The sequence below is a fragment of the Poecile atricapillus genome, chromosome Z, assembly GCF_030490865.1.
Source record: "Poecile atricapillus isolate bPoeAtr1 chromosome Z, bPoeAtr1.hap1, whole genome shotgun sequence".
NCBI classification, from domain to species: Eukaryota; Metazoa; Chordata; class Aves; order Passeriformes; family Paridae; genus Poecile; species Poecile atricapillus.
This window is the reverse complement of record NC_081289.1, coordinates 50,292,887-50,364,975: the sequence shown is the minus strand read 5'-3', so window position 1 is coordinate 50,364,975 and position 72,089 is coordinate 50,292,887. Positions and strand designations below refer to the sequence as shown.

Below are 72,089 nucleotides of genomic sequence, written 5' to 3'. Positions count from 1 at the left end.
AACAAGAAAAGAAGACAATACATAAGCTTTATAATGAAAAACATAACAGAATAAACAGAGAAGTTTCTTTAACTGGCAACACTTGGAGCTGAAAGACAGCTGAAAGGGAGATGGGCCGGGTTTTGTGCACGCCCTCACAGGATTAGGTAGCTCATAGAATGGGCTGTGTTTGAAAAAAGTTATGTGTAACTGCTGCCCAAGCAGATGGCAGGTCCTGTTTTCAGGCAGCCCTTGCACTGGTTTCCCCACCACTGAAATGAAAAACTAACAATAAACACAAATTTGAGAATCAGGAGGTTTTTCCCTAGTAGCATGCCACTTTTACTCTGATCAATGTCTTCATGGTAGATTTAAGCTCTGTTACAACCCTATGTGGCCAAAGACTTCTTTGCTGCATTCCAATTTTTACTCATTTATCACTATGCCTTAATTGTGCAGCATGATTATTTCTCTGCTTTTTAAATTTTGGACTCATACAACAATAAAAATGACTGTTCAGATTTCTGAGTACTTGGCCAGAATTTTATAGACAGATATTGTATTAGATACTCCCACGATGAGCACAATCAGCTCGATGGCCTTGTGTCCAGCTGGATGCTATAAACTAGACCTGGAGCTCAAGGCAGCGTGTAAGCTGAGTAAGCTCCCACACAGACCAGAGCCTTGAGCTACCAGGGCAGCACAGGTGTACCCAGAAGCTGAGGTGCTGTGCAGTCAGGGCCACACTGAAACAACCCCTCTGTTTTCTGAAAATTCTGCATTTGTCACTGCCTTGGCATTTGAAATAGATTCTTAGGATCTGAGGAAGGTTCCTATTGCCTTTCTGTTCTGCATACAAGCATAGAAAATAGGGACCCATAAGACTAGACCCATCTAGTTCACAAAAATCCAGGCTACAAGGCACTGACTATGAATCATACATCTAGTAACTTGTCTAGTGCATGGGCAATAAAGTCCTGCAGAAGTGAGCAAGCAAAGTTCACCATTTTCGTAACTGAGGCAGCAAAAAGTTAAGTTTTCTGAAATATTGAAAGCTTAGTTCCACTGATTTAGATGAATACTTCTGGCACTGGGGTCATCATGCTTCATGACTCAGTGTTCCCTCTTCATAACAAAGAAAGGATGAGACAATGTACAGTATGGCAGAGGATCAGGTATCAATCTCATGCAGAGCTATGAAATTACATAATTTGATATATATATTTCCTTATGTAATGAAACTATATAGTCAAGCTATGCAAATTATGGTATATTATAAAGTTTATTATAACCAGAATGAATGAAAAATAAAAAAGGACAAGATTTCTGAAAAAATCTACCATCACTATTACCTAGACAAGACAGCTCTCTTTTAAACAAAGTTCACCTTTGGCACACTAGTATAATCAGGGTGAAAGCCCCTGAAAACATTAGACATACTAATAAAATCTGCTGCAAAACACAGTAAAATATGACTTAGAGTCATGGGAGACTGTAGCAATAGCAGTTCCTTGATACATGTTACATATTCTAAGCAGGCTAACAATTGGTGCAACTTCTTGAGTTCCCACAAATTTTCAGAAGGATGTTTGAAAGTTCTTTATTCTGCTATGCAAGCAATGATAAAAAAGAAAAATAATAGTAAGAAATGCGTACACATTCTGTATTTGAGTCTGTGTAATGGTACATCTCAATGCACAGTGTGTGTGATGCACAAGAAGCACATGGCTTCACGCCAGATTTATGTTCTTTTGGAATTGGGGCTGACCTGAACATCAAGTTAAAATAATTTGTCCTTTATGTAAGTTGCATTTGGTCTAGCTACAAGTAAAAATTAAACTAAGGGAAGCACTGCTTTCTGAACAAAATATGCTGGACTCATCTTTATCTATCTCCTCAATAAATATTTTCTTGGTAATCTAGGTTGCAAATATCTGAGAATGTCAGATGACCTCAGGCTTCTCTAAAGAGGTAAACCCTGGGGTAGGCAGTGTCTCATGATTGGAATAAGTAATCACCTGAAAGACCAATGTAAAAAGAAATCTATCGACTTCAGGGAATTTTAGATGAAATTCTGGAAGAACCTGTTTTAGAACTCCGCTTGCACATCACTTCATTCATCTGCTCAGCAACTACAACTACCTACACATTTTGTGACAAGTGAGAGAGTCTGTCAAGTAACTCCCACAGCATTTTCCCCTTTCATCCTGTAAACTCCTTCATTAGTGATAAGCCTTTGTGCCCTGGCATCCACGTACCAGCTGAAGGGAGGAACCTGTTTGTAAACCAGATGCTTTGACATAGTTGGAACATGGAAGGGAGGCAGCAGTACTTGGCAAACAAACTTGTAATAAGTGCACTTTGCTTGAAATGTTTATCATTTGTTCTTGAAAAATATGCTGAGAAGATGGGCACTAGACATCCTGATCAACTTTGAAGTTCAAGTTTGAAGGTGGGGATCCTGAATACCTCCCAAAGAACATTTGAAAAAAACAGCCTGGGGCTCTATAAAGTAAAAAATGTGCTTGAGGAGAGGGGGGCAGAGAATGCTACTAAATCCCATTGTCATGCTGTCTGCAGAGAAATTGCCAAAGTCCAGAGAAAAGCAGCTTCATTTATGAAGCAACAGGTTCATATGAAGCCCTCCTAATTTGCTGGTAGATTTTTAATGGCAAATACACAGGTATACCAAACATCCCTTTCAACCCATGTGAATACTTTCAAGCCAGCAACACATTCAAAAATTAGGTAAAATTTGTAAGCAGAAGTCTCATATTCTGCCTCTTGCTCTCTTAAAATTTGACATATAAAGAAGGAGTTACTTTGCGCAGCTGAGATGTATGTGATGCCTATTTATGATGCACAAAATGCAATTACCAAGGAAAGATCAGCATCTGGAGGTCCTCCAGGAGTCTGATCAAGAAGAAAAAAAAAAATCTCAGGTGCTCAAAATGTGAAGACGTGAAGGTTTCTTCCCTTTGACAGTCCCACTGTTGTGTGGACAGAGAAGAACTGCAGGTATGGAGGGTAACCTGAACAATTTTCTGAAATCAGGCTCAGCAAATTTACTGATATTTAGAATTTGGCTAAATAAAAAAGGGGAAAGGCATGGCACTTTTATAGCTTTTATCTTTATGAACAAAAGAATTCAGCTCAATGCAGATCTCAAGCTAGCAGGGAATGCTAATACATGAAGGGGAGTTGAGGGAAGTTCAACACTCTCAGGAATATTACATCCAGTTCACCTCCTATCAACTCCATTTCTTTTCCCTCTGTACCTACCTTTACTGCTTTGCACTCTTTTAATGGCAGAAGTCCTGCCTTTCCTTTAGGTCTGTAATGATCAGCGTGAACCAGAAAGGACAGAGAGACATGGAGCTCGTATAGCAAGTGGCTATCCAGACAGGAGGTACCTCCTCACAAGAAAGGTGGTTGGTTGTGCAGGGATCTGTCTTTGGAGATGCTGTGAAGCTCTGGAGGCAAGTGGAAGGCAGGAACCTGGCATGAGCAAGGTGAGTTGGCTGAGGCTGATTGGTGGGCAAAGCAATGAAAGCATCCAGAGGGCTTCTCTTGTAAGGTAACTGGCAGGATCTGGGGTAGAGCAAGGTTGGAAGGCTGGAGTGAGGCAGGTTAGCTGGACCTTGAAATGAAGTTTCATCAAGGAGAAACAGACTCTTGTACTCCAGGCATGGTCAGTGTGGCTGAAGGCTGGGGACCTAAAATCCCACAGAAAAAGTAAAGAGCTGAACTGCAGAGACTTGGGAATCACTGCCTTAGAGTCTAGGTTGAAAGACAGATAAGATGCAAAGAGCCAAAGAAAAGGATACCTGGGGATTAACAGTTGCATAAAAAGAAAAATAATAATATCTCAAAAATTTTCTGTGTTAAATTAAGCATATGACTAGTTTCAGTGATACCTAGTGGGACTACATGAGTAAAAATAAATACACAAGATAGAAACCTAAAATAGGAAATGGAGCATAAAACTGGGAGGAATGAATACAGAATAGAAAGGACTGAGGAAAACAAAAGTGGAGAGAGAAAAGACCAAACATAATTTTTAAAGGAAACAAATTAGATGCAGAAAAAGAAAAGACACTTTATTATTTTCTGTTGATGTTTTAAATACACAAAAACATATTTGATACTGATAATGCTTTTAAAGTCTCAACTTAGACTATATTAAAGAGAGTATATTCAGCTTCCTTGGATTAGTAAACCAGTAAGATTTGCATTTAAAATACGTGTCCAGATCGTGCACCCTCTCAGGCAGGGTTAAACCAAACCAGAAAAAATGGCAGGGTCAGGGCCAAGGCAGCTGCCTGCACGCCTGTTATGTCTGTCATTGTTTGTTTTGTCTTTCTGGACTTGTAAGCCCTTCAGGCCTGGAGCACTCCCCATGGGGCCTGGCCAACCTCCACTGCCTTTGGTGGGCACCGAGGAAGGCTTTGTTTGCCCAGCGTTTGGCTCAGGGGAGTTAGGGCCTGGCTGAGGTTTTTTAAGTTATAGATGTAATAGCAGCAAAATATCACATACATTCACTGAGATATGGCTGCGCTTGAATGCCTTTTCCGATACTGCGACTCCGTGCAGCCGTGAAGTTGCATCCATGTAGAGCAAGACAATATTGGGTTCTTTTGACACCATTATGATTGGTGTGATTGCAATTTTACCCAGGACAAGTGAAAAGGCAGTTTAAAATCTGCTTTTAAAAGCACGTACGCTTATTTTCTCTCAGTTGTGGTGACAGAAGCTCTGCTGGCACTGACACCATGGAGCAACACCCAGAGGAGGGTGTCCAGTGATTCTTTTGGTGGACGCAGATGAATTGCTGACCTGTTTCCACGCGCCAAGAAAAAGTATTACAAGGGCAGAGAAGAGCTATAAAAGGTGCTAGAGAAACTCTGCCAACACTCACACCCACACCCTGGAGCTGGTAACCGCTCCATTCACACCTGACAGAAAGCGCAGTGAACGCGCTTCGCCCGCAGTACCCTTCAGATAGCTCTTCCCTTCGTTCAGTGACCTGCTGACGGGTTAGGGTTAGGGTGGAGCAGGGGTGCGACCCGCGACGCCCGGAGCAGCGCTGCGCGGGCCTCAGCGCCGCTCCGAGCCCTCAGCGCCGCTCCGGGCCCTCAGCGTTCCGCCGAGCCCGCAGCACTGCGCGGGCCCTCAGCGTTCCGCCGAGCCCTCAGCGCCGCTCCGGGCCCTCAGCGTTCCGCCGAGCCCGCAGCACGGCGCGGGCCCCGCTGCGCCGGGCAGTGCGGGCAGCGCGGGCAGCGCGGCGCTCTGGTGCCCCCGCGTGGCCGGCGGCGGAGCAGGGAGGGCGAGAGGGCGAGAGCCGCCCCGGGCCTCTCCCCGGTTCATGACTCCGCACCCTGTTAGCGCGGCGGGGAGATGTATCCAGGCTGAGCCTGCGCGAGGCGTGCAGGGAAACGTCCCGGGATTCAACGGCGCTTAACAGAAGGATTCTTATTTGTTGGTCTTTGGTTTTGTTTTTGTGTTTTTGTTTTGTTTGGGTTTGAGTGGGTGCTGTTGTCTGTCTCGTGTAGACTCACACCGAGCCCCGAGGGGCGGGCTCGCAGGGGCGCTGCTGGCGGGGCTGTGCCGCGGTTGTGTCCCCGCGCAGCCCCGGGGATGCGGCGCTCCCTGCGCAGGGAACCCCCGGACAGAGACACGACTCCGCAGCAGCCTGTGGTGCCTGGAGTGCAAGTAGGCCGAACTCAGTTTCTTTGGCTATTCTTGGTTTGTTTGGGGTTTGTTTTTTGTTTTTTTTTTCAAACTCTGTATTATCAGGACGTATCTTTTAGAGTCATTGGGTGCAACGTTTCCTTTAACATTGTGCCAGCCATCGGGAATTGCTTCTAAAATGTTACAAATCTAGAGAATAAATCTCAAAGTAATTTTTTACTTCTGGAATTGGCAGAGTCTTGATATGAATCAGGTCTGTGTCACCTTATTGGGTGTTTCATCTAGAAGCTTTGGACATAACGTCGTGTAATTTGGGCAGTTTCCCTCCATTGTGTTTTTTGGAGTAAACGGTGTCTGAATAAAGTCTGTCAGAGAAACTAGGAGTAAGCACAATGCTTGCTGGAAGGACAACCCATTATTTTATGATGCATCTGCAGAAAGAGTAGCAAAATCTGCTCATAGTGCAGCCATTCACCTTTATGGCCCAGCTTTCCTCCTTCCTTTGTGGTAATTACCATCTCAGGAGCAGTATCAACATCCCCTTCACAGTTAGGGCATGCAGAAAATCCCGTGGACAGCTGGTTAAAGGACCAGAGGGCCCAGAATAGTCTTCATTGCAGTCTCTATTCTTGGACCTTTAGAGTTGAAACTTGAAGTCTGAGTTCCTACTGCTGGAAGTATATTTCAAGTGTTACTCTCTGTGTGCAAATTTGTAGAATGTTAAGTGTAATTCACGGTTGCCTTTACTGGGGTTTTTTAGGCTTTTTTTTTTTTTTTTAATCCTTTTTTAATTGTAATTTTTCTACTTCTAAAGTACACTTTGTGGCTATGATCTAAATTTATGCTCTGCATTTAAAGAAAGCGCACTGCAATACTAGAACCAGCAGTACAATGTACTGCTTGAGCATTTGGGCAGTGCTCTCAGGCACTTGGTCTGATTCTTGCGGTGTCCTGTGCAGGGGCCGGAGTCGGACTTGATGTATCCCTTCCAACACAGCATGTTCTATGAGTCTATGAAAGTAAAACTTTCTGTGAACTCAGTGATAAATTTCCTCTGCGTCCAGGAAATTCAGATCCCAATGAAAGCAATGGCAGAAATTCTAGTGTTTTCAAGAGTGCAAGAATTTCCTGCTATCCTTTGTTAATATTAAATTGCTCAGAGAGAGTGACAAACATTGCAGAGTTTTAGAGCTGTTCTTGGAAATAAATTGTTCAGAAACCCACAGGTATTTTATGTGGTTCTGGGTATTATTTCAACTAATGAATCAGCTTTGGGACTGCAGAAAAAGGCTTTATATTCTTGATCCTAAGGTTAAAGTCAATATACGGTAGTATAAAGGCCATATACTATCTAATCCATATATACATCTAGTTTGTGAGCAAAGCCACTTTTTCATAGCAATGGAAAAATGCACAAGAAGTTTCATATTGGAAAAAAATTCAAACATTGCAAGCCAAGAGAGAAAGAACCAATACTGTGTATTGCCTCCAAGTGGAAGACTAGGACCTGTCACATTCTGGAATTTAGTGATGACCCATCTTGCATATCTGAGCATCTGCAAACTACTTAGAGCTGGCATTAGCTGAGTCACTTGCTACTTTCAGTTATAACTCCCTCACAGAGAAGGTATATTAGAAAAATCAATAGAGAAATCAATACATTTTACCCAAGTTATCAGATGTGCTCCGGATGCTTAAGTTGCTAAATAGTATTTGATTCAAATAAAGCAGATCTCACATCCTTTCTATTAACCTGAGAGTTGGCATATATTTCTCTTCCCTCCCTTCACCATTCCCAGTTGACAAGCATTTGCACTCTGGCACCAATTTATGTGGAATTTCAATGTGGTTTTGAAATAAAATTGATTAACATTTTCTCTTCTGAAAAACCGTCTTATAATCGCAACAATTATGGAAAATTAAATTTTATAAAAATACTTTTAGTTTATTTCTCAAATAAAGTAATAATGCAGGATAATGAGGGGTTGCGCAAGGGATCTCTAGGAGTACTTGGAAAAAGCAACAGTCAGTGAAGTAGAAAAATGAGGGAACAAAGACTGGATTTCACAGCAAACTGTTTCCACTGGATTTCATCTATAGATATTACATTGATATTTTATGTGCATACAAATTATGTTCCTCAGGAACACTATGGGGTAAATTAGCAGTGCATCGCACATGGATTTAGGCATGTAAATGTCAAAAATAGGAGATGAGTATGAAGAAATTGTGTCCCTAAACCACCATGTACTTAATTCATTGACAAACAGGAACATCTGGAAAGAACTTTAGGATCTAGTACCTTTTGCAGGAAGACACGTAGCTTTTGCTAAAGGTGCTGGTAATGCTCTTATTTCTGGTAATGCCCTTATTCTTTAATTCTCTTACAACAGCATTAACCTTTAGTGTAAGATTGATAAGCTTTTTTTTTTTTTTTCCTTTCTTTTTTTCCCAATTAATTTTTATTGTAGATATATGAAAAAAACTAAATCCAGGGGCTGCAAATTCAGGGTGGTAATGGGACAAAGTGCCTCTCATATAGGTTAGAATCACACCCTGGCACCTTATCAGTGAACTTCCAGTGAAATGGGAATTGCAGCGATTTCCAAAGCTTCATAACCATGTCACCAAAGAACCCACCACTACATTTTGCAATGAAGACAACCCTGAGCAACTGACCAATGTTTGAAGGAATGGAAGCACTGATACTATGAAAATCCAGGGAAAGGATAAGGTTATTATACTGCATGTGCAGCTCCCCTATGCAGTATGAATTGTATCTGTTTACACAGGCTTGCAAGACAGCTGGTGAAGAGCTGTTTACAAGGGCATGTAGCAACAGGACAAGGAGTAATAGCTTTGAACTGAAAGAAGGTAGGTTTAGATTTGATATTAGGAAGAAATTCTTTACTATGAGGGTGGTGAGACACTGGAACACGTTGTCCAGAGATGTTGTGAATTCCCCATCCCTAGAAGTATTCAAGACAAGGCTGGATAAGGCTTTGAGCAACATGGTCTTGTGTAAGGTATACAGGTATACCCTCCCCTGACAGGAATGTTGGAACCAAATGATCTGTCAGATTCCTTCAAAATCAAATAGTTCTATGATTCTGTAAGGTACTCGCAGAGTAAGCTCTGAGTTAGACTGTTGTTGACACAGACTGCCAGCACCACCCAGTATCTTGTTTCAGACACAGTCAATGCACAAAAGGGTTTCACCTTGCATCTCAGTCTCTTGTGCCAGTCTTGTGTCACTTGCGTCTATGAAGAAGACTGATATAAGGCACAGCTTGGGATAGCAGGATGCTACTAATTCACTAGACCCAACCAGAACCGCAGAAAGATTGGCCATCCCTCTTCAGACCCATTGCCAACCAAACTTCTGCCTCTCAAAATATCTCATTTTGAGCCGAGTATCACTGCGGAGAGGACTGAAAAGCATGATTTTGCACGCTTTAATTAAAGGTCACAGGTCTGACAGGCTGTGACATTAGCTAATACATAGCTTTACTTTTAGAGTTGCAGATCACCATTTTGTGAGGCTGTACATTTTTTGAGTTCTGAGCTCTGCTCCCAGTTCACTGATCCACACCATTGACGTGACAGATCCAAAGTAGTGATGAAACTGTGAGAATGGAGTAGCTCAGCTCCTGCTTGTTCCTGGTCACTGCCATTCTTTTTTTTTTGCATTTCCTCCTGACTGAGCCATGTTTTTGTGAGGCAACTGGAGTCTGTGATAAGCCAGAGTGAGCAAACTCTCTGATTCAGGAACAGACAGGCTTTATGCCAGAGCCTATCCCTCTTCAACCCATTGTCTGTCTTCTCCCTGTTGAAGTGGCCCTGTCCCTTCCACATACTCAGTGTGGTGACTTCATCTGTATAAAACCTTGTTTTTCAGAAGTCCTGTTGGTTCCTACAATTCCCCTTACACTGGTGTGAAAACTGCAAAATATTAAAAAACAACTAACAGTAGAAGCTTGTGGAGCCTTCCAAATCCAAGTTCAAAGTAAAGAGAATTCTCAAAGATAGTCATTTAAAGGACACAGAAGAAATGGGAAGGACTCTTCCCCTTCTAAGGGCCTCTTTCTGGGCAGGTAGCTGTCAGAGAAATGATGCAGGCCTGGAGTCCTGCCATAGCACAGGAAAATGCCACAAAAGGCCAGAAAGATTCTAAGTCAGATGATGAGCTAAAATAGAGGAAAACTTTAGTGAGAAACATGTACCCGCATGCTGCTGTTTTCTCCATCACTTAAGCATCCCCCGAAAGTCACATTAACTTTGACCCCCACTGGCTCCCATTCTACAAATTTGGGAGCATTTCTTTTGTTATCAGCCTTCAGTGTACATACTGTTCTTACTTCTCTTTCTCTTGTAATGTGTCCTTTTGACTATTCCAATCAGTCAGTATCATTTGATGCTATTAAAAGATTCTGACCTGATCTGAAATACCTCTAAGAGGCCAGGATAATAAACGACTGTTGGATGATCTGCACTAAACCAGGGCTAACACATTTTGAATTCTTCTTTTATTCAAAAATATGATATTGGCACTTTTAGGAACATGGAGATGGTTTGTTTCACTTGTCAAATGAAATATTTGTCAAAAATCCAAGTATATTGAATGTGTTGGATAAATTTCTGCCACTTAGTTAAGAAAATAGGCAGTTTGATGTAGCAGGTACAGAAAACCCTGCATTTAGTCTGTCTCTCTTGTGAGTCACAGAACATAAAAATTCATAAAAGTATATTTGAGGCTGCTGTCTTCACTCATGTAGGCAGAGGACCATATTTTTTGTCCATAGTGGCTTGCACTCTTCAGTAAATCCTGGATGTTCACAATAGGTGTACTTTGGTACTTCACCTGGAAGAGTCAATCAGTAATGTGGAAAAGTCTTAGGCATTTTGTTAAGATACTACAGAAAAGTCTACCATTCTGCAGACAAATGGGTAGTTTTGTTTTCAGAGAAGTTGTTGTAATAGCTTTCTGGTAAAAAGTTACTTTTCAAAAATTCTGCTTTCCAGTAGAATTAAAATTTTCTTTCTTCTTTCAATATTTGTCTCTTGTAGGGTACTATTTAAATCACAGCATAAATTCTCAGTAACATCCACTGGCCATGTTAGACCATATTTCTTCCTTGGTCTTTCAAGTGACAGTATTCTGTTGAAGTGCTGTTAGAAAAATTTGCCATCGCAGTTGCTTTTCACGTACATACATCAAACTGCCATTCTAGGAATTCACTGGCATGTTGGATGCTGGAAACTTGCCTTTACTTTTGTTTGCTAACAGATTACTGTATTATTTCTGAAGGTTTAGCAAGCACCTTGTTTTTTTTTTCCAGCAGAGTTTAATTAATCTGTTCTCGTTCTATATGAATAGGTGTCTTCTGGTCACTGAAACATAGGACTATGCCTTCACATTCATTCCCCATACTAATTATTTTAAGTGTTTGATACCCCAAATATACAAACTGTCATTGGTCTCTGTGGAGTTTGCCAGATTGCACACTGGTGGTGGATTATAAAAAAGCATATGGGCATGTTCTGAGTCTGTAAAACAATGTATTTATTCACTGTTATACATTGCACCTGTTTTCTACTGCCTTTCACAAACATTTATGTTGGCATGAAAGGTATAGCTAACTTTCATAAGTTAAGAATCATACTATTAAGGCAAAAAATTAACTAAAATATGAATCTGACAAATGAAATTCCAGTTTGTATTAACTGAGTTATGAGCAAAGTGGCTTTTTTGTTGCCTTGGTTTTTGGGTTTTTTTTTTAATTTTTCTGTAGTTCAGATTCTTTTCTTAAGCTACAGTGCTACTAACACTCAAACATTCAGAAGTCAGGTGCCTAGAGGACCAAAAGATTATCCTGAATTCTGTCCCTTTTGATTATATTCTGAAACAAAGGGGAAAGAAGATTGGAGAAAGGAGGAGTGAAGGGTCTGTCTTTGTGAGTGTGTTTATGAAACCCATTTAAGAGGTGGAGGAAGATCTCTTATGTGCCCCCTGACATACTATGTATTTGAAGTGAATAGAGAAGGATGTGCTGCAGCACAGGATCCGCATTTTCAGACACCTCTCCTTGCAGGAAGCTGCCCTGTTCTACTGGGCTGTAAGAACATGCAACATCCAGTTTAGCTTTTACTGACTGTGACTTCCAAGGCTTTGTAGAGGGAACAGCTTCTGCAGGAAGATCAGTGTGCCTGGGAACTATCCCATCACCTGTTGGGTGGTGCATCTTCCTTAAACTGAGGTTTAAATCTTTTGGATATAATAGGAATTATTATTATATTTCCTATATGTTCCTATATAGGAACAGTTGATTGTTTTGAAATTGGTGTAAAACAAATTTTGATTTTTAGTTTAAATATTTGCACACCAAAAAATAACACTCCTTTTTTCATCTTAACCTTAAGGTACAACAGGTTTACCAAAGTCTTAATGTCTCTGCTTGTGATGCACAGTTGTCATCAAGCTGGCTGCTGAATTATTTCCTTATAAGATCATTTAACTTCAAAACTTCATATTATACAGGTCACATGCTCTGGTGATATTCAGAAGGGAATTGTCACTTTCAGACAACTAATATCAGTCATTCTTCTATCTATATTTGGATTGCAGGCTCAGGAAAGTGTGATGGCAGTTATTAACTGCTCTCAAGAAATCCACTTGCAAGATGGATTTATTTCTTGATTAATGATGGAGATTATTCAAGTATTAATTCCAGTTTTTTATATCGCAAACTTGATATCATCCTTGTTCTCTCCACCCTTAAAATTACTATGATTACTCTAATTGTTAGAAAGCTATTATTTGATTCAGATTTGCAAAGTAATTATCAGCTAGTAGCACATCTGCCATTTCTCACTAAATTTTGGTATGTATTGTTGTATCTCAATTAACAAAAGATCTACTAACTGAAGCACTGCTGTATGAATTCTAGTAAGGCTTTCAAGCATGACATAAATTTTGTCCTGATTGATTCTGACTCTTACTGTGTGCTCTTTAATTTGTTGCTTTGCATTTCAGAATTGTCTGTGAACCTGGTGCTTGATGTTTTAAACAATGATTTCTTCATCTGCAGCAATCAGATGTACATCTAGTGGTTTTAACTGATGGAGTATCCTTTATGATATTATTCCTACTTCTGGTACATGAGTTGTATTCTCATTACCTTTTATCTTTGATTGTGTCACAGGCTACGTGGATTAAACAGGAATTGCAGTTTTTAATCTCATCTTTGAGTTAGTACTACTAAGATGGTGGGATAATTATCTGTACATATCTAGCTTTTCTGTCATGAATATGAGGAGCAGTGAAGGCAGCCAACATACCAGCTATTAATACTAGAGCATCATTGATGTGCTTTTTACACCCACTGTACTTCCTATATAGATTTTTCAAGTTGTTGCAAAGTCATACCGTTTAAAGATGAGATTTTGAGTACTCATAAATGTGCACAAGTGCTTGTGTGCACACCCAAACACACACACACACATACTTCAAATGTCTGAAAATGTTTCTGTATTAGGTAAACAATCTCAACAGCCTGCTATTGAGCTGCTTAAAATGTATCTTGTACTGAAAATATAATTAGTTCAGTTTATGTGCAACATTGCTTGGTTAACACTGTATACTCTTCTGGATTACCAAATTCAGTTGACATATGTTTTCTGTAATAAACTCTCATGACCTTTTTTAGAAGCTATTACTGAGTCAAGTTTACTATAGGTTGAGCTAAGAAATCTGTGAGACACAGAGGAAAATTAGTGCAGTATGGTCTTATGATAGAAATAAAGTGTGCAAGACTCAGTTTTATTTGCTTTTTGATCTGTTGCTTCCAATGAAATTAGTTCTTTTTTTCATGGCTGTTGATAGAATCAGTTGCTATAGCTTCTTTCTATATTGTTCTTTCAGAAGTTAAAATCTTATTCCAGAATGTTTGACATAAGCATCATTTTGTCTGTGATGAAATGGGAATACTGGGATCCAGGGTTCTTCTCTGACAGTGTTAGCTGAGTTGTACGTAAGGTAACACACTAGAGCCACAGGAAAACCTTGGAAGACAACAAAGGAACACAGAAACAGAAAGACAGAATAAATCCTGGAGGAGCACAAGGAGAATGAAAAGCTGACATAATTAATGCCAATGACCAGATCCTCAGTTGTACTGGGAACAGATAAGACACAGAGGAGTCATTCAGGGACATATTGAACATAGTGTAAATACACTCTAAAAGAGTTTCAAAGCTCTCAGGAGAGTCTGACCTCCAACTTTTTTCAGTCACATCATCTGTGCCAACACATTACAGGATCAAGGTGGTCTATGGCTTCCGTGGTAGCTTTCAACCATTTCAGTAGCCTATCCCAGGACATTTCTCACACACTGGGATGCACCTGGTCAGGAATCGGTATTGGCAAAAAGGTTCAAACCTTGGTCTGTGGTACAAAAATTGTGTACTTTGACTCATATCTGCATCATCCATTTGGCATGACACTACCCCTTACACAGAAAGAATTAATTCTGTAAGTCCTCATTGCTCTTTTGTGTGTAATATAGATCAGGAACATTTTTAAACAATTCTTTTTCATATTTTTAACATATGTGCAGCAGATTATACCAACCTAGGAAGATCCTAACTAAAATTACACTTCAAAGAAATTAAAAGAATTTTAACTACAGGAGGACACACTTAAATCAACCATATCTGCATCCTTTATTGGTCACAAATCGTTTCTGATTGGGAAATTTTCATTTTCATAATCTCACTTCCGATTACACCATCTCTCAAAGAAGCTTTGAGTGTTTCCCTTTTTTTCTTTTTTTCCCTCACGGTGTCACTACAGGCCAAACCTGACAAATTCTTTATAGATCCATGTACATGAGCCTCAGCACACTGGATGAGGCACTTCTGTTCTGCTGCCTCCAAAGGTCATCTTCTATAACCTGTTCAGGGACTACAAGAGATGGATCGCTGTTGGGTGAGCATAAATCAGTGTGTGTGAGTGGTTAGAGGGCCTGTAGGCTTTTCTTTCTGCAAAGATTTCATTTGTTCCTCTGGACAGTGGCTATTTTCAATATGAAGGAGGACAAGTCTCAGAGTCAAAAGTCTTGCTGGGCAGCAAATGTATCAAAAATTAAAGTGTATACTAACTTTCTGTGCTTATCAGGCAGAACTCTTAAAACTTTAGTTTTAGAATAAATGTATGTATAATCTGGTGAAGGTCAACTGCAAAGTTAATGTTGTTTTCTGGCTTAAAATTATTACCTGTGTATTTTTACCTGAATAAAAGGTTCTCATGCTCAGTCCCAGTTCTCTTACTGCTCCTCATTAAGGCATAGTTTATTTAAAGTATTAACAAATGTTCAAAATGTTATTTAGTGCAAAAAGAAGATGAAAGCAATTGATGTTTTTATTTGTGAGAGCATATGTGACCTCCATCTCAGCTATTTATGTCATACACTGACATTGCATCTGTGGACTCCTAAAGTAGATCTGCCATAAAAAGATGACCTCTGTCTTATTTTTGGGTATAACAGAGGATTATAGTCAAAATGCAAAAATTCTGACTTCCTGACATTTTTATCAACCCCAGTAATATGTTTCAGTTGGAAAATGCTGAAGTTGTCAACATGCAGATTTTAGATATTTTGTTCTTGTTGGATTTTCTGTAACTCAGCATCTGCAACTGTTGGTTTTGCTTCTTAGGAAGTCTCTTACACCATAAGTACTGCCTCATAAATTCCTGTACAAGCATGTAATTAATCTGTTTAATTTTCAAGAACATTTCTGTCTTCTGATTAAATGGTAATTTCCTGTATCAGAAATCTAATGTCCTCTCTAATCAAAGGATTATATTTCAAGATGAGATTTTTTTTTTTTTCCTATGCTAAGTGTATTTGAAGGTTTAGAATTCAGGTAAAATATACAACTAGATTTATTTCTTATTTCTTTGAAATTTTTACTTCAAGTTGTTTTCAAATTAGTACTTTGACATTTTCATCACAAAATGATGGATTAACTCTACTCCTTCAGCTGAAATTTAAAAAAACATCATTAAGATTTCAGACACTAGGGCAGGAGAAAAATGGCATCTTGTCTAAATAGTGTATTCATAACTTGGCCCTTACCTCAGTTGAAGGTATTAAAATATTGCCTGTAGTTGTATGAAAAAATCTGTTTTGCCATATTTCATATTCAAGGTGGACCTTTTTTCTATATTAATTAAAATCATGCAGTGAGGAAATGATGGGTATTTTTTGTTAAATAACTTCAAATTCTGTTGGGGTTTATAGGAAGAAATAGTATTTTCTATATTATGGCAGTTGTAGCTTGCCATAGAGATATGGATTTGCCTCTTTCATCTACTGTAGGACAAGTTATTGAAATCAAACCTATCAGGATGGTCACTTGTTTCCATGTTCTTTGTGTCTTGGGAAGATTCTGAACACTCAGAGCTGAAAGACAGGGCAATGGGAGCTCAGCTGCTGGGCTTTGAGAACAAAAAATGCTACTCAGTGATTCACCAGCCTGATGTCCAAAGTGAATGTCTACAGTGAAGAACAGACTTTTAGGTCTGTTCTTCAAGATGTTCTCTCAGGTTATTTTGAAAGTAAATTATATTATTGCTTTGAAGGATAATAATATAATTGTGATTGGGTAATTTTGTCTTCAGAGCAGTGTTTGAACTATGAACAGTTAGAAAGCAATGGATACCCACTGATTGATGAATGTAAAATAAATAGTAAAATAAATAGGAAAGAATCCTCCTACAATGTGGCATGCAGCTGCTGTACAAACAAACAAAAAATTAAAACACATTGAATAAAACAAAAATCGTGAGAAAGCATATGGACAGCTACATAATCATAGTGGAAATAGCTAAGATGGGAGTTCTCATTCTATGGTATGTGTATCACTAGTGGTATGAAAACTATTTCAAAGTGGTCTTCAAATAAAATCTGAGCATCTGAACAGAAGAATGTCTCCTTCATATGAGTTACTATTATTGCATTCCCACAGGAAACTAGAACAAAGATCTGGAAGTGTGCCTAGGGATTGGTACATGCCACATTTGCACCGTCACTAATCTGGTAAAATACAATTCTTTTTCCCCAGCAGACTAAAATGGCTACTTCAGGCATAAAGGATAAGCTGATAAGTGATAGGTCACAACAGCTCAAGCAGAGTGTCATGTTATACACTTTAATACCATTCTCCAACTCTTAGAAGGGAAGATGAAGTTGCGACATTGTGTCATTCTGGGAACATCCTCAGGTGTACTTCACAGGCTTTTTCCAGATAAACTAGTGAGAACAAACAGGAGTAACTTGTTCTCTTGTGTAATTTTAAAGTCATTTGCTGACAGCTAAAGAACCATGAATATTAGATTTTGTCCAATACATAAACTATAGCAGGCAGAGACTTTTCCCATCTACTGCTCATCAAGCCTGCCTGCCCAGACTCTTATCCCTAGCTTTCATGCTCATCTGATTTTAATTGCCTGGCATTCACAATTTGTCTTCCTTAGGCGTCTCACAGCTCCTTGATCAACATGTCTGAGCTCCTTGTCCCAACTCGTTATCTCAGTTTCCTCTAGCCAGTCTCCCCATCCCACCTTCATCTCACCTTCCCCACCTTTGTCCAGTTCTCAGGTTTTGTCCACACACAAGGGCATTTCATGACTGAGACACTGCAGTGCCTTCATCTGCATTTTCTGTGAGCAAGTGTTCCAAAGGAAGCTCTTCTACTAGTTTTATAATTTAGCATAGCTGGGTTTTTTTCACAATGCTTGTTACATTTCTCCATGTGAAACTTCAAAAGTTTCTGCTACCATGGAGTTGCTGGATAGATACATACATCTCAAAAATGTATTTAAGTGAGCACTTTATAATATCATATACTCTGTAGCTATGTACATAAGTATGACTATGTAAATTAAAAATATAGATATAAGCCTAAGCAATAGGTGAAAATATCAAAAAAATTAAAATTTCTGAAATGGATTATACCCAGTTAATGGGTAAACTTGTAATTAACCATGTTGCCTTTAAGTTATCATTTAAGTAGGTTAATTAATATGTGGCCATGCATTTTAAAAGAAGATTTGATCTTAAAAACATATTTTAGATAATATTACAATACTATTTCACTTGGAATATTTATTAATCTGAACAATTATTTAAACAAGAACAAGTATACAACTTAACAGTTAAAGATATATAAAAGTACAAACATACATTTTGATCAATACAATGCAATACAATTAAAAGTGTCAAGTGAGTACTAACCAATGTATAATATTAAATGAGTAGAAGAATAATTCAGTATTGCCAGCAGTATGGGAGGTGACAAGTCCAATTTCAAAGACATTCTCAAATGACAAAGGAAAAATGTATTAATCCTTCCTATTCAAGATAGTGTAAAAGAAAATATATGCCTGTACATATTTGAACATACAGTTATAAATACACATACATGTGTTTTAATTTGAATCCAATAGACGTAGTATACAATAATATGATTAATACAGAACAATTTAAAAATAATTTCATTAGGCAGTGCTGATGGATTTGCTTTTATACTGAAGTAATCTATGCATGGCCATTGACTAGCAGAATTATTAAAAAATCATTGTTATGGCTTCAAAGCCAATACATTAGGTAATAATCATGGATAATCAATGGATTATATAAGTAAGCAAACTCTTCTGCTGTCTTTAAACATATACAAAATTTCAAAATTGTGCAACATACATATCTTGACAGAGTCCCAAGATACCTGTGAAGTTATTCAAGCACTTCAAATACTTTCTAGTACTTACAGATGTGTCTGAATGCTTCACTTTGGTGCTGTTTTTGAGAAGAGAATAAAAGGGAGTTAGGGAAACCTGGCTGAATATTTAGGAAAATATTCTGCTGCATAAATGAAGTGGCAGGAGATCCATAAAACCAGTCCCCAGAAATGCTGTGGGGTTTATCAGTCTGTAATTGAGGTGAAAACTTCCCCATGATTAAATCACTGTTTACATTCCACTTTTGGTATTCATGCACAAACTGCAGTCTGTCAGCATACAGAAGTTTCCACAGTGGATCCGGAAAATAATGTGTTTGGTAAAGCCAATTTGGTGCTGGGCAGGAAGGAGAGAGTTCCCATGGTGTGAAATAATTCACAGCAAGGCAGTGCTTTACCTCCTTTTGGTGCCCTCGCTTTCGTGACCTTCGATGTTGCCTGAAGTCCCCATGAACAAAGTCATTTAAGTTTGATGGGTGAATACTCCAGTAGTTTCCTTTGCCATCCTCACATCTTCCCACCTTGATGAAACAATCATTTAGTGAAAGGTTGTGCCTTACACTGTTCCTCCAACCTCGACCTTTGTTCCTGTAAAAAGGAAAATTATCTTCAATATATTTGTAGATAGCAGCTAAATTCAGTTTATTTGTGGGGGAAGAAAGTATCGCCTTTGCAATCAAAGCTATGTATGACAGAGGTGGCTTATCCAGAAGTCTTCCTTCATCCACAATCACAGGAAGACCCTTTTTGGCAGTTTTGTGAGAGCTGGGAATTCGGGGTAGAAGCCCTTGAGCCAGTTTTCCTTCTTCTTCTTCTTTTCCTACTGTACAGATCTCTAGACTTCCTTCGTTGTTTTCAGAAGAGTCTTCACTCATTATAGCAGCCTGAAACACAGCATTTATTTTAAGCGCTCTGATATTTTACTGCAAATAGCCAGTTGAATAATTGGCCCACTGAATATAACCAGCAGGAGAAGTGAAAGTTGGACTTCAAATGTGCTGTTCTCACGTATCCAGATTTCTATTTTATACTCTGTTAAATCAACATCCTTAACAACGAAAACCGAACTGCCTGTGTTTACAAAAGTCAAGGTGCAAGTCCTAGCTGAATGAAAAAAAAAATACAAAATAATTATACTGTGTTAAGTATGAAGATAAACAGACCATGACGTTAGCCTCCCACTTCATTATAATCTGAGAAAATACCCTTCAGTGTTCCCCATTGAAACATAATGATTAATGAGAAATTTAAGGTGCTTAGATAGAGTTGCAAAAGGATCAGACTCTCCAGTGATATGCAGAACAAACTGAAACCAACATGTTGGTTCCTGTGTTTTACACTTAGTCATACATGTTGTATTTAGTACAATAAACGTTTGTTTTACCTGCTAATATAAAGTTCTGTGTGAAAGGAAACCACCTATCAAATTTTATAGCTGCCATATAGCTATTGCTGAAATTGAATTAAAGCAAAAAAAAAAAACCCAAACACAAATTTCTCCCTGTTTTTTTCTTATTAGCTCTCTGATAGCAACTAGTTTCTGTGCTGAGTATGCAGGTGACCAGTTCTGCCAACACAAGATACCACTTGAGGGAGCAATTAACACTCAGAGAGTTCTGTGCTCTGTCACCCCCAAAGCACAAACTGTCACTTGAACTATGACATGGCCCTCAGCCTCCTGGGGTCTGGCACTGCTAAGGAGAAGACAGTCATCTCATCTTGGAAAAGGCTGCCCTGACAAGTTGTGGATACTCCCTCTCCTTAAGTGTTCAAGGCCAGGTTGGGCTGGTTCTGAGCACCCTGGTCTAGTAGAAGGTGTCTCTGCCCATGACAGTGGGGTTTGAACCCCAAACATTTATATGATTCAATAATTCTATGATCTCATTAGATTAGTCTAGGAAGGTTATTAAATATGTTGAAATACGTTCTAAAGCAAAATGAAACAACATGGTGGAAGCTTTGAAAGAGGATGTATTTTCTTTTTGGGTCACTTTTGATGTTCAAAATATGTATTAACAAATGAGGTCTATGTTTTGGGGTATCAACAATGGCATAAAAAATTTAACTTTAAAAGCCTGAAGTTGATGCTGTTGTTCAGGCTCTTTTGGGTTCTGAAAATAACCCTTGATTGCTCCTTTCATATGCTAGTTCTGTCAAAGAGAGAGGGACATTAGGGTATCTATTAAAATGATCCCTTTCCTCCTGATCTTGAAGTTCATGCCCTGAGAGATCATCTTTATTGTGCCCTTGTAAGTCTTGTCTCAGTTACATTACCTGAAACCAATGTTTCAGTTGGTAGCCTGATGTTTTTAGATTAGGAAACAAGACTCATAATGCAACGCTATAGGTCACATGGGCTATCTAATATTTCTGTGCCAGGGTAGAATTGCCACCTGCTTGCTTGCAAGATTTAATAGAACACTTTTCCAGTAATCATTGTGAATGGGATATACCTGGTATTTTAACAGCCTTGTGCATTCAAAAATCCTAGTGATAACATGATGAGCTATTTAACAGTTTTTTTCCTGGTCTTCAGTCTCAGCAGTAATTTCTTTTGAAGGCATTAATTTGACCTGCTCTATCCCTACTAGAATTTGTCTGCCTGGAACATCCTAAAGTTGCCATCATCTCTCTGTTACTGGTAGTTTTTCATAACCTTCTGATGACTAATTTACCCAGTTTTTTCTCCTCCTCTCTCATTTGCAGCTGAATGGTTGCCAAGTCATAGCAGAAATTATTGAGATTATCTCTGAAATCTGTGATATGGCACTTAGACTATTTATTCATGCCATTTCTGTTGTTTCAACTTTAAGCAGGTTATACCTAAAGGGGTTCCTACAATAATAATATTAAAAACTTGATTTTAGTTCAGAATACCAGATTTTCTATATTAGGTTATTTCTACATAAATTTGTATTTTTATGAAACATTGCAGTTGTAGACTGGAGAACTAATATTGCTCACTGTGACAAGGACTGTGTGTTCCTTTCCCCATAGCTCCAAGAAACACAGAATCAACCACATGTTCTGCTATTTTAGTAGTGACTTTGTAAACTGAAGGATTGTAAAGAAGGACGAGGCACAGAACCCAGATTTTGAGTGCCTACAAATATCCAAATTAAATTAACAATAAGGAAAACAATCTAATTAGAGTTTTTTAATTTTAAGGGCAGTCTTTCAGGAACAGAGGAAACCGATTTTATTAAAAGGACACAATTTGAAGAAATAGAAATTTAAATGCAGTAAATGCCCAAAAGTCAAATGCATAATACTTGAACCCAAATCCTATATAAGAAGAAAAATTGTGTTGAAAGGGCTCCATATATGAACAGATGAACAGTTCTTTCAGTAAGTAAAGGAAGATCATACAGGGAATGAAAGACAAAAGGGTGAGCAGAAAAACCTACATTTGGAAGGGCTGCAAGTCCCAGTCTCCAAAATCACAATTTTTGTTTTTCAGATATACCACCAAGGAAAATATTAATCCCATACTCCTGTTTGTCTTGCTTGTTCCTTCTTTCTGCACAATATTTCTGGAGTTAGCTTTTGTTTTCCTCTAAGTCTTTTCATTAAAGGTGGAAATTCCTCTCTGCCCAAAACTAGATTTCATCTAAAAAACTAAGACAAGTTCCCTGTTTTATCCTTATTCTTTGTGGGAACCCTCTTGTCTGAAATGTATGCAAAGCTCTTACATTAGAGGAACAACCTTCATGGGCTCAATGTCCAGTTTTATCTGAAAAGAAAAATGAGAGACAGGGAAAGCATACTGTATATTCTTACTATGCAGACTTTTTCCAGCCTGGGGAAGCAGATTCCTCTTCAAACGTCTGCACACACTTTATTAAAGCATCGTTTTTGTTGCCACATCCTCTTCAATGCTGCTAAAACCCTGCATGGTTATAAATCTGAGATTTCCCACAAAGCTCCATAAAAAGAAGGGGCTGGCTTTATCAGCTAGACTAGTTAAATAGTTTATCATATATATTTGTGAATAAATTATGTATTCTCAAAAAGATGAATGAGGACAAAAGAGTATGTGGAAATTCTGTTCCAGTAATGTAATGTGCTCTGAATTTTCACTGTACAAGGGTTTTTTTCCTCTGCCCTTAATTTAGGTTAAGGAGAGTTTTTCAGTGTCTTAGCTTTGATTGTATGAATCTAGGTGATCCCCTTACATAGAAAGCCTGCAATTTTTCTTCTTGGTACTGTGAAAACAAGCACATATTTTAGGGAGTGGTCTGGTTTCAACTTTGGGTCACAGAGTAGACCAGTTGCAGTCATAGGACAAAGTTTTGTTAAAAAGTCTGACAGTGCCTACAAACTGTAACAAAGAGCAGAAAACAATTGAGAGCAACCTTTGTCCTCACTCAGCCTTTATTACGAAAATTTAACTACAGTCATATGGAATTTAGAAAGAAAATACTGCTTAAGTGTAATACTGTATTTTCTTCCTTGGCTCTACATACTTTCAGAATTAATTGCTGCTTCAAAATACCTCTCAAAATATGCCATCAATGTTTCTTTCTAAAGTATATAACCTTTAAAATATTTCTTCTGCCTCTGGTTCAGCACTTTTGACCATTCAACAGTCAGCAAGAACAGCATTCTCTGCAAGGAGAAGATGTATTTATGCCTTATCCTAATAGATTTATTTAATAGCAGTGCAGAAAGTAATACATCTCATACTATTTGCTAAAGAAGTGCAGTTTTCTAGGGCACTGGGGAATTCACTGTTAGGAAGCCAAGTGGAACCAGATTTTATACTGCTCATCTTTAGTCCGTGCTTAAGACATAATTGTTTTCCACTTGATGCAAAGGTATAGCCTCTTTTCTTTCAGTTAAGGCAAAGAAAGATCAGCTAGTCAGTGCTAATAATAGATATGACAAAAACATTTGACTGTAGTTTTTGTTGTACTGTTGTTTGTTTAATTAGGTCCAAAGTCTGCTAATTCTGTAATGTTTTTCCCTCTAATGTTTACTATGCTGTTCAATACAGAGGCTAACCCATATAGAGCTGTCTTATTTTCTACACATTTTTAATTCTTTCTGTTGTTTCCACTGTTACTTAGAGAGTGTTTAAGGACACCTGGAAACTATTTGTCTTGATTCAACATTTGGTTTTGATGTGTTCAAAGGAATGAGGCTTCAGTAAAGAAGTCATTAAAGAAGTTGTCCCATTAAAATGTTCTAAAATGACCTGCTGCTGTTATACTTTGAAAGGAAATAGCTACTCTGTTGTGTGATTTAGGTATTTTAGGACATCATTTTAAAAGATACGAAGAACAAATTATATTCTTTTTAATTGTGTTATTTTCACAGTGTTAATGCAATCCTTATATGTATATTTGTGCTTGATTTGGTGTAACTCTCTGCATATTTTTGATAAAAAAGTGGGTTTCTGTGCAAAGTTTAACTCAGTGCAAACTGTTCAGACAAAAACTAAATCAAATGGAGAACAGACATAAACCTCTTCCCCTCTGCACTGAAGATGAAGCTTGTAGATAGGACATTGTTTTCAACAAGATTGTGGTCTCCCTCTGTTCCCAGTTGTGCTTGTTAGTCTTCCTCCTTATAACTGTTGGTATTTCTTTCTTGTACAAAGTAAGAATCTTTTCCCTCTTTCATATTATTTCTTATACAACATTTTTCTGTTTCCTATTTTAACTGCCCCTACAAAGTACATGCTCTTTCTCTAACTAGATAATGGCACGAGACTGAAGACTGTCGATCAGTGGTAGCACTTAGACTAAACTAATAAATGCACCTTTTCTGACCTTTCCTTCCCATCTCCAATGTTTATTTACATCCAGGACAGAAGTAAAGGGTTTGAGCTGAGTGAATGGCAAGATGGATAGAGAGGTACAAAATAATATCCATTAATTAATGGATAATTGATTTAAACAAAAATATGTCTTTGACTATGTCTTTGTTTTCAGAACATTCTGTGACCTACCCTTTCTTCCTAAGCAGTCCTTGCACAGCATGATGCAATGCAGTGGTGTGTTTGTTAGTTGGACATAGTATCTAGTCTAATAGCTGCTGAAGCCTATGGAAAGGCTCTCCCTAATTGAATTAGTGCTGGACTGGGCCAAGAAAAAGCACTGTTTGGTTTCAGCAAGCATTAAGATAAGAAAAATTGCAACAACATTAATCAATAAATCAAAACTCTCTTTAAAGAGTTTTTAACCTATTTTCATGCAGTCTAGAGGCAAAACTAATTTCTACGAGTTTTCTTTTTCTGGTTTTCTCCTTCCATTTTCCTAGAAATGAATCCGTTCTCAAAGCTTGCCTTGATCGAAGACCAAGCTGCCGGTTGGCAGCTCTCCTCTTGCCTGCACCTCTAGCCTCCATGTCCCGCTATGGTTAATTGGGGAAGTTACCTTCCCATTTACATTTGTCTGTGTAGCTTCTTGTAAAAAAGTATACCAAATGCAAAAGAGGAAACAGTTTTTCACAGGAACAGGTGTAACCAATAAGCTAACAGTGTCATGAATAAATTCTCCTTGTTTGCATAATTACTAAAATAATATTTTCTTAGATTATGTTGACAGAAGAAATTGACTTCCCATTAGAGTAAGAAGTTTCATTTTCCAAACTGACTAATTCACACAGTACAAAGTCGAAATGTGCGTGTAGCAAATCAGCTCAAGCTCTGTGCAGAGACATAAGCAGGAGCAGGTAAACTTGGTGCTTCTGGAATCCCTCTGAGAAAGACTTTGGACTCTTCTGTGAGGAAGTTCTGGAGATCTCCTTTCTTAGACAGTCATGAATATGACTGGATAGCACTACTGTCTGTATTTAAACAAGTAGTCTTGAATGTTTTTACAGCTGACCCTTGTTAAAAAACAGCATTGTAAAGGGCTAGCTCAAAGTCAGTAACGTCCCTGGAGTGTAGGAGTTATGTAGTTTATGGTAAAAAGCTATTTTTAAAATATCTTCTGATATTCCATTGTCTCAAAGTATGATATGTGAATTAGGAATGTTTTTGCAATAGCAGATACGATGGCTATTGAAGGGTTTTGATAGAGCACTGGTAAGACCTGGAGATGTTCTCGTGGTGCAGGGGGGAATTCTTCATCAGAAAAGTGGATTTGTGGTAAGATGCAGTTTACCTTGTGGTCTGGAAATAGACATACACAGAGGAGCTTTAAAGTTACCTGTGAAACTATAACAAGGGGAAGGATTCAAAGTGTCCTGAATGAAGAATTTGGTTTCTAACCTGTACTGAAATCTGTGATGATGCTACTCATGCTCTGTCTCTGGCATGGTTAATTTCAAGATAGTCTTGCTATATATCTTAACTTGTACTGTACTATTAGATTACGATGTAGGCTTACCGTTTGATATAGGCAAGGGAAATAGGAAACATTAAATGATGTGATGGAAAAAGGTGACATTTTGAACTTCAAGAACTTTGTTCTATAAAGACTGAATCTTTCCATGCATGGAGTGCCATAAAAGCAAAAGCCAAATGCTATCTGAATAAGCTGGTTAAGGAGCCACTGTTTCATTTCATATAATGGGAAGATATTCTGCATAAAGCTTGGACACTCCTTAAGAAGCTTAGTGTCTTTCTTCCTCCTGTTTGTAGCTGTATGAAACAGGTTTGTGTTTCAGAGTTGGCTGCTAAATTCTTCCAGTTGCTTTACTCTCCATTTGGCTGGATGATGCTAAATGCAATTTAGCAGGAGATGATTTCATAATCTAATTAATGGTGAGCTCAGCCATATTTACAATGGTACATTACAAGTTCATGCCCAGTGTACTCACCTCACTGTTTCATTGAATTCCTGGTTCGTTGAAGCGGTGATAGCCAATCCTTAGCTAGAAGAAGCTGACTTAGTCCTAGTATCTGGCTCAATTAGTGTGGTATAAAGTCAGGGCAGAATGTGGCATTGCATTTTATATCTGGAAATATTGCAAAAATGGCCTTGAAAATATATATGGGAATATTTTATCAATATAGAAACTATTTACATGATGAAGTATACATCCTAATCAGAGATTAATAGCTCCTCATTAGTGCAATATGATATATTATTTGTGCAGCATAAGTTGATCATCTTAAAATAGCTTTGTGCAATTTAACTATGCAAAGAAGATAGTTTTTAAATGCTGTTCTTCTTAGCCGCATAAAAATAGGGAATACAATATTTGAAATGTATCACCGAAATTGTAACATCTAATACTATCAAATGGAGAGAGGCCAACATAGCTCACACACCATGGCATCTATTAATAGACCTGATCCCTTTTGCAATGTCAACTGTAACATTAATCCTTGTTTTAAATCATAGTATCTCAAATAGCAGCTGCTACTAGTTGTACAGTTCTCTTTCAGTTTATATCAGCAAGCCCAATGGAGTCTTCTAAAGGACCTAGTCAGGTTCACAGAGCAAAGTTATTACAAGTCCCCACTGGAAATGATTTCACTTCAGAGGACGAAGATGTTAATATTGACATTAAACTTCGTTTCTCCCCACGTCCCCGAAGACGGAATTCTTCAGCTTCAGAGGAAGAGGAGGCAGATACTCCCACCAACATCTCAAGAAAAGTTTCATTTGCTGATGCATTTGGGTTTGATCTTGTGTCTGTTAAAGAGTTTAATATCTGGGAATTTCCAAATACAGGACAAGAAAATGATATGGAAGAAGAAGTTTTTCCTCAAGATGAATACTTTTTGTCCCAGCAGTTTACATTGCCTGCTTCTCAAGAAGAGCTTTTACAAAAAGTGCGAGAGCAGAAAGTAATGTTGGAGTCAGTCCTCTTCCTGCCTGGGATTACCTGTATGAACGGCATTATACGAGTCCTCAATGTATCCTTTGAAAAGCAGGTGTATGTTCGAATGACATTGAATAACTGGCTCAGTTATTATGACATCCTCGCAGAGTTCATGCCTAATTCTTGTGGTGGTGAAACAGACCAGTTTTGCTTTAAGATTTCCTTGGTGCCTCCTTTCCAGGAAGATGGAACTAAGGTGGAATTCTGTATACGCTATGAGACATCAGTTGGTACCTTCTGGGCAAACAATGATGACAAAAATTACACACTGATTTGTCACAAGAAAGAAACTGTGCCCAAGGTGGATAATAAACCCCAGAAAGAGGTTACAGATAGGTGTCTTAAAGGCTGCTTAAAGACAACACAAAGCAGGTGAGATTACACCTTAATTTTTGGTAATTTAGAATATAGCTGGCTAATGCTGGCTTTCTATGTGTGCTTACTCAAGTCAAGACATGTTATTGTCTTCTGTTTTAAATTTTTTTTCTAAATGAAAAAATAGACCAAGAACTGTTGTTTGTATATATCAGCCAGTGGTTTTCTGCAGACATATTAGCTGGGATCATAATTTTATGTATGCCATACATTTGAAACGGAGTGTGAGGGTCTATAAACTCTCTAGACACTGCGTACCAATTCTGATCTCTGTAGGATACACACTGAGCTGGCATCAATGGAATCTTTGTTCCAGACTAAGGTAGCTGTACAGTTAAAATAATTTGCATCCACTTCCTTTGTAAGTCAACAAAAATTTAAAAGCAAAACAAAAGCTGGATTTTCACACAATTTATTTTATAGTTCTTTCTCTACATGCAATTATTAAATCAGAAACAGCACTAGTGGTTCATGAAGCAGAAGCGGATAACTTAGGGAAGAATCCAGCAATTAAAATAGCTGGTACAAACTTTTCTGCAAGTGGTTGGGCTATTCTGCAACTTGTATATTAGGGGTCTAATTCCTTTTCCCTGCCACTGGTTCATGCTTCTGTTTCACAAATGGTGGAAAGCAGTATATTTAATAAGGCAGAATCAGTAATATATTAAAGAGAAAATATATAGAATTTATCTTCTATATACTGTTCTGGCAGTTGTTAACTTATACTTTAATTGCATATAGAGACACTTAGGAATAGTATTTTGTGGTTTCTTACTTTTTAACTATGTTCTTTCTGTTAGCAAAACAATGTTGCATGCAAAAATCTAATTCTTAATTATTTCCCTCCCCAAATTCACTTCAAATCAGTTGGAATTCTTTAATTCTGCAGAATTAAATCTGTATTTTGCCTGTGATGTTCTTTGCCACTTGGATGCCAGAACTACGTTGATGTCATGTTTTTTAATTTATGTTGGTGTTTTAGTTCCTATACTATTTCCAAATAAGACAGGGCTGTTTGATTTTGCTGGTGCTCTTCCATTGGACTGAAGTGGTAGGGAAGGGGGAACAGAACTGCAGCAGTGGTGGGAGCTTAAGGAAGAGGGAGACAGCCAGGGCTTCTTCTGCTCCAAGCCTTCATTCCCAAAACCAGATTTGCTGTGCTGGGAACTTCTGCCAGTCCTAAGCACACATTAGCCCTGTGAGGAGAGGTTCACAATATGGCTTAGTGCTTGTATTAACATCACAGGCTAGGAGCCACTCCAAGGCCAGCCCAAGGCCTGGTTCATAGCCAGTCCACAAAACTCTCCTGACAAGTGTCCCTTGGGCCAGCTCTGGAACCCTCATGGGAATACTTCCATGAAGGAACATCAGAGCAGAGAGAACAATGCTTTTACATGTCCTGTGGTCAATTCCTGACATTTGTGTCTGTTTTTCTACAAAATTTCTGTGTTTCAAGGTGTGTCACATGACCCATTCTGGATAAGTAAGATAGCCTGAGATTGCCTGCAGAAGAGCTGTGATATCAAACACCACAGGCAGGTGCAGGCAGTATGACTCCAGCCTGAGCTGAGGTAGCCCACAAGGAAAAGAGAGGGACATGGGGACATGGGGAGCTGAATCTCGATTTCGTGAGCCCTGGGCTTCCACATGGTTTCAGAAATAACCTGAAACTTTAGGCTTCTAAGGTGAAATGGCTTCTGAATGCTTAATTCCCTAAAGTTTCCATGACATGCATAATGCTACCAAGAGTTGTAGAAGCCTTCCTTCTGGTGGATACTCTTTAACATAGAGTAATAACTCTTTAACATCATACTAAATGATTTACGTGTAAGCCAGACAGAGAGATGTTTTTAAAAAAGAGAAAGGAGCTAATGTGTCTTCTTCTCAATATAAAATTACTTTGTCTCTAATCAGACTATAAAGTTGTCTCCCCCTGTGTCAGACTGAAGAGGAATGCATATGTATCTATGTGTGTATACATTTATCTGCACAGTTGTCCATATAGGCACGTACACACATGTAAATTTAAAAATATTTAAACCAAGGTGGTTAGATTCTTGTCTACACTAGGACCTACTACACATTTCTGTCGAACAGTTAACAAGCATGCACTTTCAAGACTCTCTTTAGTGGCAGAAAAATGTACAGAGACCTTACAATAAGTGCAAAAATGAGCTGAAATTTCTGAAATCCCAAATATCTTCGGAATATTGTTTCAGTGGTCACCAAGGCTTCTGAAAGACAGCTCTGGCAGTATGTAATCCAGGACTAATTTTATGCTACAGGGACTTTGACTTCACAAGAGTCACAGATTTGCCAATGTAAATGAGGTCAGCATCAGGGCCTTTTGTTTCAAAATAACTAAGATGCCAACTTCCATTGCTCACTTGTTTTTCAAAGTGTCTTTGTACGAGTTGCCCCTTTGAGTGAGGAGGAACACCCTGCAGACATCTGCAAAAGTACCTCATTATTCTCCTTCAGACCCTCATTAAAACTCCTTTGCTTTGCTATCTCGAAAAAAGCACAGGAGAAACAAACCCCCCAAAACTGGCAAAGTGAGGCTGCTGATGTGCTGTTATTCCTTCATCTCACATTGAGCAGTGCTGCCCATTTACCAGCTCTCCTCCAGCAGCCCATCTCTCTCTCTCCTCTTACTTTTAGTTTGGATGATAAACTCTGCAGCAACCACCTATGCTGGGCGGTTATAGAACATGCAGCAAAGCTGGGGGAAGGCGGTCCTTGAACGTAACTAACTTGTTCTTGGAGCTGCAGCACTGCAAATAGATAGAAGTAAAAGCCATTTTATCTATGATTCTCACAAGTGACAGGTGGGGCCTATTGCTGTCCATACCCATGAGTTAGATATCTTAAAATTTTCCTTATCGCAATCTGAATAAAAGGATAATTTTAAAGGACGCTCATTTACGCTTCTGTTTCAAATTTAGAAACTTGTAATAAGATTTTTAATTTTTTTTTAAACTCTTGGCTCTGAGATATTTATACTTTCTCTAAAAATGTACAATTTACCTCTGCAGTTAAAAAATAAGATATGAAAGGATCATGTTTTATAAGCAGAGAGTCTGATCCACTCTAGGGCATACTTGTGTGGCTCATTAAATGTCATTAGCAAGGATTAGTTGTGTTAGTTAGGTGAAAGGAATAATATTCACTTCCAGTGGAAGTTACTGGGGAAACACAATAATATGACTATTTCAAGTTACGCTTAAGAATATGGTCCAGGCCTAAGATGAGTGAATGAGGGCAACAGGCTGATTTCTGACACCATTATTAAGAAATTAGTTTTAAAAATGAACTTAACCCTCAAAAGTTGTTCCTGAAAAAAAAATTCATAGTGAAAAGGAAAAATGCATCAAATAATTAATGCTGAAAACTGTCTGTATTTGGCTATTCAGAACCACATTGCTTAAAACTCTGCCTCTACATTTCATATTTAATTTGCTTTTGCTTCCATGTCTTCTCTGAAAGTTTCAAAAGTATTTGGTTCTAGCTGCATTTTAAGAACCTAAAATTATTTCTTCTTAAACTTTTACATTTTTTGTGGTTTTTAAAAGTAAAAGGATGCACAGGGGCAAAATACAGTTTGGGAAAATAATGTTTAAATTAATTAATTTAATTATTATGAAGAAAGTGTTTGCTTAGCTTGTCATAGTCATAAATATACTTCAGGAGAAAAATTGACTCCTAAAATTTTAAGACTGACTGGAAATGAAAAAGCTTCTACCAATAAACAGACCTAATTTCCATCCTATTTTTATAAATATATACACACAAGAATATTTATTTATATATATATAAAAGTCAGAAAAATGTAAATTAATTGCATCAGCTCCACTCTTTTCTCTTTTTTTGACTGTCATGCTTTTGGGATTTATCCATAGATAATGATTCTGAATGTGAATTCTTCCCAGTCCTCAGATTTAGCCCACATGATTTTATTGTGGACACCAGGCTCCTGCATTGGTCTGATCAGACAGGAATCTGTGTTTGGGTGTTGCATGAGGCAGACTCCTGCAGATTGTGCTGAAAGGTGCAGAGATGGAGTTACAGAAGCCATGTCCTCTGTCACGGGGGATGCTACATCCCATTGCTGTGCTTGGCCTTGGTTTACCATCTGTCAAGAGCAAAAGTGACAGCACCAGGAAAATGGCTGATAAGCATGAGAATTGTTTTACAGGAGGGTATCTTGTGTTTGGACTTCTGTCCTCCGACAAGGAAGAGGAAGGTTAGTATTTTGTCACAGCAGTTGGAGCTAATCCTCCCTTAGTTCTCTGAGCCCACAAATACACAATTCTGAACTCATCCACAAGTGTATCACTGATCCATCTGATATTGGTCCTATGCTTTTTTTCTGTAACTGCTGAACTGTATATTTTTTTGAGTAGTAGTGCATCAATTCCCTTCCCTTCATGATGCCACTTTAAAACACAACAGAGGATAGGACAATGGCTCTTACAAGAGCTGCTCTTTGTGCAACATGCAACGAGACAGAAGATGTTGTCTGTGGGCTGCCAGTGCTAAATTTGACAGCATATATACTGAATGATCTCTAAGCAATTGTCACTGAGAAAATTTCTTCTGTGCTTGAGTACCTTTCTTTCTTCAGCTGCTGATCATCTCCTTTCTGATGGGAGGCAAAGGAGGTGAAAGTTGCTGAAGATGCAGCTTGGCAGGACTGCACTGTGCTCAGTCAGTCTCCCTAGGCAGATGGCAGAGCAGTGCCTAGGTTGTGCTGAGAAATGTAGTTTTGATTCAGCTCCTCTTGGCCTTTCCCACAAGCTCATCATGTGATTAAAAAAAAATCAAAGGCTTCTGACAAAGATGTTTGGAAATAGTCTCTCATGCACTTTGCTATGAGGAACAACTGTATCATTCCTTTCTGTTCCATTTAAAACATGGCATTTAAATTATATTCCCTTTTAATCCTTGTTCTTTTGATTGTGTGTCATCATAATCAGGAAGGGAAAAGAGGAGCAGGAAAGGTGTTAAAACACACATCTTCTTTGTGTACTTCTATTTAATCTCAGGGTTGTTTCTGGCATTTTAAGTCATGAGCTACATCTTGATCAGCATACAGATATGGGATTTGACTAAAGTTTATTGCTATTAATAGGAAATGACTGCAGTCACTGTTTTTACCAGGAGAGCAGCTGCTACAGAAGCTATCCATTCACAGGGAGCCAGCTAAGAGGAACACTCCTCTCTCTTTGTTTAATGTGACTTAGTATTCCCAGACCTTCTCTTGCCCCCTGGTCATTGCCAGTCTTTCTCAATTGTAGAATTAGATAGGGCTGGCACCGAAATAAGACTTTTCCCTGTACTTGAGGACCATGATTATCAGGGACACATGTTAATTTTTTAAGGTGCTCTGAAACACATTATTCAAACAAGTGGGATAAAGGCAAGTTGTGGAACTGTGTTTGACTCAGCATTAGGAATGCTTCTTAGCAGCAACTCCAGGGTTATCTTTTGGGGAAATTGCTGCAGCCTTACTCTCCAAAGTAATTTAGAATAAGCTAAGATAAACCACTTGAAAAATATTCTCCAGAGAACAATCCTACTTGGCCAGAAACTACACTCAATTTCTTTTTCTGTCTGTTTAATCATAATATTTCAAAATCTGGGCATGCATACTATTTGAAATATGAAACTTATTAAAGGCCCTAAAGATAGATATTTAGGTTAATGGCTTAAGTCTATGAATGCTATCAGAGAAGTTTTAAAGAAAGAGGTGGAAGATGTGGATGAGAATGGCATGCACAGACAAATAGACACATTCTTCCTGTACTTGTGGTCTCCTAGTTGGAGAGCATCTCAAAGCTGAAAACCTGTCACATTTTTACTTTTGGTGGTTGTAAACTGTGCCACCCATCTGCCATCCATTTATTGGACTAGAAATATTAAAAGAAGATTCTTACATTTAAGGGAATAACCCATGAAAATAACATGTTGCTGTACTGGCAATCCTAGCATAGTACTTACACTGGAATTTATTTCTTATCAGTGGTTTCTTATTCATTTCCATGATATGCTTTAGAAACTGCTCTCACCAATGCTACAGAACAGAAATTTATGTTCTATTGTGTGGGAAATATTGGTTGCTACAAAGCTTTTTCAGTTGTTTGCATGAAATCATATAAAACCAATGCTCTGTAATCTGGGTGTCATTTCTCAGCCATAATAAGTACTTGTATTATACATGCATTGCTTGGCTTTACACTTGTAAGATTTTTTTTTCCAGTTACTACAGTTTCACCAGTTTATTTAAATATGCCAATACTGTAACACTATTAGGACTGACTTGTAGAACTTTTTAATTCAGCAACTGGCTTTATCCTGCAATAGGCACAATAAATAATTTAATAAATGTCAGGGGTCTCACTGAACTTTGTAGAATTCTTCATGTGTAAAACTATCTTTAAATGTTAATATTTACAGGACCAGATGCTCTTTCAGATTGCTGGTTAAGAACCTTTGGAAAAATGGAAGTACATTGCTAAATGAACTCCTGTATGTTCAATGATTCTTTTGTTTAGGAAGATATCTATTTTTCAAATTGAACCAGGCTGTAAATTACCATTTCAATACTCTCTCCTGTCCACCATTCAGGTACTACATTTCATAAATGTTCAGTTGGAAAAAAAAAAAAAAATTGTTCCATTACATTCACCTTGGCTTTGCTAAATGTTAGTCTTGAAAAGATGTTTAAAGTTAGTGCAACATTAGCTGAGAGCACTGGAGTCATGTTTAATCATTGCAATGACTACCAGTGTCATTTGAGCTGTTTATTCTGATTATGAACTTTAAGCTGTGATCCAGTTTCAGCACTGTAACTCTGAAAATGAAGCAAATTGTAGCAATGAAATTAACACTACAGTGTAGGTCTAGAGAAACAATTGCCAGTGGTATTTTTAATATAAAATGTGGATTATCTTCTCATCTACAAAAGGTGGAAAAAATGGTCCAAACAAATACTTTGAAAGTTAAATGAAGTCTCTGCCTTAGGGCAAAGGAGAGGGTAAGACCTTTTAAACACCGTGGGAGAATGTTAGAAGTGGCTATTTGATCCCTAGACCTTCAGTGACACACACAAGTATTAGTTGACATGCCAAAGCATAATAGGGGGCTTGGTTTTCTGTGTCTTTCACTCTTCTGATTCGTGAAATCAGCTGATACTCCAACACTAAACCTGAAGATTTATTACTGCTGGTTACTAAATGTAGTCCTGAAGGGCACTGGGCTACACAATTGGATGTGAACGAGGCAAAGATAGCAGGTTTTTCTTACCTTGAACTTAGGTGCACCAAGTGGACTGACATTTACATTTTGTTTTGATGCACAGTTGTTGTCTCTGCAATAACATTTATAGATGCTGAGTGATAATTATGAGATATGCTAGGCTGAAACACTTCATGTTATGGTAGAGGGCTGGGGAGTCTGTCAGTCTCAGCAGCTACCCTAGTAAATCTGAGCCAGTGTCTCCTAGGTTTTTATGTGTCTTAATAGAAATATTGATACCCATCACACAGCTGCCTTCTTGCTGTGCCATAGTAAGTATGTGAAAAATGAAAAAAAAAAAAAGGTTATAAAGGCTCTTGTCATGATAATGCCTGGGATTTTCATCCTATTGATATACTTATTGAATTTACAATTGCTTTCCAAGACTTAGATCATAGTTGCCCTCTCTTAGGAACTCTGTAAGGTTGTTTTTTTTGTGGTCACCCTTTTTGTTCTCCTCCCCAGGAGTGATATCTGTGTCTTACTCTCACCTGACTGCCATCTATCTCTCTACATTCTATCTAAGGCACTTACCACGTTCTTGTATACGTGCCTCAGCACACTGCAGGCAGCCTCCTGGAAAATACTCCCTTCTGACATGCCAGGAAGAGCCCTTTATTTTTCCCATGTGAGATTCAGAAAAAGACCAGAGGCAACATAGGTTCATGTTTTTCTCCTCTCAGATTTATCCAAAATAGGCACAACTTGAAAGTTTCTCTGTTTCAATATTTTAAAGCAGTAAGGAAAAGAAGCAAGAGAGGAGCAAGGGACACCACCCCCAGCTCCTTTCTACAGAACCATTTTGATATTTGATCATGCCTCTTCTAGACAAAATAGTGACCTATGAAGCATATCCTCTGACATTAGGCCAAGCCTACTGCTCAGAAAACTTGACTACTCACTCTCCTTTTCCTTTTTTTCAACAGTTGGCCCTGGAGATAGATAAAGTCCTGCATTACTAATTCACAATGGACCTCTCAATAGACTTTCTAACACTGACCTGGAGAATATTTTTGAAAGTGGTTCTCTGTTTATGAATTAGCCCATTCTGTGAAAGGATGCAATGAATTTTCTGACCAATCCACATATAAAACAGCTGTATTATACTTTTGAACAGGTACTGCTTCAACATTGCTACATGGATATCACTATAAGGTACAACAATCATGACAGAGCTATGAAAGGGTCTGAAAAAAGTGGCAGTGCTCCTGCTTATAATTGCTGTAGCTTGATTTGAGGTATAACTGTCTTATTATGCAATGGGTTCTTATGGAATCTTCATACCTATAATCATGAGATTTGGGGATAGACAGTGCAATATTAAAGGTTTGAGCCTGGCACCAAATTGGTATTGGGCTCCTGGTTCAAACTGGATGGCACTAAAATCTTCAAATGGACAGATATACATCTATATTTTTAAAAAAATAAAAATGTATGAATGTTTTGCTATTAAAACTCAAGGTCTCTTTTAATGAGCTAGAAAATAAAGACTAATTTCTTGGGACTTTGTTTGCTTTGAGGCAATGATTATTCTCATCCCAAGTCAGGCCAATGCATTTTGTTCTGTGCCACCCATGTCCCTGCTTCAATCATAAAATAAGACTGAAAAATGAAAATATTAGTAATTGGAAAAATATAATCCCCTGGATAACACCAATCCAATAATCTTAATAAAAATAGATTTATTACAAACATTGTCTGAATCCTACTGGGAATTATCTTCGCAGAAAAAATGCTTAAATTCCCTTACAGCTGCTCTCTTGATCAATTGTCCCCCTTGATACTATTAATCATAATACCATATATTGCTTATTCTGAGCATCTTTTTCAACTTCACTTTCCAAACTTCTGTTCTAACTTCTCCTTGTTACTTACAAGTCCTTTATTGTCCTTTTTTAGGCTCACTTTCTCTCTTTTTCTGGTAACAGCCCCTGTTCTTATGTGAGAAGACAAAAACTAAGGGATATTTCCTCAAGGTGGAGAAATACCACAGGTTAATATTGTCTTCCTCAAATTTCAGACATTTAAGTAGAGGTTCTTTGTGGCTCTGTTTTCATTCAAGATGCTTGTGAAGTTTGCTTGACCAACTCTTCTGGAAGTGAACTCTTCTATTCCCAGGGTAGTTTCCAAAACGCATCCGCAAATGCCCTCACCTCCTGCTCCAATAATGAGGGCACCATGCCGTCTCCTGCCCCTGTCCTCTGCTTCCTGACTATCAACAAGGAAGCTAATTAGTGTCAGTCCCATTTGTTGGGTGACACCTATTTACTAAGAACTAGGTTGAGCCGTCTCTAACAGCTCTGGTAGTTGAAGGTCATAAAAGAAAATCAATCTTGCCTAGATTCATAATCGGGGCTCCTATTTTTCATACAGCTTCATTTTAAAAGGATCAGTCGTACTGGCAATATTTTGAAATATTCATTTTTTTTAAATTTATTTATTTATTTATTTATTTATTTATTATCTAGTGTATATATATATTATCTAATATATATTATCTAGGTATTTATTATCTAGTTATTTCTGCTTAGTGTTCATACAACTCTTCATTTATACATGTTGATTTTGTCTGCAGCTTTTGCTTCTGAATCTTTTCCTTTGTGGTCTCAATCAGTTTTGAATCTAATATAATTTAAAATTATGATTTCCTGCACTGTTTACATTAAATTCTTTTTCTGTTGTGCTTCTGTTTTTTTAAAACACCTCCTGAAAGAAAGTAATGGTATAAACAGAAAGCCATGATACCACCACACATGACATATAACATGGTTCAGACATGTATAACATAGCATCTCCACAAGGAAGGATCATTTGAAGCCCAAATGTTTTCAGGTGGGAATTGGCCATTTTTCAGGTAAAGCCACCGGAGAAGTCAAAATCAGGAGTGTGCATTAGGAGCCCAGAATCAAGGAATGGTGCTGGCTGAGCTTCAGCTGTCCTCTATTTTGTTGCTGAGCAATTCTCCACATTGTGCTCACACTGCTCTGAGCAGTCTTGGTCTGTCTCTAACTACTGCGGCTGTTGGCTTCTGCTATTCTTAGGGTCTAGTTCCCAGGACTCTGCCTTGAGTTTTGGAAAGAGGCAGTTATTTCAGCCTGAGGATGCTGCCACTGCCCAGGCCCACAGCTCTGCCACCTCTCCATCTCTGCTCCATAACACCTCCCTGAACTTCAGTGCAGCTCCATCAAATTCCAGCACAGCTCTGACACCCCCACCTCATTTTAAGATCATCCTTTTTTAACAGTATGTAAAAGCCTGAAAAACGACCTAGAGCATTTCCCTGAAAAGTGTTTTAGACAAGTACTTAATTTTCTTGCAACTTGCTTTCAGAGCCAATTTAGAGCTTTTTCCAGCTTCCCCTGACTAATGGGTTTGGTAGTTTAGAACTCACACGGGCTGCCTCACACTGACTGCCCTTTGCTGGTTGCTACTTCTGCTCTGCTCACTTTACCCTCTCCTCTAAACCCTGGGAAGACCCTTCCCTGTTCTGATTTTATGTGCCCAGTACCACTGCCTTCTTGGACAGCCATAATTCTGTCCTGTTGTTTAGTGTTCTCCCTAGGGTCTAATACTAGAATTTTATTTTCATTTTCTTTTATACATATGTCTTGTCTTCAAAAAAAAAGAACAGAGGACTATTTAATATTCTCAGGCAGTAATGTCAATTTTCTTGCATTTTCTTTATGTACACCACAGTTTATTGCAAAACATCTTCTTGTAGGGTGCACATCTTTTTTTCATGCACCCTAAGCTTCATACACTCCAAATCTGGTTTGCATTATTGGAATTCTTTAGCGATCATAGCAATAATCTTTTTCTGTATTTAGATTATTTCTAAGAAAAAAATATATTCCCTTAATTTCTGGCAAATTCTTATCAATACCTTTATATACAAGTTGCTATAAAGATTAGCTATTCTTATCTAATTGTTTCTTGGAGTTTAAGACTGTCTCAGCAGGAGTTGCTGAGGGATGAAACTTCTAATGATGATTTAAAGCAGTGAAGTGTGTAGGCTGAAACTGAAATAATTATTGCTGTAACCCTCTAAGCACTCCACGTTCCTCAAGAGAAAATACTTTGTTCAGAACAGACCCTGAACAACAAAATGCGAAGAAAGTAAAATAATAAAAAAACCTCCAACCCTTGAAGCAGGATGATAATTTAGAAATAGAATCAGTATAATGTGAAGATGTTCTCAACAACTGCTCACAAATGCATCAGACATCACAATTAAAAGGAAATAATAATTATGGCCCCATTCTAAAGTATGGAATATTCTATTCCATTCAATAAGTCATGAACACTTTAAAACCATCAGTGTAATCTACAAACCTATATTTACAACATTAAACTGGATGTTCTGCCTTTTCAATAACTGTCATCTCATCTCTATTATTTTCACCTCAGACTCTAATTGTTTCTTTTATAGGAGCTAACCTACCAGTGTCCTTGGCAGTACAGTTTATGGCTCATGCATTTACAGTAATTGTTTGGGCAATTTGCCACACAGTATAACAATCTTCACATCACAATCAGTTTTTTATAATAAACAGCATTAGTTGTGAAAAATACAAGTGATGCATGATTCTTATGGTAGATAAAGGGCACTGAAGATGCCCTTTAGAAAAAGAAAGGAAAACGCTCAAGCCTTGAACTACTTGAGAAAAATACTGATGTCACAATAGAGCTAATTAATTTGATGGTACAAACAAGAGGGGGAAAGGGCCTTGCATTCATTAGTGTCAATTCCAAATGAGAGCATACTGTTCATAAAAATAATATTCTGCCTTGATTTAGACTAAATATGCAGGTAAACAAATAAGAAGCACTAGGTCTGGCAATAACAATGATTCTGCTCCTTAGCTTTATGAAGGTTCTTTCTTTTTCTACAGACACAGGGAGCAGATACAGCTTACAGGTGGAACTCTGGAGGAGGACAGATCCTAGTGCCCACCAGCTGGTTTGGTCCAGTGGCACTGCCAGGCACTACTGGGCACAGGTCCTGGGAAGCTCAACAGGCACTTTATGGCTTCTCTCCATAGCACCCAGGTGGTGGAACATAAAGGTGTCTCACTGCATGCATCTCTGCTGCAGATGTTTTGTGGCCACGCAGTTTTCAAGAGTCCTGGAACAGGAGGTCAAGCACTGATCAGTGGTGAGGCCATTGGACACACCCCAAGCAGGCACTCTTCCATGTTAGAAATTTTCCAGAGGAGAAATAATATATTTTCACCTCTTATGCCAGTGCATAGGCAGGTAATTCTCAGCCTCCTTGTCATCTCCAGAACACATTACGGAGCCTGGTGGTACTGCAGCACAGCGAGGCAAGGCCCCAGGAGGCACAGAGGCGGGTTTGAGCCATCTGTACCTCCTCTTCCTGAGCTCAGCTGTGAATTTCCTGGAAGCACCAGGGCTTGAGACTAAGAACTGCATGTGATAATAAATTGTGAAGTGGTTTTACTCTTAAACTATAGCTTCAAATGCTAAGAATACAGATATCAGTTTAAATCAGTAGGGAGACTTGTCCCTGTAGTGAGTTTTGAACTCAGCAATATGAAGGCATGGAATGAGTTTGTCTTTGCTCATAAGTTAGTCCATAAATCCAGTCAGTGAGATGGAATAAAATCAACTATGGAGACACCATCACAAAATAAATCAAAGTCTACACTTTGAAGGTCCACATCGGGATCCTTGGTGGCTCCTGAACCAGAATGAAGCTCATGTTTTGACTTGCTTTTTTTATTTTATTTTTTAATTTATTTTTTTTTTAGTAACAAGGGTTGTTTTTTTTTTCTTGCATTTTCCTCTCAGTGTGAATTGGTTTCAGAAATATTTTGTCACCTGTCCAACTTGTATTTTAGGACCGATACAAATACAGCAATATTTTAAAGCGAGCCAAATGTTACAAGGGTTGTATTAGTAAAAAAAAATCTTGAATTCTTATTCTTCTGAGCCTTACAAGCAATTGAATAGAACATTAGAGCTCTGCTTAGAACTTTACACGTACAAAATCTTTCTTATTCCTTTCCAAAATTCTTTCTTCCTGAGAAATTAATTCTTGTTTCATGTTTATGAATTTTGAATGATACTGCATACAATACTACTGAATCTTAGAACTGTATGCGGAAAATCCTTTCTCTAGTTTCTCTCCCAGGTCTTTGAGAAATTTTGCAGGCTTTTTACTTTTGAAGTGTACATAAACATTTTAAAATAATTTATGCTGTTGCTTGTTTAAATGCAGTTATTTCCTTCTTTACTTCCTTCTGAAATTACATCTGCCTCTAATGATACAAAAATAACCAAACTAAGCTGCCTGCCCTTCCCTCCCCATATTCCCTTTCTCAGCTCCGTGGGGTTACAGTTCTGTGCAGAATTGCCTATTTGCTCCAGTGACAGCTCAAACATGAGTACTTAACTGCACTAATTTACTTTTTGCTCTTCTGCTTCTCAGTAAAACACTGCTGACACATGTAACTACCTCATTTTAGGGATCTCACATGTTGTTTACATCCCAGTGGCATCATTCTGCTGCAAGGCTGGCTATTTTTGGCACTCGATCCAAAAGCACTAGTTATATTGAAGGCTGCTGCTGTATGAGGTTACTCTTAGGCTTAGAAATCTGTCCTGAAATTAAAATATAACTATGGTTTGGTTAGCAACTTCAGTCTTGCTAGCTCTTTTCATGAGGACATTTTAGCTTCACCTCAACTTCAATTTCAATACGTTCTGTTCTACCTTCAGGGTAGAATTTTGTTTTATTTTGAATCTACAGTAAAAATCAGAAGCATGAAAGAATCCCCAAACCTAAGACTATTTTTAAATAAGATAATGTTAAAAACTTTTTTCCCTTTTACATATTTTAACTAAATATTTGAGAAATACAGTCTTTGAATGCTTTAATAACCTCATAACTCTCTGAATTTCAGACTAAATAGTATTATCCCACATTTTCTTTTAAATATTAGATAGTATAAAATTGATCAGGTTGCATTAATTTCAGAGTTTTTCAGGTACATTTCCATCTCTTTATACTCTGCAATCCAGCAGTTTTAGCCTTTTTTTCACATTTTTAAAAATAAATATCTTATGACTTAGATACTAAGATCCAGCATAAGTGAATACAGCACAGAACAAAGTACCAGGAGTTGTACAAATATATAGACACAACTTTAGCCAAATATTGGTGTGTGAATTAAAATCATGACAAGCTATGATAAACTCCACCCACTATGAAGAAATTTGTTAGTCCTAGCTATTGTCCCAAACCTATTTCAGGCAAGACCAAAGCATCGCCTGTTCCGTAGTGAAAACTCCTGCAGGCGTAACTCTCAGGGCATATAGCTGCACAGGAGCGCTTGAAATAGGGCTGGATTGTGACTGTGGGATCATGAAAGTCTTATTCCCTTGGGAAATGTGTTGCATAATCTCATTCACAAAAATACATTCATGTTTCCACAGTGAGACCTTCTCAATTTCTTGTATCTGATACTTGCACTAATAAACTACAGGATATACTTTTCTAGTGCTTGCAGATCTTTTAAGTTTTCACAACAAATACTTTTGTGAACTCTTTATATTAATGCATTAACAGTCTCGCTGCCTTTTTTGTCTTTTGAGTATTTACACCTTTGCTATATCAATAGAGGGAGTTTATTCCTCCTTTCAGACTTTGTTATGCTGAAAATAGAACTACTCAATCTGTCTCCTTGGTTAATGTAGATTTTTCATTCTGCCAGTCTTCCTCTAGTCCTCTTCTGAACATGTTTCAGGTTGAATCAATCTTTCTTGGACATTATAGACAAACGTTCTAGAGGAGCTCTTGTTGGTGCCTGGTGCCACAACATGAACATTTCTTGGAAATCTTTCATAGCTGGGACTACCTTCCCTGAGACATTACTGCTGAACTTGGTTTGCATTTATATCACAGTGTCTGTTTCATCTCACACCAGTGGCTTGGAAATGGTTTCTGGCAAAAAAACTCCTCTAATTTTTCTTGTTCACCTGTTTCTTCCAACTTCTGAGGCCTAGTTTTGTGGCAGAAATTTTTTCTAGTCCCTAAATGTATAACCTGGCACTTTATAATTTTGAATTTCATCCCTTATCTATTATTCTGATCCTCCAGGCCACCGATTTCTTTCAATCCTCCTCTGCGTTGGTGATGTCTCCCAACTTCCTCTCTGCCACGGATTTAATTTAACTTTGACTTCTTGTGCTTTGGTCTGTAATAACATGACTGAGTAAGTCTGATTACATGGCTTGTCCTCTCCAATTCCCCAGCGACGCCTGCTAGCTCCACAGCCCAGCTCCTGGGACCCTGCTTGGCACCGAGCCCCTCTCCCACCGCCCAGCTCTGATGCTCATCTCCCTCTTCTCTCGTTTAATTAATAAATTTCCCATGTGGCTGCACAACAAATGCTTTAATGAAGTCCAGATAACTGATTTTTAGACAAGGGAAATATAGTAATCTTATCAAAGACAGATATTATCAGGTGAGTCTGGCATTTTTACGCCATTTTCCATTTATCTATATTTCTTCTCTCATTTTTAAGTCTATTGTGAAAACTTTTTCTGAAGACACTTGGGCCTGTAGTTGCCTTGACGCTATTTCTATTCTTTTTCCTAAATATAGCTTCTACTTTTTCTACTCTTCTGATATTGTTACAGTATAGGACCACTTGACTAGATCTGAATAGCAAAGGTTTTAAACTGATATGTTTGCCTCTGTTGGGTCTCTCATATTTGGGTCAGAGAGTCTTCTTAATCGGAGGATATTTAAACAAGTTCTTCTACCAGACTGGATGAAATAATATAATTTTCTAAATTGCTGTTCACATCAGTTATGCCCTGCAAGATTTATCTTCCTGTAAGAATCTGCCCCACCACTAGCGCTATGGTAGAAGAGTTTATGAGAAGTCTTTTGTTTGTGGTGTTATATATAGATTATCTCAAATTTTGATGAAGCCTCACTTCTAAAAAAAAAAATTCTTATTTAACTTAAAAGGGTTGGTTCAAAAGCCTTGACATTTGTGAGTTTATTCCAACCCTTCAGGAAGTCAAATAAAAATTGTTTATTGACTAATTTTTTTCTTGTTCCTTAGACATTTTCTGTCTACTCTTCACCTCTTTAGCATTCAAGTTTAACATTTCCTCTCTGGGATGAAAATTCCACATAACTTTGGGACTTCTGAACTCCTTCACATAATGTCAATCACATTTTCAGTCCTCTGGTTCCTACTAATTAACCCTGAACTTCGTATTTGTTCTTTCTAATGCAAAATTCCAATGATAACCTGTTTTCAGTCCTGGCTTATTTTTTTAACTCAATACAAGTGAATGATAATTTCATCAAGAATTAATCATATGAGCATAGGTTTTGGCATTTTTAAATTCATAAGTTCCTGGTGTTCTTTATGAAGCTGTGTCCCATTCAGCTGAATGAGAAAAAACAACAGAGCTTCTGCAGGTTTACAGCTACTTATGCTGGAATGGAATTGTGTAATCTGACATAAAGGATTTTTTTGTAGCTTGCATTGTTGTCAGAATACCTGGGTTACTTAAAAATAATACTAAAGGCTTTTAACAGAATACAAATGTTGTGTCTCTCATCATATAGGATATTTAGACCACGCCTCACAACAAAGAACAATAATTAATTTCTGAAACAAAAGATTAATTAATATTCTAATTTAAAATCTGCTCATGGAATTCTGATACTGTGTAAGGACATTTTCAGAAAACTATAGAAAAAATATAACACAGAGAAAAAAACTTATGAACTAGAGAAACACCTTCTAATTGCCCCTGTCTGATGAAGGGGTTAAATTTTAATGGCTTTTGGGAAGTATTTAAGTCTTTAAGATATAGAAATAAGTTTCAGATTATTCAGTAGTTATATGCACCCGCAGCCTCAAAATATAATTTCTTAAATTGAAGTAGTGATTTAAATTACTATTGTTTTATGCTCCCTGTGATCCTCAAACACTGGAGTATCAATATCCTCAATTTAAGCCAGTTTTAAATTTCCCCTGAGAATAATTATATGAGGACAGATATTTCTCATCTAAAATTAAATTAAGTAAAATAAATGTTACATTGATGTTCCCTGTACTCAGGTATTTGCAGGGCAGGTGTGCACAAATAATGGGTTATAAACCTTAAATCTTTATAAAATTAATTATTATTAACTTATAAATTTATAAATTAATTATAAAATTAAGTGTAATAGGCAAGAAATTATGCTACAAGCTCTGCAGTGTATCTGTGAGGCTGTGTTATCGTTGCCATTTTTTACCTGTATTGCTGTTGTGAAAAGAAACTTGTGGGCCAGGGCTCCATATACTACTAGAACAAAAGTTAAGGAAAAATTCAGCTCTAATCACAGCAAAAGTAAAACTGAGGGGCTCAGATCACACATACATTGAGTGTTACAGTCCCAGCCACTAAAAATCCATAACTACATTCCAGTCTGAATTTAAAGTTACAAGGTGAGAATCATGCAGCTTTAGATAATTTCCAAAGATGTAGGTTCCTTTTAGTCAGTCTCTTTCAGAGGTAAAGAAGCATCTTTGCAAGATATGTCACTCCACCTTGCTCATGATTCCCATGTTATAGGGAATGAATCTCCTTTTAGAAGTGATAATCACTCACCACTGATAATAGGGATTATATACAGAACTGCCTGAACACAGATGTTAGAAAAATAAAGTTAGATAAGGTAACACTATCCTGGCACACACCCATAATTATGCACTTTGAAGCATCTTTTTACCTGTACATTTAAAGGTTTATAAAATAGGTACTCATCCTTAGCATCCTTATTCAAACACTGTGTGCATATTTCTACACTGAAAATTTCTTAATCGAAACAAAAAATATTCACTGCATAGGAAACACAGGAAATGGGGCAGATTTTAGTTTCTCCTTTCTCCAAGGTATGAAAACAAAGCTAAAGAGTAAGGACCCTGCTTGTACATCCAACTCCATTTGGAGCAGGTAAATCTGCCCTCCAGTTTTTCCCCAGATGTTCTCTATTCTGGCAATCTGGGTATTTTTTGCATGAATGATGTGCAGTGGGGTTTTTTATCACACGAGGGTGTGATAGAAGCTGAAAGTGGCACTGCTACTTGGATGCCACAGTAGGTGCTGTGAACTTTAGCTAGCAGTAGAATATTAGGCTAGATATAGGCATTAACAACTCCCCTTCTTCTGGGAATGCCTCTTGAATGAAAAAACTGTCAAACTCTTGTTCCTTTAAGAATGAGATGAGAGTCCCTTCTAGCAGCAAATGGTTCCATCCCTGTTTTCCAAGAGTTGTGGCATTCATATGGCTGAACACTGTAGGTAGTCAGCTCCTTTCAAAGAAATGTAGACACTTTAGGATGCTCTTTTTTTCACCACTGGGAAGCAGTGGACGGTTTCCTGCTGGGTCCATGTGGTTTTGGGATCATTGTTTTGCGGTGATGACTCTGTTCATGTGTTTTACATGTCTCGGCTCCTAATCTGGGGCATTTGCAGACACCCTAATAACATCTAAATGTTTTGATGCATCTGTATCATGGTTAAACCCCAACTTACACAGTGCCTAGATTTATGGAAGCAGATGAGTGAACAAGATGCAAAAGAGGCGAAGAAAACTGAGAACTAGATGTAACACTAAGACAAGCCTTTGAACTGTAAAAAAAAACCCCAACCAACAAACAAACAAAAAGCAACCACTCTCCTCAAACCCCTATGTATAAATAATAACCGCTAATGATTTACCTTAAAACCACCACAGATCAACTGAAAAAAGTTGAATCTGCCACCTTTTTCAGAATGAAATGCAGATTATAACAACTGCAGGCAGGGGAACATACAACTCAGTGTGAGTGGAGGGATGAAAAATACATGGAGGTTATGCACATACCAGAATTCAAGAGTGACATGACATGACATGACATTCCTACACATTGCAGGAGTATTTACCATTATTGCAATTAATGGTGAAAAAGAACCACTGAGAGAGCATTAAATCTTGTGCTTCAAGGACAGCTTCTAGCAAAAAATGGCCAAAAGGAAATTTAATAAGGCAGTGCAAATTACTCCAAGTATTTTCCTACAACAACTCTACACCTTCCCCTGAAGCATCTGATAGTGGCCAATGTCAGAGATCAGATGCTAGACTGGGAAGAGTTTCTGTCTGCTTTAGTCTGGCAAACCCTATAAAGACTGGTTTTTAAAAAGTTGGTGACAGTACATGTCTACGTTCTTTTAATAGAGTATAAATTTAGCATCCTCCTTCTGAATTAAGCATTTAGGTGGCAGAGTTAATGTTATATCAATTCAAATGAAAGACACAAGGAGAAAATAGAAGGAGAAAAGATTAATATTTGAAAATTAGAAAGTAATTTTCAGTAACAGAGGTGGACGGCTGGTTGAAAATCACATAAATTAAGAACTACAGAAAAAAAAATTGCTCCTCATAGAGGAGTCATTAGGAGTGATATAATAATTTACATTTTACATAAGTGACATTCTTTTAACATTTTTTTTCCTTTTCCACTAAAGGTTAGATCCCTATAAGCAGACAATTCCAACTGCTAGGACTTGGCAGTTCGATTGATATCAATTGATATTGATGAGGACTGCAGGCACTCAGCATCTCTCTCTAGGTGTTTTTTGTGTTGAACCTGGCCTTTGTTTTCACAGACAGCAAAGCAACAGAAAAATTGCACTAGCTGAAGGAAGCAGAATTTGTTCCTGCTAGCCAGGCATAATTTAGCAACAGGATTTATACTGTACACATGCAGGGAGAATCTTTTGATTTATTTCAGATAACAAAGATGCCTTTTTCCAGCCATCTCTGTAAACATACAAATATTTGAAAAACACAAGCAAGAGAGAGCCCTGGCCTCTCAAACACATATATCCTTCCAGACCCTTGCCTGACCCCAAAATTATGCTCTCCTGTCACTGACCCATCTAATCACCTTTGTGCTGCTTTCTCAGAAAAGGCCTGGGAAAAGCCATCAGATTTGCAGTGTAATCTGAAGCTCAACACATTCTCATTTTCTTGGCCAATTCTTTCTTATGACCAAGCCTTAATATCAGGTCACTCCAGAAACGCTAAATTTTATGTAGCTGTTATTTTCAGAATTTCAAACAGCATTTAAAATTCTGTGTAATTAACTAGTAGTCTTTACATTTGAGTCTAAGGGGGATTAGAACAATATTTTTTGCAGAATAACACAAGAAGTTTCTTTTTGTTTAACAGAAAAGAAGAAATATTGGCAACATCTGATGATGGCACATGGAATAACTCAAGGACTTCAGGTACAACACCCGGTTTAATTAGTTCTTCCTTACTGCACATGTTAATTAAAAAGAGTACAACAACCAGCCTCATGGAAATGATTCAACTGGTTTTTTCAACTTTTCAGACACAAACATCCCAGAGATTGTTTATTCACAAGCAGAAGACAAAGACACCAAACTAGCTAATGAAAATATAAAAGAGAAAAATGCAGAATACAACCAGGGTGATCACAAAGATGATGAAGAAGAATTAGAGTTGCTGGTAAGTGTTATACAATTATATCTACAGTATTAAATGATTTGAATCCATTTACGCTTCAAAGCTGGTGAAATGCCCCCTTTTAACAGAGCTGACTGATGTACTAATTTACAAATGTAAAGCCTTGGTCTGTACTTACATTGAATCTCTAACTGATTCAACAAAAGAAGGTGCTTTGATTTTGGTACTGTGCATCAACTTTTTCTGGTCTTAAATTAATGATGTCTCCCTTTTACTTCTTCACCAGAGGCTCTGAAAGACAGTTCTAAGGAATTAGAAGGGTGACATTTAAAAAAATCTCCCCTCTTAGTCTCTAAGATGGGAATATTTTTAAATATATGCTTTCTATTTGAAAAATTTTATATTTGTATTACTGTTTACTTATGAGATGTTTGAAATTGTAACTATATGAGCATAAGTAAGAATATATATATATATTTATATTAGGGGGTTCTTCTATATCAGTATTTTACATTATGTATTTTACAATGAATTTCACACTCAGTGAATATTCAATCTATTTGGATTTGTGTGCATGCGTGTGTGTGAGGTTTGCCTTGCATTTCTCAGTATGAAAGAAAAAATGGCAATAAATGAGACACGTACAGCAATCTATTATTCCCAGTGTCTGTTCTCAGCTCATATCATTTGGGTGCACAGATTCATAATCATAGATTATAACAGCTATCACCTGTGAAAATGTGAATGCTGAATCAGACAAGAGAGGAAGATGGGAACCATTCTTTTTTTCTTGTTGATAGAGAGTAAAAATTCCTCTCACTTGAATATAAATTTTTCTTGTCTTTTACTTTAAAAAGTTGAAAATTGTTGCCTTTTGTGGGACCTTTCACTGCCTGAAAGTCAACCTTTTGGTTCTTTTTTCTTTATGGTGAAATGTGCAAAGGAGGACCTCTAAAATCCCTTGTTGTTCTCAATCCACCCTTTTACAAAAAAAAAGAGGATCAAATATAACCATTTGTTTATCAATTGCCAGACTTGTCCATACAATAAATGAAGGGGGAGCTATAATTTAGATGTTAATTTGCACTGTGCGCTCTTTAATGAATTAAACAATGAAGGCTTATAATACATGGAAATACAACCAAATCTTTGAAACACACAGGCATTGGCTCACAAGACAGCTGTGCAGTTGACAAGTAACATGAGCCTTATGTGAGAAGAAGGGGAAATCGTAAGATTTGCATATAATTATTGAGATCATGCAAATGTCAGTTATGAGGAGGGGAAAAAAACACAGGCATCTCACTGTTAAATCCTGACAGTTGGCATCACCGAAGAACTCAAATACACTTGAGCACTGGTTGGCAGAGGGTCATTAAAACAGAATTTGCAGAGACATTAGCTCCCTCACTTTTCTTTGAGTGACGTTTTACTATTAATAGTTTGCAGAGGCTTTGCAGAAAACATATTAATAAGAGAAACTGTAACGGGGGTATCTACAGCAAGTGCAAATGTATAAAGGGGTGCCCAAGAAGCTAGCCCCTAATTGATCAGCTAGTGCTATCAGTGTGACTCTGCTAAAGTGAGAAGAGAGTGCAATGACAAGCAGGCACAGCTGAATAATACAATATGATATTTGGAAGCTAGGAGGGAGAATGATTAGTTTCTGGCCTTTTACTTTGCTAATCTCATGTCTTACCAGATTGTCTAAAAACAGTCTGGTTTGAAGCCTGTAAAATGGTCCCTGAGAGAAATGAAGCACAGATAATCCTTACAGTATTTGTCAGTGTGAAATGTGTCTTTGTTTTACTGGACAATACTGTACATTACCAGACACTGATGTACTGTATCAATGCCCTCGTTTAAGCACCGTTCCTCCCCCCTCACCCCACGGCTTCCTTTCTCCAAATCTAGAATAAAATGTATAGAGAACAAATTAGCCTGCCTTTAAGGGAATATTCTCTTCAGATTTAATTTGTATAAAATCCACTAGCAGCTTACTGAACTCATGAATAAAGAGAGAGGGTTCTGAGCACTATTTTATTTCCTGCTCCTTTCAGCACCACCATAAAGCTCATTACCTATGTTAAAAAATACATGCAATGCAAATTTTGCAAATGGTTTGAAACATGTTTCCATAAAAGCTTTGTTACTGAAAACAAAACTTTCTATAATGAAATCCTGCCTCCTTCATTTGGCATATTTTTGCAAAGCACTTTTTGATCATTCTTTTCTATTCTATTGTTTCAGTTAAATCAGCACTTCACAGGAGCTAGAGGTACCTCTTCCAGAGATGAAAGGAATTTATACACAACAGAACCAATTAATTTTCTAAGTGAAACTGAAAGATTGGTGAAAAAGCTAACCTGTATAGAAAGAAGCGGTGACTTGCACCCTGTGCCTATCAGATCCTCATCTGAAAACTCTTCACATGCGATAGGAGAAGAACTAAAAGATAAAGCTAAGTATTCTGTGAGAGATTATAATAATCAGCTAACAGGGAAGGAAGTCACTGCTGGCTCAGTAAACAGCTATGGGCGGTCTTTGGAACATACTGGTACCAGTGAAAGCCTTTTATTGGCAAAACATTTTCCTCTGACAAAGCAGAATGAGGCTATCAATTTTATGGATACTGGCTCAAGCCAACAAGGAGAGAGGCACACAGATATTTCAAAAGGTGAAATAGATAGTGCCTCAGGAAATAAGATGATGGAGAGGTTATTCATCAGTGAGGATGCTGCTGGTACCTCAAAAGGGGCCTGTGAAACGAGACCAGAAACCATTTTGCCAGAGCATGATGAATCCGTGCAATTAAATGCATGCATAGCAAGGACGCTGGATGGTAACGCTAATCCAGCTCTGGAGCACCGGGCACCACAAACGTCTCACCAGACTTTGGATTCATTGTTGTCAGATGCTGACAGAAATGAAGGAAAAATCAAGAAGATTGAAAGCAAAGTTCAGGTACATTTAAGAGGAGATTTATATGTCAGCACTTTTGAATGTGCTGGTGTCTCAACAGATTCCTCACAAAAAAAAGGAGTTGGTGAAATGTCAGAAAAGAACACTGATTTAGGGAAGCAGAAGAAAGTCGTTGAAGTGGCAGACTTGGCATCAATTGGTGAGGAGGAAGCATACAAGCCTTTCAGGTCACACGGGAAACACAATGCCAAAGCCCTGAACTCAGCACCTCTGCCAGCTGAGAACAACAAGCAGGCACCCAGGGCCACCAGCGTGGATGAAAGGCGACCTGAGAACACTCAGGAGCTCAGAGGATTCAGGAGGTTAAAAGACCGAGAGAAGTTAGATGACTCAAATAAAGGGAGACCAACTGGAAAGGAAAGTGAAGCAAACTTTGCAGAGCAGAGGTGGCAAGAAACGGGGAATGAGGCTCTGTGGAGTGTGAGGGGGAGCATGGAACCACAGACCGTGACTTCCACAAAGGAATTGTTTGCCTGCCAGGAGGCAGAGAGTTGTGAAAAGTCTTCTCTCTCTGAGCAGGTTATTACAGAGAAAACAGAGGCAGGTACAGCTTATATAATTAAAACAACATCAGAAAGTGCTCCAGAAAAAATGCCTGGCAGTGAAAAAGCAGTAATTGTTAAGCTACCTCGAGAGACTGCACTAAGTGACAGGCCCACAGAGGAAAAGGAAACAGCGTTTGATACACGTGAAGGGAGAAATGATGGTTCACATTATGCTCTTTGTCAACTCAACACAGTGGGTGTATTATATGACACTGAATTTGAAAAGGAATCAGTTTTAGGTATTTATAATGCATGCGTACATGAAACACTGCAAGGAGAAATGAAGCCTGTATGCAATAGCAGGGAAAAATGTGCCAGAGCACAACCAGATAATATTCTACCTGTAGGAGAAGCAGTAAAGGCTTCTGCTACAGGAGAGAAAGATTTGCAGGAGGGTTTATGTTCAGAAGTACCTGAAAGCCCCCTGAGTACTCAGAAGCATCTATACCTTGAGAAAGCAGAAGAGCTCTACAGGGAGGAACGCCATGGTGATACACTTTCCTGTTTATGTTCTAAAGCTGAAACAAAAATGCCACCTTCTGGTACAAATACTGTGCCTACTTACAGTTATAAAAGCTCTTCAGTGACATCTTCAGAAGGGCCCACTGTGGAAAGAGGCAGGGAGCACCTGCATAGATACTTTGAATCCAAAGCCATTGAGAAGGTAGTTGCTGAGTCAGGGTACAATTTAAATCTAACAGAGGAAATTACATGTATTAAAACAAGCTGCTCTCCTGAAGTTGAGAAAGAAGTACCTTCCACTTCAGACACAGCAATTTTTGGAGAAGGAAGAGGAAGGAATACAGGTCAATTTTTCCATCAAGCAGAGCTCCAGCAAGAGAAGTCATGGAAGCCAGAGGCTTTCATTAGTAAGTCTACCAACGAAAATAGAAGAACAGACTCTCAAGCTGACCATTTAATAACCGAAGAGAAAACACTAAACTGGCTTAATGACTCACAGAAAGAAAGCCAATACACTTCTGATTCTGCAGATATTTCTAACCAGAAGAGTGAAGTGCTTAAGTTACCTAGTGAGTCTCCAGGTCTAAAACATATTGCTTTCAAAATATTTTATTTCTTCTTGTTTCTTCTATTTGCTGCAACACTCTACCACTATGATTTGATGGTCTGCCTTGCACTCTACCTGTTCTCCTTGTATTGGCTATACCACGAAGGAAGACGAAACAAGGAGTCTGTCAAGAAGGAATAACAGACTGTCAGCTGTGCTCAGGATCCATGGTCAATAACCTCCAATTCCACCACAGCATTTTCATTGTTAAAGAGTTTATTCTTTGCTAGAACCAAAGCAAGATTTCCACAGCAGCATCTTTTACTAAGAGATCACATATAAAGTTGAGCCTTCATGTAAGTAATTAAACTATGCAGGACCATTTTGTTTGGATCATTAAATACCTATATGAAGATGAGTTCTGAAGCACATCAAGTTAAAATGAAGTACAGCTGTTGCTTCTTAGCAGGATATGAAGAAGCAACGTTTCATGTCTCCATAGTACTTAAGCCCACCACTTACTTGCTTTAATTTCTTTTGCATCAAAGCTTCATATTTTTTTGGGAAGTTTTTTCCTAAGATTCTGTGTGGTACGTAACAACACAAGGAACAATATCAAACCTAAGTCAGTATTTTGGTGCTGACATTGCAGTTGATAATCTGCTAGTGTAATTAGCCAATGCTCTAAGCAATGCATCTGTTGACAGTTTAATGCATTTTTCCAAATTTTTATTTCATTATTTTGACTTAGAGCTTCAGCAGTACCCCTGTTTGAAAAGTGTAAGGCTTTGACTTCAATAACGTCATGTAACTTCCAGGATATAACTGTGTAGCAGAATAGATGTGCTGTTTCCACCCTGTAAAGATTGAAGGTCACAGCCACAGGCCTCTTACTGATCACTCACATGCACGAAAATTTTTTGGGTTTTGCAAATGAGGACTGAGTAACATGACTGAGAATTTCACTGAACGGTTATTCTGGGCAAAGCCTTTAAGTGACATTTTTCGTCAGAATTGCTTGAGCGTATCTACAAAGCATTAAATAAATGTTACAAAGGAATGCTATAACTGTGTGGAGCATGTCTGAATTAGATTTACTGCTTTTTTCCCTATGGCTTGCAACCTAGAGCTAAAAAAACACCAAGAGAGAGCACTGAGCATGACCCTGCGGTCCAGGGAGGCTATTTTGTCTGGTTTGGGTAAGGCAGAAAAGACTGCAGGGCAGTCAGAATCTGCCCTAAGGAGAGCCCAAATTGACCCTGTGCAGCAGTTCTGTGGGGTAAACACATAGGCAGCTTTGCTGCATGGTGTCCCACACTGCAGGTGTCCCACACAAGATCAAGCCCAATTTTGTCCAGAAGGAAAAGAATGGACAGGTTATGATGCTCTTCAGCCATTTCCCAGAGGATATTCAGAGATGCTATCACAGGTAGGATATTAAAAGAAGCACCAAGACTGCATAATGTCTCTGAAGCCATAGAAATTGAGAAGGTAAAAAAGTTGTTTTAAAGCTGTTTGTTTCACTTTCCTTACTACCACTGTGAAATACCCTAACTGAAAGTCTTGGTTGCATATCTGACTGGTTATGTAATAGCAGAATTATTTAGTTGTTAGCTTAGCTCTGGAATAAATGTTTTAAAGTCTATGTAAAACTTATTCACATATTTCAGGATGATAGAAAACTCTTTTATAGGAGGCACCTTGGCATTCCTGTTCTGCAGGAATGTAAAACTTTGGAACATTTTCATTTAGCAGTGCATTCAGTGGGGTGAGCAAGTATGTGTGTGATCTATTGCTAATAGGTGTTTTGATGGCTGGATACCTTGAAGACTTCTGAGAGCAATCCATGAATGAGTTATAGTGATGGGCTAGAGGCATTAAGGAGCTACCCCAAGGGTTGTGTCCAGATGTTCAAAGGTATATATGAGGAAAATATTCATTGAGATAAAGAAATTAATTCAATAGGCATTAGGAGATGAATCCAATAAAAAGCTTAGGCTTAGACTTAAAGCAGGATTGAAGTTAAATCAGTGTAAGTCCAAAGTAATGATTGCAGACCTTCCTTTATTTGGAGACAACAAATGCTGAAAGAACCTATTCTTTTCATGATGTTTATACATCTCCAAAAAGCACAACATTGCCTTACTTCTGGTGGTTTACCTCCTGCAGTGTGACAAGTCCCTGGTCTAAGTGGATCAGATTTTCAGCTTCACTGGGATAGAGACATCAGGTATTGCTTTACTTCATAGTATGGTGAAAACTCTGAAATAACACCTACTATATTCTGACAGAATCAAGGTCCTTAGACAGAGGGATAAAAAGTGAAGAAAGCATCCTGTACCTGTCCTGCTGAAAGTCTCACAATGCCAGATTCCTCAAGTGAGAGAAATCAAAGACATTGGACACATTTCAATCTTACAATTAAAACAACCATGGCAGAAAGTAAAATCTTTAGATTCAGTCAGCAGTTAAAAGCCCCAACAATCTAATTTACCGCATGGCTTTTTAAAGCAAAATTCATAAACTTCAGAGCAAGGACCAAAGTCCAGGTTCCTGACTGGTTAGGTAAGATCTCAAACTAAGTCACAGGATTCAAACCCATGTTTGAATATCTTCAGCTTTACCAAACCCGGGCCTTTCATCCAGCAGAATGTACTGTTGGAGTAGTATTATTATGAGGAGTAGTATTATTATGAGGAGAACTGTGCTCACCGGGGTTTGGCAGTACCGCTGTGCATAGATGGTTTCCGACTTTCTCAGCTGAATAAAACTGAAAATGGTTCTCTGCACAGAACAATAGATATTTTTTTTTACCATTTGAGGCTAGAGACTCATTTGATGCTCCCATCACAGAGGAGTTTCTTTTCCCAGAACTTGTCCATTTTTAAGAGAGGTCTTAATCTGACACAGTCTAAATCACTAAGCACCTGAGACAGCTAAAGAACTTTAAATGTCTTGGACACATGCCTTGTTTTAAGCAGAGCTGTCACCATGGAAGTAGAAAAGCCTGGTTGTGTTTTTCTATTGAATCTTGGGGTTTCTATGCAGTGTGCATTTTAAGGATCCTTTTGCTCCTTCTCACAGAAGCATAGACATCCTTGGACCCATAGTAGAGCCATACATTTGTGTGGTAGTTGTCTGTATGTAATCTGCAAGGTGAAAATTTTGTTTCCTATGCATTTCAGCCCATAATATTTGGTTCATTGTCAAAGGCTCAGCTCAGCTGATTAAAGAGCAAGAAAAGGGTTAGAGATGATTGATGGACCCAGGACCATGGGTGGAGGAAAGTCAGTGAATTGAATCAGTCTCCGGACAACAGAAAAATGTTACATAGAGCTCAGTAGAGTCAATATGACCTGCAAAAAAATTGCAAGGGATAGATAGAGATGATCTATTAATACAGACGTTCATGAAAAACTAGTGGGCTTTTAATATGTGTCATATTTTAAACAATTCCTAAATATCAGCTAACATTTAGCTAAATTACTTCAATCTCTACAGAAAGTGTGCTTTAAACAGCTGTATTCCTGTAATCAACAGGTTAAACATCTGGGTTTGCCATTTTAACACGTACAGTCATTCAGAGTTGGAATTTAGGGTAAATATTTGAGTGTTAGGATAAGCATATTTCATCTACACACAAGTGGAATACTGTTAGCATTTCTCAGATTTGGATTGGGATTTTATGTTCTATATTTAAAATATTTAATCAGCATATCGTACCTTATGATTGCAAAACAGGACTCAAGACTGATCTGTGAGCACAGGTGCCCGAACTTTAAAATATGTATGTGCTTAAAACAACAAAGCAAGTAATTTTATCTTCTTTTATTTATCATTTGATAAGCGATCTTTTAAAAATCTTCTTACTTTTGTTTCTAGTATAGAAGAAACACCTTTATAACATTGGCAAAGTATTGGGTTTTGCTTACTTTAGGGAATAAATGGTGTGTTGTGCTCTTGCAATGATTCATATTTATCTTGCCTACAAGGCAGCAGTAACATATTTCTAGTTAATACTTTAATTTCTAGTAGATTCTAGTTATTTCTTACAGAAAGAAGGTGCAATCCTAGATGGTAGGGTAATCCTGTGGTCACAAAGGATTTGACTCTGGTACAATATAGTGATCAAAAATAATATAATTTAAAAAGGCTTCCTTGCATTATTGCAAGGTATATGAGGTGTATCTACATTCCATACCATGGCAGGCATGTCCCATGGCTATTATCCAAACTGCACATGTAACAAATAAATTAATTTTCATATTGTGGCATGTCTAATCTGTTGAATTGGCTTAAATATAAATTCAGGGCAGAAGAGAAGAATTTCTGCAATCAGATATCTTGCTAGGAGGTAGTCAGAACAAGCTGCATCATTAATGACTTGTTGTTGCTAATTGCTTGCTAGTTCTTATCCATCAGTGACTTTTGGCTCAACAGAGGATAGGCTCTGAAACAATCTACAGCCTTTAAAGTCCTAGTTAATATTGGAAATTAAAAAATAAAGAGGACAGAGTATGAACTAGATCCCTAAAGGAAGGTTAATATGATGATGTTCTGAGTCACTATACTAGATTTTATATGCCAAATAATATATACACCCCTGAATAAAACACCTGAACTCTCTAGTCATTGAACATATGAATGAGAATCAAAAGAGACAATGTGTTAAATATGGAACTGTCAAATTTTTCTAATAAAAACCCCTGATGGCAGAGTTAGGTCGTACACCCTTGCCCTACCAGGGGGATTTAGTTACTGCTGGGCAGGGACATGCTTTTTTCAGGTCAGGTTCCATATTCTGCAGCCCTCTTGTGCACTGAGGTACCTAAACAGCTGCCTTCAGGAACAGGATACTTTGCAGAAAACAAACCTAGAGTTTTGGGACAAGAGAAAGAGAAAGTTTAATCCCTTAAGCCATAGATTGGAGGGATATTTTGATATAAACTTTGTTCCAAGAATAACTCATGCATCTTATGTGAAATTCTATTTAGATAAAATACAAAAACAAGACCTTTACATCTCTTCAGTGAGGTCTACTTCTTCCTTAGACTATAAATTAACTTTTCCAGGCCTACATCAGTGCCTCATCAATCAGGAGTGGAGAATTGGTCTAGTCATGACCTGTGAATTTCTCTCTTAGACCTATAAAGGTGCTTAAATCCCAGCACAGTTCCACTTCAGGAAAACATGTCCTTTTGTGACTCCCAGCTGTGCTTGCTAAGACTTGCAGCTCTTCTGAGAGCATTGTCTGCAAAGGAGACCTAGAGCTATATGGATAATGACAGGACTCAAAACGTCTTTCTGATCTAGGAGGTCTTGATGCTGCTGAGGATTCAGAATTCAGGTAGGTGTCAAGGGAGATTTTTTGACCAAAACTAAATGTGCCTGAGTGAGGACAGTATTTGTCAAAAACATAAGGAGATTGAAGGGAACAGATAATTTGTGAGTTCAGAGTAGGTATGAACCAGGTGAGCTGAGCTATTTTACAAGTGTGATATGTGTGATTTGGTGGTACATGAGATATGTGTGTTCATGTGTATATGGGTGGCCCTAGGAAAAGGGAATGGGAAGGTGAGAACTAGATTCCATAGAGGAATGGAAAAGAAATAGTAAACAGAATGTCTAATTGGAAAGTTTTCTCTAGAGACATGAAAGTTTACTAAGTTCTGAGCAGGTTGGACAGACAACACAAATATGGTATTAGCTATATAAAGTATAAAAATTAAAATACATGCTAACTTCTTTTTGTAACTTATCAACTGCCACTTAATGGAATTATAGTGGAGCATATCTTGCCCTTGACCTTAATATTCAGTGATTCAAGATTAGAGCATCGCTCTGAGGACTAGAAACACAGCCTCCTTCTCAGGATGTTCTAACCCTCCAGGGGGACAGCCTCAGGCTGGAGCCACAAACCTACCTCATGTCTGTTTATGCAGGTCAGTCCCCAATGACATGAAGCTATGTGTGTCAGGAGAAAACAAGAGTATGTGTCAGACAGTGCTTATTAGTGCAGAAATATAAAACTACCTGAAAATAGTGAAGCTCCCACAATCCCTGTGTTGTCTGGTAGTTCAGAGCCATGTAGGAGCTTCTCTGATTTTCTAGTAGCAAACATGGCTGCAGGACATTTAGATTCCTAAGGACTACAGGGCAGGAGCATGTCTTGAATATATGTGATCACAGGGAGATCATAGGGCACACAGGCTCATTTAAGCCACTATACAAGCTTATCAGATGGAAATTTCTGATCCCCTCTACCAGTGATCTTTCTGGGGCTGCTAGCTGCTTGTGCTCCTGGCACTACCTTCTCCAGTGAAGGACAGAAGGCAGCTCCATACTGCAGATTTTCCGGTGTCTCTGAAGGGGAAATGAGAACTTCTGAGGAAAAGACAAAAGTTACCCTATTAAGTAAGTCTCCTTTATTAGGGAGGAATCCTTTCTGCTTCTAGGGCAACCATGGACAATTAGGAGTGGCCTGAACTCTTTAAAAACAAAAAACAATGATTGGCTTGGGGGAAAGTTCCGATTAAGCTCCTCAGAAACTCCTTATTTATTCACACAAGCTATGTACCTGTCTGTCCCTCTGTGCCATGAATGAACCAAGATCCCTGACTGATAAAGGACAAGAGCAGGAGGCCTCTTGTGTAGGTTTCATACCTCCTTGAATGGTCTTGGCTGTTGAATGGTCTTAGGGCAGTTAGGCACACTAAGCAAGGCATATGGGAAATGTCTCAGCAGTTACAAGTCTTGGCCTGTACCCATCTTAATTTCATGTTTTGGGAGACAGAAGTAAGGCTTTTGTAAGAGCTTTATAAGATTAGGTGTGAAAGGGAAATACTGCTTGATAAATTACTGGTTTATCAAGCAGTTTTATAAAAATTTGTGACATAATTTTAGTGTCTAATCCCTCTATATAATGCAGCATTTTGGTAGAATTATGGCAGAATTACTAATAAAGCTTATAGATTAGAAGAAAGAATGGAAGATAAAAATAGCAGGAAAAGAGAGGGAGAAAGCAAGGAAGCAAGCAAGCATGTGCCTGCACTGTTCCGTAGTAGACAAGAGATTTATAAATGGGAAAATCATCTTTTTCTGAGTTCAGGTTGAATTTGTGATTAACCACTGTTCTTTAAGCCATGCTGCACTCCAGACAAGAGCACAAACACAGACGAGTCTTTTTATTTTCCCACCTTGTATTTTAGTAACAAAAAAAAAAAACAAAAAAACCATCAGTATTAGAAAGCCAGTTAATAAAGGCTTTGTTTCTGGGGGCAGAGGCAATGCCTCTGTTAACCTTGCAGGTGAGGTGGGCAGGCTGCTGTAAATGCAGTGTTCGGATGGTGTGGCCAGGATGTGCTCACAGCCTGCTTTGCTGGGACTGTGCGTTTCACATACACCCACTCATGTGGCCATTAGCAACCACTTGAGCTACCTGTGTCCTTGCCTGCAATCTTATGCTTAGTGTGCATGGTAAACTGCATGTACAGCAATTCACTGTGCTATTCATTACATGATATATAATTTGGTATAAAGAAATGTTTAAATAAATTGTTATTATTTTGAAATTATCAAACATTGGAAGACATACAGTGTAAGAAACTCAACACTATCAACTGCAGCTGTGACCTTTTAGACTAACTGGTCTGAACAGACTTACACCTGCAGCTGTATATCATCCTTTAACATAAACATATCAAGTGAGAAGCAAACATGGTGTTTTTTATAAAGTGTGTTGTCTGATACAGCATAAAGTAATAGCATGACTTGCTATGTACTTTCCTTTTAATTCTGAAAAAGTCAAGAATTTATACATTCAATAAAAATTGATTTTAATTTAGATTAATGACAACTGCAATCTCATTAATTGTATTTTTAATAAACCAATGCTGAACTGTGTTCAACTGCGTGGATACAAAGTGACATTTTCTGCTATGCACTAGATATCACAGTTTTCATGTTTGTTTGTTCCATGAGATATTCACATTGTTGTGGGCAGGTTTTCTTCGCAGTCCACAGGGCTTGAAGCAATGGACAGCTCAGGTGACCATCAGCTGGGACTGCAACCCAGAGCTCTCAGTGCATGAGAAGAGACAGTATTTTGAAAGAAAGTTTAATGGTAATCTAAATTAAATTAGTAACAAAAACTTGCATCTAGATTTCAATACCTATCATGTCTCTTTCTTGACCTTATTTGTCTCTTGTCTAGCATCACAGCTATAATTAAGACAACTTCCTTTTCAGATGCCCAGTTGGTGAAAGATGGCTGGGGATACAATTAGAAGAAACCAAGTTTTATTCATATCCTAATGTAAATTATTATGGTATAGAAATTATAAAATACAGTTGCTGGTCCCTGGATGGAATGAAGTTGGCATATTCAAATCCTACTCCCTAATGATTCCCCACACCACAATCTGCAACCACAGCATCTGCTAAGGGGGATGGAATGGAATGGAATGGAGGGTGGTGCAGAATGGAGAAAGCCATTGACCAGACTCTGTTGGAATCCTCTCAGGGAGGTATTTTGCAGCTGAGAAGCTGCATAACACCTGCCAACCAGGGGAGATAGGAGATGTCTTGCTGTTGAGCCAACAGCTGTGGCAAAATTACTCTCCTTAGATTATACCCTAATTGTAATCTTAACACACACCTTTATCCCAAAATTACCCACCTCCAAGGTATGACCACCTTCACTGGGCATGCACATTGTACTCTTTTTGACTGTACCTTTAAAAGTGAAGTGAGAGAATTTTATACCCATCAGTAAACAAAGAATTTATTAATAAAGTCACTCAAGCTCCACTAAACATAAAGAAATATAAGTAAGTTTAGAATAGGGGGGAAAGTTAGGAAAGACTCCATTAGAACTGCTGAGATCAGTTGATGGGCTTAACCTCTCTTCATCCTTATAGGGATGCCAATAGGCATCCCTACCCATGCTAAATAATTTTATTGGACCTTTTCTGTGTATTGCTTTGAATATATTTTTGCAGTCAGCTACTATCACTGACAATCCTCAAACCTTAACCTGTCACAATTTTACATTAATTAAGGATGTTACTCCGTTAGTGTGAGTCCTTCATGAGCACTGTACAGCTGCTGGCAGCTCAAATAAAGAGGAAGACCCACTGAGGGGTCATAAAGTGGAAAGACTTGCTGAGGGGTCTCCCTTATGTTGTTGGTGTGTTTGCCTAAGTCACTCAAATCACCCCCTGATCCAGCAGGATTGCTCAGTGAGGAGTCCCCCTAACAGAATGCTGACAAGCTGGTTGGGCGCAAAGGTCTTGCCTTTCCTGACAGACAGATTAAATACTAAGGTTCAAGTAAACCTCCCCAAACTAAGGGGCCAGGAAATCTCCCCTTTTTTGCATGTTACCTATTCTTTAATACCTACGTCCTTTAAAATAGTCATATTCCACAAGCTTTCCCACTCAATTTGACATGATGAAGACTGCCTTTGGGTTTTTGTTTTTTTCTTTTACTTCAGCTTAGTACAAAGACATATTAATGCAAATATATGGCAGATAATTTACTTATATACAAATAAAACCATACCATAGTACAAACTACCATTACATTAGTGGTAAACAAATCATTGAAATTGGACAGCAGCAAGATAAACTGGTGCTGGCAGTCAGGCAGGTAGAGCTCTGCTGTGGTCAGTCTAGACAGAAGTGACTACAAAAACAGAGAATTCAAGCTCCTGACCCTGGAACACCTATGGAATGGTTTATCTTCTAGAGATACACTCCTACAGTTGCTAAAGTCTTCAGGGAAAACCTCTCTAACTGCAACATTTAAAATTGCAATTCCCCTTCAAAAAACCTACCTTGCTACATCTGCAATACTTTTCTTCATGTCTGGCAGTCCAGACAAAGCTGTTTATTAATCACACTATAATTTCCCCTCCTGGCATGGAGTCTCCTGCAGCTGTGCAGAGATGCAGGTGTGTCTAATCAGTGCCTTGCAGGCAAGGGGAGGCTTGGTCTGCTCATAGTCTGGGTCAGCACGAGGCAGCTCTCCTGATGGGTAGAGGTGGCTGAGCACATGGCCAAGTTTGATCAGTGAGCGCTCCCTGGGATGGGCTACTCTGAACTACTGAGATGGGAAAGCAGTCCTTGGTTTGCACAAAGGATAGCACAATGAGCCTATGTCTGCTTGGAGGAAACAGAGAAATAGCTCAATAGGTAATGGTGAAGGTGCTGAAGAATGGAAGGTGGGTGGATAAAGTCAAGCCAAGCAAATTACTCCACAAATCTGAATCTGAAATACATGAACTTTAGACAAATTCTTCACTTAGATTTGTTCATAAAATCTTAATGATTTTATACAAATTTTTAAAAAGTGCAAAATTTAAGTTTCACCATGTCATTTTGCAATGCCACAAATGCAGTTTCAAGAAACTGATGAAAATTTCATAGTGCTGCTTAGCAGATTGACTCGAATTCATATTGGAAAATCTTTCTAGTAAAAATCTTGGGATTAGACAGCAGAGATTTAAAAAAAAAAATAAAATCTTACTTAAAATGCACATGCCTAAGACACAACCTGTGGAGCAGGTTTATGTTACCTGAGAGTGACTGGAAGGTCTCACAGGTTGCAGTGTAAGAGGCTTTCAGTAAGTCTGGCTACAGGTTTTGTTATATGCTACAGTGATAAACCATTTTTGTCATACCTTATTAAGAGCCTCTCCTTGCTATTATGACTTGTGCTCTGTATTATGAAGACTGTATCTTTTGGCATGAATATCTTCTCAAAATGCTTCTGGCTGAAGCTGCATATTCATCTCTTGTTAATGGGTGGAAATTAAAAACACTAAATAAAATGATGGATAGGACAAGGACATTTTCTGAGGGGCTTGCCTGGAGCCTAGGTGCAGCAGAAACCTCCACTGAGCTATGATTTCACAGAATGACAGAATGAGCTAAGGTTGAAGGGACCCACAAGGATCATTGAGTCCAACTCTCAACTCAGCACAGGACATGCCCAAGAGTCATATCATGTATCTGAGAGAATTGCCCAAAGGTATCTTGAACTCTGACAGACTCTGATGCTGTGACCACTTCCCTGGGGAACCTGTTGTCCAACCACCCTTTTTCTAATATATCCAACCTAAACCTCCCCTGGCACAACTTCAGGCCGTTCCCTCAGGTGCTATCATTGGGCACCACAAAGAAGAGATCAATGCCTGCCCCTCCTCTTCCCCTCAGGAGGAATTTGTAACTGTGATGATTTTTCCCCTCAGTTTCCACTTCAGCCACTCCTCAAAAGGCTTCTCCTCAAGGCCCTTCACCTTCCTTTTGGATCTCTTTTGGATGTTCCCTAATAGTTTAATATCCTTCTTTTATTGTGTCACCCAGAACTGCCCCCAGCACTGGAGGTGAGGCTGCCCCAGCTCAGAGCAGAGCAGGACAATCCCCTCCCTTGCCTGGCTGGCCATGCTGTGCCTGATGCCCCCCAGGACAGGGTTGGCCCTCCTGGCTGCCAGGGCACTGCTGGCTCACATTCAACTGGCCATCAACCAGGACCCCCAGGTCCCTTTTTGCAGTGCTGCTTTCCAGCACCACATTCCCCAGTCTGTCCATCTGTACATCCAGAGCTGCCCCATCCCGGGTGCAGAATCTGGCACTTTCCAATGTTGAACTTCATGTGGTTGGTGACTGCCCTGTTCTCTCATTTGCAGAGGTCTCTCTGCAGAGCCTCCCTGCCCTCAAAAGAGTCAACACCTCCTCCCAGTTTTGTATCATCTGCAAACTTGCTCAGTGTCCCTTCCTGTACAATGTCCAAGTCATTTATGAGGATGTTGAAGAGCACAGGGCCAAGGATGGAGCCTGTGGAACCCCACTAGTGACAGGTCACCATTCTGATGTCACCCCAGTCACTGTAACCCTTTGTGCCCAGCTCATGAGCCAGTTGCTCACCCATTACATGGGGTGTTTATCCAGCTGAGTGCTGGACATTTTGTCCAGAAGGATCCTGTGACAGGCAGTATCAAAAGCTGTGCTGAAATCCCAAGGGATTACATCAACTGGCTTCCCTTGGTCAGCTGGGTGGGTTTCCTTGTCATAAAATGAAATCAGGTTTGATAAGCAGTACTTTCCTCTCATGAAGATGTGCCAGCTTTTGACATTAGCAGCTCTTTGAAGATTTTTGGATAAATCCTGTCAAGCCCCATAGATTTATAAGGATCCAGCTGGAGAAGCAGATCCTGCACATTTTCATGATTGACTGAGAGCTGATTGTTCTCACAGCCATGGTCCTTCAGCTCAGGGCACTGAGATCCTCTTGCTCATCATCCATGTTGAGGACTGAGGCAAAGAACATGTTAAACACCTCTTCCTTGTCCATGTCCCTGTTTGTGAGGTGACCATCCTCTTCCTGTAATTGTCAGTGTTAATTTTACACCTGGCCAATTGCCATTAATAATTTTTTTTTTTTAAATAGTTGGTTTTATTGTCCCCCACAGTTCTGGCAGCTTCAACTCCAGTTGAGTTTTGGCTATATGAATTTTGTCCCTGCAGTGGCAAACAGTATCTCTGTATTTGTCCCATGTTACCTGACCTTTCTTCCACTAGGCATACACCCTCCTAATTTGCCTTATTTCCAAGAGAAGAATCCTGTTCAGCTGAGCTGACCCTCTGCCTCACCTGCATGACTTCCAGCATTTAGGAATTGCCTGTTTCTGTGCCCTAAAGAAGTGATGTTTAAAAAGTGACCAGCACAAATGGACTTCAACACCTGCAAAAGCATTTTTTCCAGGGGACCATACTTACTAATTCCCAGAACAACATGAAATCTGCCCTCCTCATATCCAGAAGCTGAATTTTTGCTTCTTTTCCTCTCACCAACAGTTTTTAAACTCAATCTCTTTGTGGTCACTGTGGTCAAGATGGCTGTGAATCACTGCTTCACTCACAAGAGCCACTCTGTTTACAAGGAGCAGATCAAAGAATTGAGAGGAAAGCAAAAGACAGAACAGAGAAACAGCAGAAAAGAACCATCACAGCATAATCCTACTGTACCTGGGTGGATTTCCCAGCAGAAAGCCCTACCTGGCTTATGAGTACTACTTAGGGCAGCAATAGCTGTCCTGTTGAGGATCTATCCTCCTGCAGAGCCTAGAGGATATGACAAAGGTAGGCTGGGTTTGGCTGGCAAACCCTGAGGCTCTGTCCTTTATGGAGTGCAGGCACATCCCCTAGTTATTTAAGTGTAGTGTATGCAGGTGTAGTCTGCACTCCCAGCCAGACCAGAAGGGATGAGAAATATTTAGGGTATAAAAGTAGTAAATTGGAGTGGAATTTGGTTCACTGCTTTGCAGCATAAATGTAAGCTGTTCATGTTTAGGACCACATTTAATTCAGGGCCTGAGCATGTCTTGGCACACCAAGGTCCAAATATTCAAGTCTAGGAAGTAAAAACTGTGTTTTTAATGGTAAGGATAGTGAAACCAATGAAAGATGCTTAAAACACTTCTGAATTGGGCTCTGGTTTTAATTTAATAGATGATTTTTTATTTTTTTTTTCCTTTTGCAAAATACTTTCATAGCAACTACTGTATAATTTTCATTCTAACAAGTGAAGGGGTTTCAAGGTGGAAGGTTGTACTGGGGCAGTGTGAAAGCTGCAGACCAAATAGGGATAAATATCTCTAAAACTTGCTGACTGTTTCATTTTCAGGAAAGAGGGATTGCAGGATGATGGCAGCTGACAGGAGCCAGAGTCCAGGGATGTGACTGTCCCAGAAGCCAAAATATTCTCTGACATCTCTAACAAAAAATTACCATCATTATTATGATCTCTTGCATAGCGGATCATAGAACTTCAAATAAATGATCCCAGAATAAGAGACAGTGTCTTTTAAAAACAGACCTACTCTTGATTTAAGGAGAGTGAATGAGAATGCTTTGTATCCTTTGATAGTCTGTTCCAGCGGTTAATTATTCTCATTGTCAAAAATGCATGTCTTTGTTCCTTATTTGGATGTATGCTAATTTCAAACAGGTGTTTTCTTATGATTGTGCAATTAGAACACTGTAAAGAAATGTACAAGGCACTTCAGACAAACGGAAATTCTTAACAACTTCTTTATTGTAAAACTTTACAATTGTATAATTATGATAAAACTGTTTTCCACTCTCCCTTTAGCTGCCTTGTAAAGATTTTTCAAAGAATTTGGCACTTTAAAACTATAATTAGGATGTAAAGTTGTAAGACATTTTTATTTGTTTAAAAAAGTATAGATTTTATTTTTAATTGGGAAAAATACTTTAAGATTGTAGTTTATTACCAGCTTAACTGCTATGAAGCTACATATTTTCCAATCCAAATGGGACTGCACTGTGTGAGATTAACCATTCTGAACCCACCCCAAATGTAAGGCTAGTTTCAGTGTCTTACTTCTCAAAGAATAAAAATGAAAAATTATGTTATAACGATTAAGACCCGTGTGCTGTTGCTACACTGAATACAGAGTCAGACTACGTGCCTGATCCACCTCTGTACAGCCCATTATGCCCTTTTCCCACATCCATGACCTTACAGCACTTCTTTGGGCATGTGGGAGTGTGTTCTGTGAGTTCTTGGCAGCGCCGCTGCTGCCTGCTGGTGCACACCACACGCAGCCCCTGGCACCAGCTCCAGGGGAAAGGCAGCAGCAGAAGAGGTCACTGCTGAAGGGCCAGAAGGAGGCACGAAGATCAGCCAGGGGTGGCTGTGGTAGTGGTGGTGGTTCAGACTGGATCCTGCACACAGCTGGAGTAGCTCAGGTGTGGTGTGGTGGGAAACACAGCTGGTGGCAGTGGCATGGCATGGGAGCATAGCACTACGGCCTCAGCTTCTGTCTTCCATAAGTGCAGCTAGGGACATGGGGAAGATTGGTGCGCTGTTTGATGTCTTTATTATTATGACGACTTCTCTCTCCAAAGCCCAGCCTTACATCCTCAAGTGTATACCCTAGCATATCTCACAGTGTATTTCCTTTGTTTTTCACCTGCATTACTAGCAACGAGAGCTTGAAACATCTCAGAAGATGGAAGAACTCTGAATGCAGCAGAATCTGCCTCTCAGGGTTAAAAAGAGTTCTGGACATACAGGACATGTAATTTGGACTGAATGTCATTTGTACTCCTCATGTCTTTCCTTACTGTTGCACAGGAGGCAACAGAGAAAAAAACAGCAGAATAGGGAGTCAAAATGTACTTGGTTAGAAGTATTTCTTTAGTTTCTTAAACTTTGGCAGCAGCTTAGATCTGCTGCAGCACAAGGTCTTCCAGCAAGCTGTCAAGACATGACTTTAAGCTGCCCAGTGGGAAGAAGTGATAGGGCAGCTCACAAGTGAAATGTCAGGAAAGAGGCATAACATTTGGCACATTTTTGAATGTGCCTTGTGATTTGGGGTGCTCAACTGAAACAGAATATGGGCCAGATATCTTTGATGGACACAGGATCTGCTTTTAGAAATAGTAGCTGCAATGTCTCGTGTGCTGAAGTCACGTCATGGTCAAGAGGGCACTGTGGGTCATGACGTAGCACAGAATTTGCACCTGCAGTGTCTGCACAGAATGATCCACAGATGTGCTGCTCTCCCACCTGTGTATATCAGTAGCTTTTCCAAGATTTAAGATGTTGACTTGTATAAAATTAGAAACAAATTAGTTCATGTAGCGAATAGTAATTGCAAAATTCTTGAATTATTACAGTTTGGACTGACACAACGGCATAAACTGAAACCTGCATCGCTGTTTTAAAAGCAGTTTGATATTAGATGTCACATTTGCTGTTATGTCCAAAATAATCTAAATGAGAATGAGATTTACAGATAGTTTTTTAAATGCTAATTTTTCATTTATTGTTATTTTTATTTCCCAAATTATTGTCCCGTGCTGCTGTGCTCAGAAAACTTATTTAATACAAGTATTATCTTGTTATGGTGAGAGGTTTTTGTGAGTCACACTACAGTGAGAAAAACAATGCTATATTTGTCAGTCCAGCAGCACTGATGTAGCTATAGAATAGAGCTGTGTCCCAGGCACTGCATGAATCTTTAACAAGGCTATCAGTACTGCACTTAGATGCTATAGTTATGGTCACATTAGGAATAACAGCTCAACCAGCTAAATGTGGCTTCCAAATCATTATTGCTAATGCTTATGTACTAGATTTGGCAAAAATAACACAAATTGAATTTTAAATGTCCAATACGGTCAGGCTGAGTTGTCAGTGAAAAAAAAAATTGCTTTTGACCTTGTAAAGTGAGTCCATAATTTTCTTTTGTGAATTTATTCAAATTATGAATTTAAAATAGCAAATTTTAAAATGGCACCTAAAGCTGCCTATAATAAAAGTAAGAATGTAAAATGAAACTAAGAATTGAGGATATGGTAAATAATGCAGTTTTCAGAGGTCTCGTATATTCCTTTCACAATCTCACAACCATTACCTCCAGTTCTTTTCAGTTCACCACACCAGAGAAGAGAGTTAGACAAAGTGAGTAAGTGAATTGTCCATCATTCTTTTCTTTATGTAATAGTGAGAATCAATAAATTCCCATTCAAAGGGACTGAGTTTAACCCACTCAGTAATCCTGCCTCACAGAGATTCTAAAATATTTTCTTTTCTTTGACATCACCTTTTAGCATGCAAAATGAGGTTTATGGAGAGTGGGAATTACAGAGAAAAGAGGTTGATGGAAGATTAGGTGTGTGTTTATATGCAGAAAATTCACAGTTCATCAAGCAGGTCCTCATATAATCTGTGGTTGGGCCACTTGTAGCACTTGTAGCTTGGAAATTTTTTTGCTCAGGGACATGATTTCTCTGTGCTCATTTTTGTCCCCAACAATTTGTGTTGCTTCACAGCCAAAAAAAAAAAAAAAAATAGTGCATACTTGCATGTATACAGCATTTGACAACATTTTTGGAATTATAAACTTTAAATATAGACAAATGACTGCTCAATGCATCAGACCAAATTCAACAAACCCATTCAGAACAGCTCAGAATGACTTTGTTCACGCATCCCAACATTTTTTCATCAACAGCTGCCTTTTCAGTAAAGAAGGAATTAAGCACTAAGATCCTCTAAACATGAAAGCATTGAGCAACTGTGGCAACTTTCATCACTTGTTACCTTGTGAAACATACTGCAATTCATTTATGTTTTTCCACCCAGGCTTTCAGTACTGGCACTCGCAGCAATAGGTCTTCCAGCTGTTTGAACAGTACTGTACAGAATGGCTATCAGGAAGGTCTACTTCTGTTTGATTTGGTGTTTATTTTGGCATAAAACCCCTAGAGTTAATGTTTGGTACTCTAAAACAACTTTAAAACTTGCTTGGGAGTGGACCACTCAAGGCATGTATAAACATATACGGATCTGTGCTGGAATACAGCGCTGGCTTGGAAGAGGGTAAATGTGCCTGAGCTAATAACCTACCTTGGAATACCAGTTGATTTTACAAACTTGATTTGGTTTGCACCCATCTACTCAGATGTAAAATCAATTGTCACTCATACCAGGGTCTACCTGGAAAAATAAATAATTTGCTAACTGAACTCAACTGACTGCACAGAAAGACACTCCATTATGAAGAGAGGAGGGAAACGTGAAGCTGGGAATGTGGGGAAAAGGCAACCTGCCTTTCCAGCAGCAATTAACTCTAAAACCAGCTGTCAGCATGTGCCCCTACAATCTTATAGAGAAAGGTGAAAGGTTTACTGCAATTAACATTATAAACTAAGCATTTAAATGTAAATGCATAGAAGGTATTAATGAAAAATATTTTTATTTCCTTGAAATAATTTTTTTCAAAACCTTTAGGATTCTAGCTTTCCTAGAGAGAGAATTTACTGGAGTGGCCATAATTTGCATTTTGTTTCTGTGGAAAGTTGGTGAATTTGTAGGACAGTCAAGTCACATATCCTACTGAGTGATAGAGAAGTTTGTATAGAGCTTCTTGTCTTAATAATTCATTGCAGTACCAGTCCTATTCTGTAATGTTAATGGGATACTGTACAAGACTACAGTGTATAGGAAACTGCTCTTAAATACATTCATCTCCTTTCCATCACAGCCACAAGAAGAGAAAGACAATAGCAGGATGGATTTTATGTCTATTCAGTTACATTTTGTGCACAAAGAGAATACAAATATATTGTTAGTCTTGCTCTTTATTAATTGCTTCACTACCTATTGACTCAAGCTCAGGTGGTATATTTTCAAAAGCATTAATAACCTCTTTGTGTTCTAGGTCAGTCTTCCTCAGTCTTTTAAAGATGGTAATTCCTTATTTCAAGTCAATATTACAAGCACCCCTACATTTATTATAAAGTGAGAGTAAAAAAATGTTTATACGTAGTCATACAATGGGCTGGTTTAATCCAGTGACCACGGAAAAGAATAATATTTGCACCTATGTTGGAGAACTAGGAAGTGCTACACAGTCAGCATTTTGATTTTAATCAGAAAACACTGGGGACTGAAATAGCAAGGAAGAGTCAGTTGTGGTGGTTGGGAGGAGAGGATCTCACAGATCTCAGGTACCTTGATGGCTTTGACATCCTGAGAGTTATTCTGGGACTAGGGTTCTACTTATACTTTAAACTCTTTGCAGACCCACTAATTTTGCAGTCACGAACTATTACAGCGTGATGACACAGCACTGCTGCAGGCAGATAGTGGCTGCAGGCTGAGGAGATGTCTGATGTCCAATTCTGTATTTTTCCTCTTACTCACACAGCCCAGCACTCATTTCAGAAACAACAAACACTTGCAGGTTTTGTCACAACTGCAGTGCCCCATTTCTTCATCCCTCAGGCTTCAACTGGTCTTTCGATTCTGTGGAACCTCTGAAACTTCATCTTCCAGTCCAATATTTCTGGCACCAATTCACTGCATTCCCCTTGGCAAAACAATAATCTATTTCTGCACTTGAGTCCTTCTCTCCTTGAAGGCATTATAGGGCAGTTTAGCCATTTTCCAGTCTTTTAAAAGGACAGTATCATTAATTCCACACAAAAGCATACTGGAGAAGTAATGGCTTCCCATCTCTGAAATAATGGGCAACCAGTGCTTGAGGTTGTATTAAAACTTAAGTAAAATAGCTGGAGACTAC

The 72,089-nt window shown here is 38.5% G+C and overlaps 2 protein-coding genes across 2 annotated transcripts; one reads left to right on the top strand and one right to left on the bottom strand.

Annotated features, from left to right (window-relative positions):
- Positions 1–18,193: 18,193 nt before the first annotated feature.
- Positions 18,194–19,457, bottom strand: LOC131573180 (forkhead box protein D1-like). The gene has a single exon (XM_058826886.1). The coding sequence runs from the start codon at positions 19,341–19,343 to the stop codon at positions 18,489–18,491; it is 855 nt and encodes a 284-aa protein (XP_058682869.1). The 5' UTR covers positions 19,344–19,457; the 3' UTR covers positions 18,194–18,488.
- A 7,322-nt stretch (positions 19,458–26,779) lies between these two features.
- Positions 26,780–60,871, top strand: LOC131592916 (protein phosphatase 1 regulatory subunit 3A-like). The gene is made up of 4 exons (XM_058864837.1): positions 26,780–27,621; positions 48,173–48,231; positions 48,339–48,475; positions 50,684–60,871. Exons 1-4 carry the CDS (start codon positions 26,828–26,830, stop codon positions 53,168–53,170), a joined length of 3,477 nt encoding a protein of 1,158 aa, XP_058720820.1. The 5' UTR covers positions 26,780–26,827; the 3' UTR covers positions 53,171–60,871.
- Positions 60,872–72,089: the final 11,218 nt, after the last annotated feature.

Coding starts and splice junctions, on each gene's coding strand:
- LOC131573180 (XM_058826886.1), bottom strand. CDS start 19,343: ATGAGTGAAGACTCTTCTGAAAACAACGAAGGAAGTCTAGAGATCTGT.
- LOC131592916 (XM_058864837.1), top strand. CDS start 26,828: ATGGAGTCTTCTAAAGGACCTAGTCAGGTTCACAGAGCAAAGTTATTA. Junction 27,622..48,172: donor TTAAAGACAACACAAAGCAG/GTGAGATTACAC, acceptor TTTGTTTAACAG/AAAAGAAGAAATATTGGCAA. Junction 48,476..50,683: donor AAGAAGAATTAGAGTTGCTG/GTAAGTGTTATA, acceptor CTATTGTTTCAG/TTAAATCAGCACTTCACAGG.